Source organism: Petaurus breviceps, unplaced genomic scaffold (genome assembly GCF_028583685.1).
Source record: "Petaurus breviceps papuanus isolate PSGF00001 unplaced genomic scaffold, PetGlider_PUasm1.0 220, whole genome shotgun sequence".
Lineage (NCBI taxonomy): Eukaryota > Metazoa > Chordata > Mammalia > Diprotodontia > Petauridae > Petaurus > Petaurus breviceps.
The window spans coordinates 23,411,830-23,483,918 of NW_027185876.1; the positions used below are offsets into that span (position 1 = coordinate 23,411,830).

The window sequence follows — 72,089 nt, forward strand, 5'->3', positions numbered from 1 at the left end:
CTGGATTAAGTGCCTTACCCAAGGCATAAGCTAGTAAATGTCTGCGGTCAGATTTGAGCTCAGGAAAATGAGTCTTCCTAACTTCAGAGCCAGTACTCTGGCCACTGTACCACCTAGCTGCCCAAATAAGACATATCTATTAAATTAATTCACAGTAAATTAACAAATGATAACCCAAAATAATGCACTTAGACACTGTGGCACCTAGGTACTTTTCAACTCAAATGAGAATTTATTTAAGATATTTCCTAAACTTTAAAGTGCTAGTCAAATGTCATTTGTTGTGTGTTTGTTAATAATAATAATAATAATAGGTTAAAAGCAAACAAAATGAAAATACTTCCAAATGACCCATCCAACCATACTAATTACCAACTATTATACTTTGCTTTTGAGGATAATACTACTTCTGCTCAGAATATTTTTGAAACTTTACAAATTTGATATCTGCATCTTTTTTTATTTGAGAAGTTTTAAGAAAAATTAGCTTAAACTTACTCAAAGTTCCATTTAATTTAGTTAACTAAAAAAATTCAACAAAGCTAGTACAGAGTAAGAATCTGGCAGTCTGACTCATTTGCTATGAGAAAAAATTAATTCTTTTTATTTTTTTTTTTACTATTTACTTTTTTACCCTTAGGTTACTTTACTTTTTACTTTCTATCCTTTTTTCTTTTAAAAAAAATACTTTTTATTTACTTTTTACATGTTAGGTTACCTGTGAATCACAACTCAAATTTCTTTCCAAGAATAGTATTAGGCTTTTCAAATTCTAGGTACTTTTTCTATTAGTTATAAAAAATGACTTAGAGAAAAAACAGACTTCTTTCTACCTTCTAATTCCTCCTTGAAAACAGAAAAAGCAAATTCAATTGGTCAACGTGTATTGCAAAGTAGAATAAAGGGTGGTCATTTTTCTCTCTGAAATGTTACCTTGAATTGACCTTGCTATATCATTAATATAAGTGATATCAATCAGATAAAGCTCACCAGTATGCAGCCTGGGGTAGTATTGATTACCTGCTAATGATGTACAGGAAATACTTGAATAAGACTTGCAGATGTTTATAGGCACAAAGAATACTGACCAGGGTGCTGAAAGGTCACATAGATGAACATGTATATAACATGAAACGGTCATATCAGCATTCTGTGATGGGAAAGGCATTAGATCATGAGCCACAGGATGTGGGTTTGAATTCTAAGGAAGGGGGTTTGAAGAAATGATTTCTTAAGAACTTTCTTAATGATTTCTTACAGCTCAAAATCTATGGTGCTATGATATCAGTAGAAGTCAAACACAAGTATAATATTAAACTTTGCAGTTAGCTCATATCACTCAAGCATGTCCTCTTTAGCATCTAGTAGCTTAACTCCAAAAACCATCCATGAGTAGTATTTCATATCATGGAACAGATCAAAGCAGAACCCTTATGCATAACTTAATTTTGCAATTGGGGATTATCTTTGACTGGAAGCAAATGGTAATGTTGTTTAAGAACTGTAGTTTACTTTAAAAAAAATAAAGCATTTCCACCAAAGTACAGAATCAAATGGATATAAGTCATTGGCCTTAGCTGTGCAGGGAGTGGTAACAGAATTTGTAGATTTGTTATGCCACTCTAATTTCAATTTTAATGATTGGAGATTTCTGCCACCAGATCCTGTATAAATATTTGCACTAAACAAGATGAAAAGTACTAAGGCAAACATAAGCTAGAAAGAGAAGGTCTGGGTTAAATAAAATTTATTTTGTTAATCTCAAACAGTAGATTAATTACATAATTGAGTTATCTTTTAGGCATTTATGATGACAATTCTCAATGTGAAAGACCCAGGTGACAACTTGGAAGCAATGATATTTTACTACACGGATCCTTTTCAGGAGCCTAATTAGAGACTAGGCATAGTATTCTGCAGTGTTCTTGCTTACTTTTCAAATCACTAAACTCTTCCCAAAATATTCCTAAAAGTTATTCTTCTGAATAATTTTTCATCATTATCACATTTATCAGTCTAGCATAGGACAAAATTTCAAGCGATTCTCTCACCTCCTTTATACCACTCTATCCTTATTGCTTGTTTTCCAGATTTCTCCTTACTTTTTCCATCTATTGATATCCATAGCTATGATTGAATTACTTTCATTTTAGTCCATTTTCAAGCACCTTATTCTGTTTTCACCCATTTGCTTGAGGTAAGTTTCAAACATACCTCAGAGAAACTCAGATTTGGTAGGAATTTCATAGGTAACCAAGTTCAGTACTCTCTGTGTGACCTTAGGCAAGTCACTTCATGTTTGTTAATCATATATAAAATGAAAAGGTTTGAGTAGATGTTCTAAGGCTCCTTGCATTTCTAAATCCTATATGATGGGGCCTATCCTTGACAGGTGGCTATCTAGTCTTTTGCTTGAATAATTCCTATAATGTGGAATCTACTACCTTATAGGGAAGCCTGTTGAACTTTTGGTTTAGTTTTAATTAGTAGGACACTTTTTTTTCTTATGTTGAGCTGAAATCTACCTTTACAACTTCTGCCCATTGCTCCTATTTCTGTTTTCTAGGATAAAGCAATGCAAGTCTAATCCAATTTCCATATTCTATCCTTTCAAAAACAATTAGGTCCTCCCCCCCAAGTCTCTCAAGTATTTTGAGGGCAAGTCTCTAGGCTCTTTGTCTGGGTGAGAAAGGAAGAAAGCAAATTCCCGGGGCATCTTCAACAGGGAGGAGATGAAGGGAGCTGTTAAATAGATTCTTACCTAATACCCTGGGAGTCCTAAGGTTCAAATTCTCTGATTGACTAAGATAAATGACATTTATTCTAAAGCACTTCATGTACCCTATCTAATTTGGTTCTCAGAGGAAGCCTATGAGGGTAGGTGCTATTATCATCTTAATTTTACAAATGAGGAAAATGAGACACACCTACAAAGTACCTAAGTCAGGATTTAAACCCAGATCTTCCTGATTCTAAATACAGCACTCCGCCTACTATTATGGACTGTTTCAGTCTAAGTCTGGATTACAAAGTCAGGTACTTAGGTGAAGTATCGGCATCCCCATCTATTTTTGATCACTGATTAACCTTAGCAAAGGATAATGTAAATTCTAGAGATTTCTCTGGCATTCCATGGGACTCCCTCTCCTCTCCCATTCTCAAAGGGAATTAATGCTAGAATTGGGTTAGAAGTTCTGTAGACCAACCCTGACCAGAAGCTTAAATCCCCTCTTTTGACTTCCATTTGGATCCCTCTCTTACCATTATCCCACAATTTTGTCAGGTCTGTCCATTTACCAGGAGGCCCTTCTAAATGTAGCTAGTTTGTTATGTAGTATGATTGGACGCTGCAGGATTTTCTTCCCCTAGGAGTCCATATATAATATAACTGTTTCATTTTTTATTTAACCCTGGCCTTGTCTTAACTTGTCTGGGTGGACGTGGGCAAAGTGGAACAAAATGGTTACAGTAAAGGTTCCCCAGAGCCAAAACATAAGAGCTGATACTAACTTATTAGAATTCAGTAAGGAAAGGATTACTCCATTTGCTCTGAGGTGATGCTGACATATGAGAACACGAATCATTCAGAGGACCAAATCTTCCTACCTTTTACTCTCTTACTGTTAGATGAGGGTCTTACAGACATCCTGGGGGGTGTGGGTGGAGAGCACTGAAAATTACACAGATCTTGGTATTAAACTAAGAAGATTGTTAAGAGGTCAGGGATCTTCCCATAACTCTTCCTATAATACTAGGGTCACCTTCTACCCTAAAAGCTGGAACTGGGAAGAAGGGACAACAGAGTCTCAGGAACAATATTGCAGGAGTGATAGGAATGCCTAGTAATTGTAATAATGGCAATTAATAACTATCATTTATACAGTATTTTCAAGTTCTACAAAATGCTTTACCTACAATAGAGGAAGGGAAAGGAACAAACATTTATGTAGTACCTACTATATGCCAGGCCCTGTGCTAAGCACTTTAAAAATATCATCTCATTTGATCCTTAAAACAACCCTAGAAGGCCAGTGCTGTTATTATCCCCATTTTACAGTGGAGTAAATAAACATTTAGTGAAGTGCCTGCCTGAAATTATATAGTAGACACTATATAAATATTAGTTATTATCATTATTATTAAATTCTTATTAAATACATGAATTTATTCAATAAACATTTGATATACCCTCTGTGTGGGCAATGTATATTCTATTACAATTGTATCTTTGATTATCCCATGTATACTTTGGTTATGCACACTCTTACACAGCTAGGTAGAGCAATAGAGAGAACACTGGACTTCAAGTCAGGAAACCTGAGTTTAAATCTCACCTCAGGCACATACTAGCTCTATGACCAAATGGGAATGATATTATAGCACTGTAGCACCAATGCAATATTTACAGCACCCATGATCACAATAACGACTGTGACTATAAGTATCACATGACATTCGATTGCAAAATATACCAAACCCTCCAGATAGATGATAGAAGTGGAGCATTTATTTAGACACCAGAAAACTGAATCCCAAAACTAGTAAGTGATTCCATCATAATACCAAAGATATTCAGAAGACATAATAGCCCTAAGAGCCACAGCATCCTTCAGCCTTTCCATAAACCAATACAAGATCAATATCTACTCACAAGCCTATCTGATACCTTACCTGAGCATCCTCTCTCCCCCACCGTCTTGCTAGCTCTGACCAGCTTCCTGTGGGCTCTACTTCTCTTCAGCAAACTCCTCCCACCACAGGCTCCATGTGACTATATTTAGCCTATTAGGGGGGCAGTGTTTATCTTCAGGGCAGGGAAGCTTCCTGTAATGGTAATGCAACTTTGAATTTGAAGATCCCTTTGTGTTGGCAAAAGTAGCAGGTACTTAACACTTAGTAACTGATCAAGCATCTCATTGGGGGAACAGAAGGTATGAACTCCTGTCCCCTTGTTACTGATGTAAAAGGAAGGGGTTGGCTGAAGGAAGTGATGTAGGTAATACTGTGTATATAAGAAAAGCCTCAGAGAGGCACAAAATTTCCTTGAGACCAAGATCTGGTGGCAGAATAGCTACAGAAAAATGGAGAACTGAGTCCTGAGAATTTGTGATAGTGGTGGAGCTTCTTCTGAACAGGATCCCAGGAGCTCAGAGCTCAGAGCCCAGAGCCAGGAGCTCAGGAACCTGGAATCCAGAGCCAGGAGCCCAGGTGACTGAAGCATGACCGGGATGCTGAGACTTTGTTTGTTTGCGGCTTGGTTGAGCCTTGAATTCCCTGGAGCAGAAATGCTGAAGGATCTGACATGGACCAGACCCTGTGAACTTCAGTGTGGAACAGGACCTCCCCAGAGAGCTGGTCAAGGAACTGGGAGCTGTCTGCCATTGAATCCAGGTGACAGTCTGGTGAATCCAGGTAGATTTGGGGACTATGGAAAGGGATCCAGGGAATCTGAGGACAGGCCCCAAGTCAAGATGAAGAAAAGACCTCTCCTTAGGTACTGAGTAATTATGGAATTATAGTTTACTAGTGACCTAAGGGGTGGAGGATTTTGTGTATGATACTTAGTAAGACTTTACTGAATAAGTGACTGATTGTACTTTGAGTACTTTGACTATTGTTACCGATTAGTGACTGATTGAGTTAATCAAGACTTTGCCCCAAGAGTGGAAGACTTTGAGACTACTGATAAGTGACTGATTGAATTAACTTAAGAGTGACTATTTTGTGACTGATTGAATTAACTTAAGAGTGACTATTTTACTTTGAGACTATGTTGTGAATATTATATTGTGATTTTCTGTGATAAGTTGAAATATATTGAATGCTGTATTTTGAATGATGCTGTACCTTGATTTTCCATGGATGTTTTGCTTTTGTTATGAAATAAATAGAGTGATCACTGTACTGAGTAATCAGAACCTTAAAAAAAAGCTGTTCACAGCAGCAGTTCTTCTGGAAAGCGTCTGTGCATGGCATTACACTTCCTATACACACTGCTGCACCCTTCAGCAAATTCCCTCCATCACAAGCTCCATATGATTACATTCAGCCTATTAGGGGAGCAGAGTTTACTTTCAAAGCAGGGAAGGTCTTCAAATTCCCCCCTAGGCCTATTAAGGGGCAGGGAAGATCTTCAAATTCCCATCTATTTCCAAAGGGTTGTTGTAATGAAAAAGTGAGGTGTTTGTAAAGCTCTTTGCAAACCTTAAAGTGTTATATTATAATTGTATTATGTTATTATATGGAATATATTGCATATTATAAAATGAAATAATACTTATTTTAATATATTATATAGTATATAACCAACAATACTTATATATTAGAAATATTATATATAATAATTACTCATGTCCATATACAAGCGTACTGTCCATTCATAGTAATATAAAATACATATACATATGAATGTCCATATAAGACAGTTGGGCAACATGATCTGGAGAGTAGTGCTGTTAACAGTTACCTTGAAGGTGACTGGATATTTTTTCTTTTAACTAGAATGGTAGATTTTCCCTGTAGTCTTGATAGAAAAACAGGTGAAAATTAAAGATAGCATACCAACCTCACAATAATCGCCTGGGCCTTTTTTTTTCTCCTCTTGTCTTCACAGAGCTACCGGTGTTTCCCCGATAATAAGACCTATCCCAAAAATAAGCCCTCCCCTTACTGTGTAAGATTCCTCTAAAATAAGCCCTCCCCTGAAAATAAGCCCCATTGAGATTGCTACTGTAGTGAAGGTGATCCCCTGCGCTACACGCTACATTACGATACCCTCTGTATGCACCGTCCCCTCCCCCTGGGTGAAACGCACACCCTGCTCCAAGCTGCATCCAATCAGAGCTGCAGCAGTGAGCGCGTCATCCTGTTCTTCCCCAGTGATTTGCTTGCTGGCGCCATTGAGAGCAGTGCCGCGGAGGAGAGCTGAGGCAGGACAACATAAGCCCTCCCCTGAAAATAAGCCCCCGGATGTTTTTCTTTCCAAAAAAATTAATAAGACAGTGTCTTATTATCGGGGAAACACAGTATTGAAATGTGTGTGAAAACAAGGCAGTTGCTCATCTTGGCCATTCTAACAAGAAGCCAAGTGGGATTATTTCCTGGAGGGTTATGATATCATAGATTTAGAGCTGGAGTTAGAGGACATTTAGTCCAAACTCCTCATTCTACAGATAAGAAACTGAAGTCTAGAAAGTTGAACTGGAATTTGAACCCTGTTCTTTTGATTCTGTATCCAGAACTTTTATCTTCTGATACCAGGAGTATACTGGAGTTAGCTTGAATCAGCTTGGGAGAGCCAATTGTTAAATTTCTAGTGGGGACCTTTGCACATTGGAAAGAGACAAATGTTACAAACCAGGACTTGACATTATTTTTACAGATCATAAGAAATCGATGAAGAAAAAGTTAATTCAGATTAAACTTGTAGATGTGTCATGTAGTTTTTTTTTGAGAGATGGTTGTTAAACATTTACTAGCACAGCATTGGCTAATACCTTTTTGTTTTCATAATATATATTATATACAATCTCAAAGTCCACAATCACACCTATATCTAAGTAAAATTTAATTGCTAGTGTCACTAGAATTAAAAGAAGTATTCTTTTTAAAAAAATACATTTTTAGTTTTCAACATTCATTTCCCAAAGATTTTGAGTTACAGATTTTTTTCCCATCTCTCCCATACCCCCCACCCCAAGATGGCAAGAATACTGAATATCCCTACCCCGAATTTGCCCTCTCTTATATTCCCCCCAATGACCCCCTTACTTTCTTGTAGGGCAAGATGGATTTCTATACCCCATTGCCTGTATATAAAAGAAGTATTCTTTAAGAAGTTAAAAATTAAAATGAAAAAAGACTAAAATATTGAAATTCAATATTAGTTCACAAAGTACCTTTAAAATGAAAAAAAAAAGCACATTTTAGCTTAACAAAGTTATTTTAATAAAAGGAATATTATTGGATATTTCTAAATCAGTTACTTAGCTTAGCACTATTTTTTTGTGTATTATCATTTTATAATAGGAAAAGTTCTGGAGCTTAAGGTATGTTTCGTTCAAATGCTACTTCCAAGCTTCAGTGCTAATCCAGAGGAAATATTATCCTAATGGTCCCCAAGGCCCAATGTCTAGGTGTTGGATACATGATAAACTTACATGGAGCTTTCTTAGTGAGATATAGTCCTCCAGAGGATTGAAATTTTCAAGGTTTAGTACAGTGCAACTCTTTAAAATAAGATTTAAGCTTCTCTTGTCAGGTTTCTTTTAGAGCTTAAATTAAAAAAAATTGCTTCTTTGACTATACTTCTAATCCTCTGTCTCTACAGGAAAACTCCCTAGCTATCTGAGTCACTTCATGTCTTAATTCCCAGTCTGAAAGCATAGTTTTTGCATACCGATAGATTGTGTATATACATGCATATGTTTGTAGGAATGTGTATATATGTGTGTGTGTCTTACTGAAGAGTATAAAGGGAATTTATTCCTTTATGACACAAGCAATCTTTTCATTATTTAAAAAAAGTTCTTTTCTTGATTTCTCCTCAGTTATTGAAATGCCAATATATTATGACACTTTCCCTACTTCCTAGGCAGCTCTTTTACATACTTTATACAATATGGAATTAAGAAATCAATTAATTAGGAATGAGGAATTCTGGATCTATAAATTCATTCTCATCTTTAACATGGAGATAATAATAGCACCTACCTCTCAGGGTTGTTGAGTTTCAAGAAAAATAACGTATGTCATGTACTTTGAAAATCTTTTTTTTTTTTTTAAGCAATCGGGGTTAAGTAACTTGCTCAAGGTTACATGGCCAGTTATTTCTGGGTGTGGTGCTGAGTATCTGAGCCCGGATTTGATCCAGGTCATCCCGACACTGGAGCTGGTGCTCTTACTCGCTGAGCCACCTGGCCACCCCTAAGCAATTAGGGTTAAGTAACTTGCTCAAGGTTACACGGCCAGGTGTTTCTGGGTGGGTGCTAAGTGTCTGAGCCCAGGATTCGATCTCCAGGTCTTCTCAACACTGGAGCCGGTGCTCTTACTCGCTGTGCTACCTGGCCGCCCCATACTTTGAAAATCTCAAAGCAATATACAAATGTGAGTTATTCTAGTTATTTGTTCTCATCTTTTTTCTTGATTTTCAGATAGAAACGGTCCTGTGTCAGGTAACTATTCTTTTATTATTATTTCCTATTTAATATTCTTCAGAGTAGGTAGGTAGATAAAAATGAATGCTTTTTGCAATGGGATAAAATTATTAGGATGAAAGCTCTTTTATTATTATGGTTATTTTTGGAGTAGAAAACTCTCCATGTAAAAATTCCCTCTGCAGGGATGTAGGATGCATACTGACAACTGGACCTTTTGTCAAGAAGACTTGAGTTCGAATCGGGCCTCTGACACTAGTAGCTACGTGCCCCTGGGCAAGTCATCTGACCTATCTCTGCCTTAAATTCTTCATCATCATCATCATCATCATCATCATCATCGCACCTACCCTCAGGGTTGTTTTGAGGATAAAATCATGTTTGTAAAGTAATTTGCATCCTTAAAGCACATATAAATGATAGATATTATATATTATTTAATAGTATTGTCTGTGGCACTGAGGAATCAGGCACCCTTGTCCATAACCATGCAGCCAGCATATATCAGAGGTTGGACTTAGACCTTTTTAACTTCAAGGATGATCTTCAGTCTCCTGTGGCATACTGCCTCATTATTTAGTGATTAGATATTAGTGCATTATTCTAGAACAGACAGATTAACAGAAAATATAGGGTGGTCCTCTGCTGAGGATAAAGGACTTCCTGAAGGTTCCAGAAGGTCTAACAATGACCAGAATTCAATAATAAGATGTTTAGTCTCTCATTCTCCAAGTAGTGGACATTATTCTTCTAAATTCAGATTCTGAGTAGCATGATGATGTAGAAAGAACTGGTCTTTGGGGTCATGAAGGCTTGAGTTGAAATCATGCCTCTGATATATACTAACCTTGTGACCATGGGTATGGTCCATGTCTCAGTGTACTGAGGCAGTTCTCTAATTCTGTGAATTACAGAGGAGTTGGCAATCAGTATGAATCGATGGAGATTCCATACTAGATAGTCCCTACATCACTGAACTGAAACTCCTCCTCCTTTCCTTCTTCCTCCAACAATAATAACTACCTTCTCTTCTGCTGCACCATGATACAATTGATACCTATCAATGTCAACATGGATATCAAAAAGAGGGAGATTCAAGATGCTAATGATCTAATGAGTGATTCAGGAATTGTACCCTGGGCAAAATGACTTAAAAGCAAGGTCAGTGTTCTAGACTAGCCATGCAATTCTTGACAAGTCATTTCACTTTTCTGAGCTTTAGTTTCTTCATTTGCAAAATAGGGATAATCATACTTGCATGACATATTTTAGGGTATCTTGCATTTCTTCTGTGAAGAATGTATTTTGTAGATTTAATTCTTGGATAATTTGGTCTTTTCTAATTTGGAGGAAGATCACAAGGAGGATGAGTACAGTTATCACTATTCTGGACTCTATTCTGGCCAAAAAGGAGGAACTGGAGTAGAAATGATGAGAAATGGGAGAAAATGAGCACTCCATCTCAGAGTTTGTGATGAAGGACAGGAAGGCAAGGCTTAATTTGAAATGTAGTCTATATTTTGGGAGAAGAGATTTCAAAGAATTCAGCAACAGATAGGTAAAATACCATGACCATTATAATATTTCAATATTTCCAGAAGGAAATGGCAAACCACTCCAGTATCTTTGCCAAAAAAAACTCCAAATGGGGTCACAAAAAGTCAGATGTGATGGAAACAATTGAACAACAATACATAATTACATGCATATATATACATATATATATAAATGCATACATACGTATGTATGTATGCATACACATACATATGTCCGGTAAGAGTATAAATTCAAAAGCAAGACCATCCTATAAGATTAATTTTAGGAGATAGATTATGTGAAATTAAAACTTTTGCACAAATTAAATCAATGAAGCTGATATAAGTAGGGAAGCTGTTCATTAGAGAGGAAGGGAAACTTTGCATCATAATAAGGATCTAATATCTGATAAGTGATCAAAAGATATGAACAAATTATTTTCGATAGAATTGCAAACTGTTAACAACCATAAAAGATTTTTCCAAATCATTAATATGAAGAGAAATGAAAATCAAAATAACTCTGAGATTACCCAACATGTATAGAAAATTGATAAGGATGATAAAAGATGGGGGAAAATAACCATTTTGGAGAGGCTGTGCAAATACAGAAAACTAATATCCTATTTATATTTATAGAGCTGTAAATTGGTCTAACCACTCTGAAAAACAATTTGGAGTTATGCTAAAAGGTGATTTACATGGACACATCCTTTGACTTCACTACTAAGCATATAATTGAAGCAAATCAAAGATAAAAATAAAGGCTTTATAGATATCAAAATAAAATACTTCTTGTAACAAAGAACTTGAAACAAAGCTGGTGCCTATTGATTGGGGAAAGGCTAAGCAAATTGTGCTAAATACATATAATAAAAGATTGCTGTGTCCAAAAAATTATGAAGAATTCTGGGAAGTATGGAAAGACATAGGAGCCAATGAAAGGTGAAGTTAAAAAAAAGTACCAGGATGATTACATTATTGTAAATGGAAAAGTAATAAAATGAAACTGAATGCTATTTAATTTTAATGACCAAGGTTGGCTTGAGAAAATATACCTCCTTCCCTTCTTTGCACAGATGATGGACTAATGGATAGGGAATATTCTGTATATTGTGAGGTATGATTGATGTGTGGCTAGTTTTACTGAAATTTTCTTTCTCTCAAAAAACTTTGTTACAAATCTTGGCTTGCTGGGAAGGGTATGGGGAGGGATATATTTAGAAATGAAGGGAAAAATAGTAATGAGGAAAAACTCTGAAATTAAATAGAAGCTAAATCAATGATCCATGTGTTAGCTTACAGTTACTTGACACTTTACACATGGTATCTATTTGAGCCTTATATCCTCCCTGTGAATTATCTACTACAGAGATTATTATCCATATTATAGATTATGAACTGATTCTGAGAGTGATTTAAGTGACCTGTCCTTAGTCACTTAAGTAGTAAACTTCAGAGATGAGATTCAAACTCAGCTCTTCCTAATTCTCAGTCTCACATTCTATATCTGACACCATGCTGTCTGTCATTTAGATGGGGACACATATACAGGGGGATTCTGGTGAGTCTGTAGCTACTATGAATAGGGTAGCAATGTTGATTATCTGTCCAACCACGTGTCTTCCCCCATCCTAACATTTCTGACAAATACCAAAAAAGTAAATACTGGATTGTGATATAAAGTGTATGACAAAAAGGAGATTGCATAGTGTTCTGGAGAGAACATTGATTATGGATTCAGGAGGTCTGAGTTCAAGCTCTGACTTTCACTTACTGCCAGTCACTTAATTTCCATGAGCTTCAGTTTCATGGTCTCTAAAATGATTATAGTGGACTAGGAGCTTTTCAACCTCTAAATCATTGTGATCCAGGTAAGTAAAGATGCTTCTACCATATTGAACCCAGTACCCATAATTCTTTAGAGAAGGTAAGAAAATGTGACCTAATTTTACCTCCCTCTCTACCCTAGTAACCCACCTGCTTTTACTAACCCTCATCTATCATCATCTTTCAATGAGATGAAATGTAAACCAAACTAAGCTGACTGGATTATGGCTCATTTGCTTCCTGATATCAATTCCACTTTCTAGGAGAGCTTCTGCTTGAAGCCATATAAATAATATGTTCTGGTTGTTAGGTGAAGGTACATATCATAACATAGTAGAGGCAGAATCCTGATCTGGACCTGAATTTTTTTTTCAACTTTTTTCAATTAAAGTTCAACCTGGGGAGGTGGGGGAGGCTCCTCCCCAGGTTCTACAAAAACCAGATGTTGTAGGCAGGAACATTACTCTTATCTTATCAAAAATGCCACTGTATTTTCATCTCAGATGCTTTTAGAATTAAAATGCCTAATCCTATCCAAGCTAGCTATCTGAACTCTTTTAGGAAAGCAAGGAACCCAACATAAGCTGTGGTCCCTTTCCTTCTCTTTATCTGTTAAATTAAATGAATGAACAAGATAATTGGGAGTTAAATTATTTCTTCAGCTGTGAAAGGTCATTTGCCACAACCCCTTTCATGTTTAATGATCACTATTAAATGGAAACTGAGCTGCTGACTTACAATCTGATCAGACTGACTAGCCAAAAGAGAACTGTTCTCTATTTCAAGAAGCAATATACTGGCTGAACGGGGTCAGACTTTGAAAGTGTATACGTAAAGTAACGGATGTTCCTAATGTCCCAAGTTCACAAATGGTAATTGCCTCTGTTAACAGGCTTGCAGGCTATATATACTAAGGGAGTAACTAAATAAGAAGGCTGGTTTTTGGAAAAGTATACCATTCCTTGATCCTTTAAATCAGAAATCTAAATTGAGATCCTTCTCCTGACCTCAAAATGTTTATTCAGGAGATAAGATAAGGACACCAATAAGGATAAAAATAGATTATAATGGGGACCAAGGAAAGATTCAGACAAAGTACCCTCTGGAAATCTGAGGAAGGAAATGTCACTTTCACCTGGATAAAGAAGGGAAGACTTCAGAAAGGAGGTGGGGCTTGAAAGAAGAGACTTTCAATTGGGAAGAGATAGCTAGATTATTGTAAAAGGTAGCAAATAAAAATGATTGCAACAAGAACTCAACCCATTTTAAAAAGCACAGTCATTCTTTTTTATATTGGGTTTTTTTAATAGAAGGGATTTGAGATACATAGCAGTAGTATTAATATAAAGTGAATCCTGCTTCTCTGTTGATGTTTACTACAAAAGCAGAAAAACTTTCTTTGATGGTAAATTAGTTAAGTCTAAGTGAAAAGTAGAATGCTATATTTTAAAATGTTTTAAGGGCTTGAGAATGTGCCATATTTAGACAGAAGTTTGGAGTTTACTGTATGGCCTTCATTTTCCACAGCAACCTGAGCTTTTTGGCTAATGTAGCAACCACTAACTTCTCAATTTTGCTTTGGTTTTTCTCTTCTCTTCTAAGGAGATTCATTTTTGGCTTGGAAATGGCAGGACAAAAAAAAATTAGCTAGTAGGAAGATGATATCCAAGATAAGCAGTCAGATAGTCAAGTCAATAAGTATTTATTACACTCCTACTGTGTACCAGACCCTTTGCTATGTACTAGCAATCCAAAGGGTAAAAACAGTCCCCACTCTCAGGAACCCATAATGTAATGGCGTAACGGGGAGACAATATACAAGAAGCTATACACAAACAAGCTATGTAGAGGATAAAGTAGAAATAATCTCAGAAGATACCAACAGTAAAGAAGACTGAGAAAGGCTTTTAGCAGAAGGTGGCATTTTAGCTAAGATTTGAGAGGAGTCAGTTGGAAGAGACGAGGAGGGAAAAAATTCCAGGGAAGGAGACAGTCAGTGAGAATGCAGAGCTGGGAGAAGGAATATCTTGCTCAAGAAACAGCAAAGAAGACAGTGTCACCGGTTCATGATGACATATTATATCGGAGGATGGGAAGTAAGAGGTAGGAGGAAGGTAGGAGGGGGACAGGTTGTGAAAGCAGTCAATAAGCATTAAGTACCTACCAAGTGTCAGGCCCTGTGCTAATCACTAAGGCTATCTGCATACAAAATATACAAAAGACAGGCCCTGCTCTCAGGGAGCTCACAATCTGATGAGGGAGTCAACAAGCCAAGGAATATGTTTCTTTGCTGCTCTGCGAACAAGACACTCTATCTTCCAACTCTGAATTTTCACTGGCTGTCCCCATGCCTGAAATTTTCTTCCTCATTTTTGTATCCTGGCTTCTCTTGCTCCTTTCAAAAATGCTGTATATAGGATAAATAGTAGATAATTAACTGAGTGAAAGCACTAGGATTAAGAGAGGTTGGGAAAGGCTTCCTCCGTAGAAGAGGACTTGGAGGAAGCCAGGGAGGCCCCTAGGCAAAGATGAGGAGGGAGAAAATTCCAGATGTGAGGAACAGTCAGAGAAAATGACCAGAGATAATAGATGGAGTGTCTCATTCATGGAACAACAAAGAGGCCATTGTCACTAACTCAAAGAGTACATGGCAGGGAGTAAGGTGTAACTAGAAAAGGTAGGGACTTTAAAAGTGAAAGACAAGATTTTATATTTGATCCTGGAGGCAATAGGACTCTTCTAAAGTTTATTGAGTAGGGCAATTGACATGGTCAAATGTGCCCTTTAGGAAGATCATTATGTGAGATGACTTGCAGTAAAGTTTCTCCATTCTGAACATCCTATTAGATTCTTATTTCTTCTTTATACTTTGTAAACAAGTTCAATATCATTTCCTTATACATATGGGGTCATTGTGTATAAAGGAATGTTAGTGTGAGAGGTAGCAAAGGGTTAAGTTTCTACAGAACTGCAAGGATTGCTGAAACAAGACTACTGATAAAAAATACCAGGCAATAGCTTTGGGAAGAGTTGAGGCAGTAGCCTTGGGAAGAAGTTAGGTCCCCAGTTCCCAGAGAACTCAGCAGCAGGTAGATTTGACCAATTAGAAAGCAGACAGTGGCCTTGGGATACTCAGGCCCAGATAAGGAGACATCTTGGTTGGACTGGTGGGGGTTCAGTATTCTGGGGTTGTTACTGTGCTTGCTTAGTGAACCTCATGTATTATGTATGCTATCCAAAAAAACTAGAGCCTCGTTAGTAAAAAATTATGGTAATGGATTGAGATTGCTTTACGCCCATTAGTTAGCATGAGTAAGAAAATTGTGAACTTGCCTTTGTGAATAGTAAGGTGGGACAGGGGTTGGAGGTGGGGTTAGGATTAGGATAATAGAAGCCTTCCAGGTTCTGCAATTTGCACTCCTCTTAGGTGCTTTGGGAGAAATCACAATAAAGACTCCTCTGCAAGAAGGTTAACTGGAGAGCTATTCCAATAGTCTATTGACTTACAGATTAGACTAATTGGTTTATTTCTTTCTTCTTTGCTTCCTTCCTTCCTCTTTTCTTTCTTCCTCTTTCTGTTTCTCTCTGTCTCTGTGTGTGTCTCTCTCTTTCTCTCCTCTCCTTCTACAGGGTATTAACAATTATACTTCCCAGCAGCCCTCTAAGCAATAAAAGCCATCTTTGCCAATAAGGCAAGTCATCTATGCCAATAATGCCATCTTTAACTACATTGAGAGGGATAGTAACCAGATATCCAGATCTAGGGAGGCCCCAGGAAGAACATAGAGTCCTAACTGCCTCCCAAGGCAGCCCATTCCATTTTTGGGTAGCTCTAATTGTTAGGAAGTGTTTCCTTTCCTCAGTGCCTAAATTAACCTCTGCATTTTTGGGGCATTATTCTTAATTCTGCCTTTTGAAACCATTCAGAACAAATGTTTATTTATCCTTCCACAGGAGATACCTTTGAATACTTGAAAACAGCAATCATTCATGTTTTTCTCCTCCCACCAAACATTCTCTTCTCTAATTTCTAATCTAAATAAGAGGTCCTTGAGCCAATGCCCACAGGGCCTCGATATGATTGCCTTGGCACCCACCATCTAGAAGTGGGAAATGTTCATTTTCAGTGGTATCACATAGTGATCGTAACAATTATAGTCCTGTGTTTGAACTCATTCAGTGTGTTCTTTTGAGGAGCACAAATACAAATGAAACGTAAGGGTCATTTTAAAATCAGTGGAAAAAATACAAGGGTCATTAGTTCACGGTTATTTTTGTGACTAGAACCAAAAACATACTTCATCTTTGCCCAGGCTTGACAAAAAAATGAAACAGAAATGTATTTTCTTCCAGAAAAAGAAGCAAAAGATTAAATTTTATCTAGAGGTAGAAAATGATTTGTTAAAAAAAAAACTAGGCCCATTGCTTGGCCTAGGTCAATGGAGAATTTGCCAAGATCACAGTCTTTTGTTGATGGAGATAACTTGCCAAAATGGAGATAACTTGCCAAATGCAAGGAACAAGACAATTTTCTCAATATTTAAAGACAAAACAGTCAGAATTAGGAAATAAACCAATCAATCCTTTTTTTTTTTTAAAGCAAAAATACCTTGAATTTAAGTTGAAATAGTTATTTTTTAAAGTGAAAATAAATGGAAAAAATCACTTGTAAAGGTCATAGGATTTTCAAATTGTGGTTAGCAAGTCAATTTCCATTTAACAAGCTTTTATTAGGGTCCTATACTCTGTGAAAGGTACTGTCCTGGATGCTCAGAAATCCAACAGTGACTAAAATACTAAAAAATGATGACTATGGCTATTTAGTCAGGGTTTTCATATGTTCACTGTTAGTTTAAGCCTACATTCTAAATTTCTTTTGATTTCACATTAGGAAAACTATATTTAAAACCACCACTGATATACACTAGCTGTGTGATCATAAGCAAGCCAATTGCTCACCATCTATATCTTGCATGTAGAGTTATTTGCATGTTGTATCTCCCATTGGGATGTGAGGCAGAAAACATGTTTTTGCCTTTCTTTGTATTTCTAGCACTCAGCACAATGACTGTTACATCTTAAATGCTAAATAAATGCTTATTGACCAACAACCTCTCAAGCCTCAGTTTTCTGATTTTTGAAATGGGGATAATGACATCTATAATATATATGTCAGAATTATCATGAAGCTCAACTGTGGTAGTATTAAAATGCTATTCAGATGTCAGTTCTTATCTATCATGTCACCAAGAATAATAGTTTATGTTTTGCTAAAATCTAGCAAAAAAAAGATGTGAGTTTAATTCCTGCCTCTGACACATATTGGCTGTGTCTCTGGGCAAGCTATGTAATCTCTCATTTACCCAGGCCCTTTTATAACACTATATATTTGCTGCTCATTTGCACTGTGGGAGAGGCCTTCCACACTGATGAAAGTAAAGGTCTGCTCCTGTTCTCTGCCTCCTCAATCCTTTTCCCCCAATTATATTTCATACATAGAATACATCCATCCATCCATAGAAGTGATATGTCTAAAATCTGAAGATTTCATCAGATTTAATAAGTCTCTGAGGAGATAATAACAATAGTAACAGTTACTGTAATCCAAGCTCTAAGGCTTGTTAGTATGAGATTCTTTCCTCATTGATGGAGATCAAGGCCCTGTGCTTACATCCAGGCCAAAGTTGGTGAGAACCTGAGAAAGAGAGATATGGGATCTTTGGTCTCTTTGGATACGTCTGACTTCCAGCTTCAGAGAAAAGATAGACAATGCCAACTCCACTTTAAGTTGCTGGAGGGAGGAAAAGACTCTAGGAAGAAGCTGACATGAGATGAGCTGATAGTCTGTATCAGACTGTGTGGAATTTCCTTTCTGGGTGAGATTTGAGATCTTCTCTCTTGGTTGAGCTCAGTTATCTCACTCCTAGTTGGAGCATTTCTTCAATCTGTGTTGTTTGGCATGTAGCCTCATATGTATACTTTCTTTGATTTCTGCTTTTCTCTCCACTTGGATACATGGATTTTTTTTTTTGCTATTTGCTATGTGTATTCTTTGTAGAACTGGTATTTAGTGGGAAGGGAGTCAAGCCTTTTACACAGAGTTTGAGATCCTCTTTTCCCCATTAAGGAATAGTGATTAGGAGGGCAGCTAGGTGGTATAGTAGATAGAACACCAACCTTGGAGTCAAGAGGACCTGAGTTCAAATCTGGCTTATTTGCTTACTAGTTGTGTTACTCTGGGAAAGTCACTTAACTCCAATTGCCTCCCAAAAAATAAAAGAAAGAAAATAGAAATCGTGGTTAGGAGTTTAGCTTGAACTTAAAATTGTATCGCCTAGACCAGAGGTGTCATACCCTGGAAGCCCACATTGGTCCATTACACTGCTGAGAGCAGTTCAAAACAGATTAAAATGTAATTGGGAAATAGTTAACAAAATAAATAAAAATATAATAAAACACATAAAAACATTTCATCTTAAACTAAGTCATTATGCAGCCCTCAGGGAATCCTTATGTATGCATTAGTGGTCCACATTTCTGTTTGAGTTTGATACCACTAGCCTAGACTAATAATATTTAACAGAGAGAAAGATATAATCCTATCCCATTACCACTCTCTCTGAGGAGAGCAGAACAGCTGGCCTCTGGCTCCAACTTTTAGCTTCTCCTCTTTGCAAGAGTTAAAGTCTCCTTTGGAGAATAATGGAGGAAGGAGATGGTAGAGATGTGTCTATTCCCGTTTCCCTGATAGCCAGGCATTATTTTTTCAAGCATCTTTATAAAACTATAAGTTCTAGACAAGCTGCTGCTGATCTGAATTGCTTGCAAGACCTTCCTCACTGATGAAACCATAGTTCTGGTCTTTTTGTCTTCCTCCTTGACTCTTCCCCCCTGGGATGACTGGAGATCAATCTTACTTTGTAGAAGGAGAGTGGACCAGGTGCCTGATGGAAGGCCCTTTCATCAATGGGATTCAGGGTTCTAGGACGTATAGGACAAATCATGGAAAAAGTTTGCAAAACTTTTTTTTTCTTTTTAATATAAATCAATCAACAAACATTTACTTTGTGCCAGGCACATATCCTTGGCTTTTTGATATGGAAATGAAACAAGTCCAAGATTAGGATCAGATTAAAGCAAATCCTCAGGGTGTTGGGAATGGGAGTGTGTGTGTGTGTGTGTGTGTGTGTGTGTGTGTGTGTGTGTGTGATCAGATAAAGCAACATCTCAGTCTGTGTTTTCATCTTTGTTCAGCACTTGCTGGACTGGAAGGGGTGACACCCAAGAGACTGGGAAAAATGCCAAAAGTCTGACCTCTCCGTGCCTCCCTTCCCTCACCCATACCCCCCCCTTCCCTGACATCTCCACCCACCCCATGACACTCAGCAGTGATATAGAATGACAGGGGACTGGGAGATGATTTAAAATGACAGCCCCAAGCTCCTGCAGAAGGCAATCACTGCCTCTGCAACTGCTCAGGCAGAAGTCTTCCTTTCCATGTAGAAAGAATCACTGTCCCTCTTCCCCTCATCATGGCCTATCTAGGAGCCCATTTTGCCTTTAGATCCCGCTGGCAAAAGACAGATGATGAGCTGTGTCGGCATAGCATGTCCTTCATCCTTCACAGGGCGATCCGCAATGACTTCTTTCAGAGTTATCTCTATCTCCTGGAAAAGCTTTCTCTGAGTGAGTACATGAGACCTACAGGACCAGAGCAGGGAGATGCCTGGGGTGGCTGTTTTGGGCATGTGTGTATGGGGAGAGGCAGGAAAGTAACGTTTTACATTTTCTTTTTCTGCTACAAACCACCCAGAGGGCAACTTTGAGCAGCCACATGCCTGAGGATTCCTTTTATGGGAGAGGAGAGAGCAAAGATTCTCACGGGAATTGTACCTTAAACAGTGAGTTAGAACTGCAAGTTTCTAGACTGAGATTCATTGTAGTCAAGGCATTTTTTCTTCCCATCTGAGATGTAGAATTAGAAGCACTTCCTCTGCCTGAAGGAGATTCCCTATGGTACAATGGAAAGTGTACTCAATGGTGCTAAAGTCATAGGTTTGCTGTTCAGTCATTTCAGGTATTTCTGGCTCTCCATTACCCCATTTGGAGTTTTCTTGGTAAAGATACTAGAGTGCTTTGCCATTTCCTTCTCCAGCTCATTTTACTGATGACCTCAGTTCAAATTCTATCACTGAGGCTTACTAAATGTGGGATCTTAAGCAAGTCCCTTAACTTCCTTAGGCCCCAGTTTCCTTATCTGAAAAAGGAAGGGGTTGGAAGGGGTGCCCTCTAAAGTAGTTCATAGCTCTATATCTGTGATCCTATGGGTATGATTACTATTTTGCAAATACTTAGGGCTCTCAAAGTCATTAAGTTTGAACTGCAGCTTTTTAAGGATCTAGGAGGGGTGTAGACTCACTAAACAATGATAGGAAAATGGTGCACTAGTTTGTCTTCAGCTTGGGTCTCTGATAAATCCCTTATGCTAGGCTTAATTTGGTTTTGAAATATGCACAATGTGACATACTCTTCAAATTCTTGAACTTTAAAATATTCTTCTTTGACCTTTATGAGCCACAATAGTAAGCAGAGAAAATGAAAAAGGCAACTTTTTTTTTTGCTTTTTGGAAGGCAATTGGGGTTAAGTGACTTGCCCCAGGTCACACGGCTAGTTTTTGTGTTGTGTCTGAGGTCGAATTTGAACTCAGGTCTTCCTGACTCCAGGGCCAGTGCTCTATTCACTGCACCACCTAACTGCCCCAAAAGGCAACTTTTAATTCTTTTTTATTTGGCTGGGGTCAGAGGGAATAGAAAGGGGAGTTGTTATGAGAAACTGGGATAATTGTCCTCTAGTTTTCTCCAATTTTCAAAGAATTGAATAATAAAATAATATAATAAAAAATATAATAATAAATACACTATAATAATAAAATAGTAATAAAAGGTTTATCAGACCTGTCTACTCTTATTTCTATTGCACTGGTTACTTCAGAGCATCATTTATAGCCAATCTATAGCAAATAAAGTCATGACTAAGGAATAAGGTAGTTTTATATAGTTGGAGTTTTTTCAGGAACAGTAAGGGAGTCATTCATGCATGGTCCCCAGACAATTTTTCTGAGGTTGCCTGAAAGCCCGTTTAGATCTTAGGTGAAGTAGGGCAGTTTTTAGAGCCTGGAAATAGTCAACAAATTTAGTTCAATTCAACCCACATTTAAGGGCCTACTATATACCAAGCATCATTCTTTGTGATGAAACTATAAAGACAAAATAGTCCCTGCCCTTGAGAACCTTGTAGTTTGCAGGAGAATACAACAGATACACAGATAAATAAGCACAAAGTATATACAAAAGAATACAAAGTATTTTCTTTTTATTTTCAAATGCTTTATTAACTTCTGACTTACATCATTCATTTCTGCCAGATTTTGAGTTACAAATTTTCTCCCCGTTTTTCCCCTACCCACCGCCCCAAAATAGCAGGCCCACAGGATTCCCCTCCTCCAATCTGCTGTCTCCCATATCTTCTCTCATACCCCCTTAGACTTTTCCAGTAGGGCATGGTGGATCTCTATGCCCCAGTGCCTGTATAACTTATTTCTCAATTACATGTAAAATAGTATTAATAATAGTATATATATATATTAAACATTTGATTTTAAAACTTTGAATTCCAGATTCATTCCCTTCCTCCCTTGTCACCCACCCTTAAGGGGAAGATAAGCAGTTCAGTAAAGGTTGTACATGTGTAGCTGATGCAAAACATTACCATAGTAGATATATTGTAAAAGACTGACTATATTCCTTCCCTCCCATCCCACCCCCACTTGTTCTATTCTCTACTTTGATCCCATCCCTTTTCAAAAGTGGGTGCTTCCAACTTCCCTCCCCCCCAACCTGCCCTCCCCTCCATCATCCCCCATCTCATCCCCTTCCCCCCTACTCTCTTGTAGGGTGAGATGCCCTATTTAGTATGTATGTCATTCCCTCTCTGAGCCAAATTCGAGGAGAATAAGGTTGACCCATTCCCTTTTGCCTTCCTATTCTTCCCCTCCATTGTAACCATTTTCCCTTGCCTCTTCTATATGAGATAATTTACCCCATTCTGTCTCTCCCCATCTCCTTTCATTATATTCCTCTCTCACCTCTTAATTTCACCTTTTAAGTATCATCCCTTCCTGTTAAATTGGTCCTGTTCCCTCTATCTATGTATACCTGTAAACATATATACACACATTCCCATATGTATTCATATGCTCATATACCCTCTGATATAAATGAGATAAACTATGTAAAATGCTTTGCAAATCTTAAAGCACTTTATCATTGTTATCTAGCAGATTGAAATCCTTGATACTACTCAACAGGCAAAAATGTTTTATATACCTCTTGGCACTGAAAAATCTCTCAAAGTTGATCCTGGCCTATTTCAATTGTGACTGGCTTTGGTTAATTTAGCTAAGAATATGCCACAAGTGAATAATATTTATTTTGACCATTAGAAATCACAGAAGCTACAATTTACCCCAATTATAGTAATCAGCCACATTCAGGCACCTCTCAGACTCTCCCAATAATGGTTTTCAAGATCCCCTACTTTCTAGGGAATTTTTTCTGTCTTATCTCTTCAATTTGTTTTGGGTAGTACTGAACTGTAAAATTTATATTAGTACTCAGTATTCCCTCATTCTTTTGATATTGTTTCTTTGCTTGTTGTAGACAGATGAACTTAACTCTCTGAAGACCTCAAAAAATCCTTAGATTACTTCTAGGCTTAACTTAGGTGACTCTTTTTTGGAGAAACCTTTCTTCCTCATTTTATTATTGACGAAATGGTTTCTAGCTTCTTTTGAGGTCCAATCTAGGTGCTGAAAGCTTTCCTCATCTCCCTAGTTTTCATCTTAAATGATCTTGTGTTTACTTGTTAATATAACCATTATCCAGTCCCCCCAACCCTCCAATAAAGTATAAACTCCTTGAAGTCAGGGACTGTATTTCTTCTTTTCTTTGTACTCCCAGAGGACAGTGTAGACACACTGGAAGGAACAGAATTTAAGAATGCCTTGAGGAGTACCTCGAAGCTGTGTCGTGTCACTTGATGCAGCACATCTTTTAAAACTACCGGGCAAGGAAAAAAGAGATAGAATGAAACACTCAGAGTAAAATATCAATAAATGTTTTCACATCAATTGATGTGCCTTGTCCTTCTAGTATTAATAAATGCTTTCTAGATGAAATTGAACTGAAGAACTTGTTAAGGTCTGTTTAAATGAGTCTTTACCTTTTTGAGGGAAGTATCCTGCTCAGTTCTTTTTACTCTCCTCTAGTAATCTCATTCACTCCCATGTCTTTAATTACCACTATAATGATGTTGATAACTAGCATTTAGATAATTCTTTAAGATTTTCAAAGCACTTTATAAATATCTCTTATCTTCACACCAACTTTAGGAGGAAGGTATTATTATTATCCTGATTTCACTAATGAGGAAATTGAGGCAAAGGTTAAATAACTTTCCTAGGGTCACACAGTTACTAAGTGTCTGAGGCTGGGCTTGAATCTTCCTGACTCTAAGCCCAGAGTTTTATTCACTGAGCCGCTTAGTTGCCTCGACTAACACCCAGAACCAATTCTACAATGTTAACCTCTCATGTCCAGACCTGAATCTCCAACTGATTTATAGGATAGCTTTTCTTGGAAGACCTACCAGTCCCTCAAACTTAAAATATCCTAGACTGAGCTATTACTTTTCCTTCCAAAGCAAATCAATGCTACAGGGAAAGCAATGACTTTCCTGTAATAATTAGAAAGTTAAGGAGATAGGAAGGAACTGAGTAGTTAGATAGCAAGGGTGTTGAGCACCGCCGGTTAAGTGAAAAAGTCCCCTTCAGTCCAATACCTTGATCTCTGGAGGACTTGTTCAAGTCTTTAGCAGGAAAAAGTCTGAGTGTTTTGACTCCTGGCCAAAACGATGAAAGTCTAGGAGGTGCAGACAAGTTCTAGAAGTACCTAAATCCCAAAATAGGTTGGGCTGTTAGAAAGTTGTGTTATACTCAAGCCTGGGGGAAATCAACATTTAGCCCAGGTAGTAACTGTGAACATTTGAAGGTACTTAGTTGTTCCTCAGCATTTGTATTTCTTTAAAGATGACTCTATTTTCATATCATTAAAATATATCATGTTAATATTAGTTAATATTTATGCTTGGTTGCTTTAATAAAGGAGTGTTTTCAACTATACTGTGATGCCTGTAACCAAAAATTCCTATTTCCAAATTACCCAGAAAATAACCCTAGTTCTCTGTGTTGCTTTGGCTTGGGATACCAAGGGGATTGAGACCTATGACTATGGCTTCCGTTAAGACTAATTTTGGGCTTAAAAGCAGCTCGCATTCGTTACCACGTAGAGGCACACCATGACTTACCCAAGGAGATATATACAGAGTACCCATGTGAAATCTAGGGGGTCCATCTTGATTACATGTATTCAGAGATTTTATGACCAGCAGTTGGTGATATCAAGCCTTTATTGGGAGCAATTCCTCTTTATAAAAGTAAGTCCTATATGAGAGCCTATAGAGAGAGATCTTGATATTGAGGATTATTATGGAAGGAGAGTGGGCTGTCTGTCTCTTTGTAGAGAAAGAGGTAGGGAGGAAATCAATCTTCACACTTAAAACATTTTATAGTGATGTTCTGTAATGAAGTATTTTGCTGAAATGATTTCCCTGGGCTGCAGAGATTAATGATTGAATAAGCACCTGTTCAATTAAAATTCCCCATTTGTATTATGAGAAGTGCTGCTCACCACTGTTAAGCTCTAAAAATATGAGAGCAATGACTAGTAGCTATTTTCCCAAATGGAACTGAAGCCAATATATGCTGTGCTATCTTTTTTTTTTTTGCTTTTTTTGGGGGGGGGTTGTGCTATCTTTTTTGATCAGAAGGTAGTGGGGGGGAATCCATTCAAAATACAGATTTTGTGCTGGAATGTTCAGAAAGGAAGGTGCTTTTTGGAGGTAACAAATACATTCATTTACTCATTTATTCCAGTTCTAATGCCATATATAATACCATTAATCCATAGATTTCTTGAAATAAAGAGACTCTTCGTTGTCTTTTGGGAGAATCAAATATAGGCCTAGAAATCAATGTCCAATTAAAAATAATAGCTAACACATATAGCATTTTAAGTTTTAAATTGCTCTTTCAAAACTCTTTTAACAACTCTATACTTTTTTCTGGGATGATCTCATCAGCTCCCATAGGGTCAATTTTCATCTCTCTCTCCTCTCCAATTCATACTCCAAACAACAGCCAAACTGATTTTCCAAAATCTAAATTCTGACTATATTTCTGCCTTACTCAAAAATATTCAGTCTCCCGATTGGCCCTAGAATAAAATATAAAATCCTCTGCCTGGCATTCAATCCTGACTAAACCTCAATCCTGGATTTCTCCCATCATTTGCTTTCTTTGCTCTCTTCAGGTACTGTTGGAAAGAGTTATAGAAAAGTCATGATGCCCTGCTAATTAGGTCCACTACAAATTTAGGTTCCTTGATTTGAACAGAGCAATCACAGGAACAACTCAACCATTCTATTTGTCTCTAATGGATTCACTTATCTACTCTCCAACTGCAGCTATTCCAGACTTCCTTGTCTTTCCCCCAGGCTGCCATTGCAACCCCTCCCCTAAAGCCAATTGCTTTTTGGACAATTCAGACTTTATGTCCTATAGACATCTCAAATTCAACATGTCCAAAATAAACCAAACAAACCAAAACCAAATAAACAACAAAAAATAAACCAAAATAAAATTATCTTTTCCCTTCTTCCAAACTTGGCATTCTGAGTCAGAACTCCCAGGTATAAATTATCTTTCTCACTTGAAATTGCTCTGTATGATTTCATGCCTACTTCTTACTTATTTATCTGCATACATGTTTTGTCTTTTTATTCCTATAAGGAATATTATATTATGTATATATTATATCTCATTATATTCTTATGACACCTTGAAAGTAAGGACTATTTTATTTTGTCTTTGACTCTCCAGTGCCCTTTGCACATAGTGGGCATTTTATAAATATTTAATTATTTGAATTAGGTGACACAAACATAATTATTCCCATTTTATAAATGAGGAAGCTTAGAGTCAGAGAGGTTATGGTCATACAGCAAATAAGTGTCAGAGCTAGGGTTAAAACTCCAGTTTCTTGATTCTAAATTCTGTACTTTTTTTTTTTTAACTATGCCATGCTTCTCTTTCCAAAACTACCAAGGACTATCTTTAAAGAGAGTCCACTGGGTCTATTTCCACTGGTTGCTAAATTTGCCACACAGAACTTCAAGGACTTCTAAAATGACATCATTATATATCCCAGAAGGCAAAGCTGTTTCCCTTTTCCAGGTAAAGGAGAAGTCCTATGAGTTGTTCCCAATGTGGGCCACATTTAAAGCCATGAGGAGGGGAGAGGCTGGAGGCTGCTGTGACAGCTCATATATCTTATTTAGTTAAATGCTTCTGTCAACTAGGTGAAAAGAAGTAGTTGAACTAACAAACCAGAAAAGGCCCCCTCCTGAGCCAGGCTCCCACAGAGCTGTGCATTCCTCTTGTGGTGCAAATGTTGCCAGCACCATGGGAAGATGGGAATGTCCCTATTCATGCATTAATGTTTTAATAAGTTCTACCAAACAGTTGACTTAAACAGGTGATGATGACCATGGCTAGTTTTACTGCTTTCATTGGATCAAGGAGGGCCTTGGCTTGTTTTCCTGCAATCATGGAATAATGTTCACAATTGGGCAATCACAGCTAACATTTACGTAGCTCTTTCCCATTACACAGAGCTTTATAGATATAATCTTATTTTATCCTCACGACAATCCTGCTAAGTAGTCATTGCAAGTTTTGTTATCACCACTTTATAGATAAAGAAATAGAGGGCATAAGGGGTTAAACTATTGCCCAGCATCGGACAGCTGGGGAGAAGTGGAGTCATGCTTCAAACAGGGTCTCCTCTTTCTTGGGATCCAAGTCTAGTGTGCTTCCTTCTTCTAATTCAAGTTATATTTATGCCTTCCATCCTTCCTACCACAGTCAATTCCCAATGACTCCTTCCCCTTCCCCCATTGAAACTTCCCTTGAAATAAAGAAAACAACAGTCTAACAAAACTGATCAACAAAATGGTCACACATGGGGCATGGATTATTAGGATATTCAGATACTAAGCTGTATCATCTACCTTAGACGAGGTAATGATGAAGCTCCTGAAATAATTTATATGTTTGGATATACCAGAGTAATGCTACCCACTTTCTTGCCAATACCCATAACTTCCCCAGAGAACTCCAGATTCACTATGCCATTACCCAGATATGAGTAGCTCTTTTCATTCAGTCCACAGAAGCCTAGTGCCCACATAGTCTGTGGAAGTATAAGATGCAAATGTCTGATGTAAAATATCACAAATTGGGGTGGCTAGATGGCACAGTGAATAGAGCACCGGCCCTGGAGTCAGGAGGACCTGAGTTCAAATCCGGCATCAAACACTTAACACAAATAACTAGCTGTGTGACCTTGGGCAAGTCACAACCCCAATTACCCTACCTTCCCCCCTCCAAAAAAGCAAAAACATATCACAAATTAAAATACAGTTGTCTAATACAGCATGACATTCTACATCTTCAGTCCTCTTACTGATGATGTACTAAGAGCCCAAATAGAAAAGACATAGGGAAGGTTGATGGGTCAGAGATTAAGTTATTTAGAATTTTGGGTATATCTCATCCCTAAATCTGTCTCCAGATTGGAGTAAGGTTACTGTTTTACTAATTTTTTAGAATACATATCTGCTCACATCAGAGGTTGCCAATTGTAAACCTAAAAACTTCATAAGTGCTTTGACAGGGTAAAAGGAAGGTGGGGCTTGGAGTGAGTTGGATGAAAAGGAGGACTCATCTGAAAGGTCCATGAGTCAGTTTGATCTAATGAATAGAACTTCATTCTAGGTGTTGTCAGGAGGCCTGGCCTGAATTACCACTCCCTGCTATATAAAGTGTAAGTGGCTGTTTTTGGCCTCACACCCCAATTCACAGGGATGTGGGAAGGATTAGTGAGATCAGATCCCCACTGAGCTTGGAGCTGTTTGGGGGAAAGGAGCCATGTACAGTAAATAATATTATTATTCAGATAACTTACAAAGGATCTCTCCAGGGTTTGCATTTCTGCCATGACTAGTTTCTGAGATCTCAGCTTTATTTGATTAGATCTCAGGAATCTGTCACTGGCAGTACTCTATAGTAAAGGTCAAACCAATATTGAACTTCAAGGGGGAGGTAGTGTGTGTTTATTGTAGAAAGAACATTGGATGGGATTAAGGAGACCACAAATCTAGTTCTAACTCAGTCACCAACTAACTATGTGACCTTAGACAAATCATTTCCCCTCTCTGGGCCTCTGTCAGGAAATAAAGACCCAAAGATTTGATAAAAATTTCTTGTAATATGAAGGCAGTATGGTGTAGTGGTTGGAGAGCTGGCTTTGGAATTCAGAAGAATTTGGTTCAGGTCCCCCAAACTGGCTGTGTACCAATGGGAAAGTCACTTCTCAGTTGCCTTAGGCTACAAATTGGAAAGCACCTGCCATTTTGTGTTGGTTGAAGAAGTTTCCTTTCTGGGGAGGTGGTACCCAAAGTAGGGGCATGGAGGGTGATGGTATGGGCTTAACTCCAAGAAGACTGTAGCATGAACACAAAAGGCATGTGACCAATCAATAAAAGGATGGGGAAATGGGTTCCTAGCAACTTTGGGACCCTCTTCAATAATGTAGTCCTTTCTTCCAGTAAGATCTATGTGTCTTCTTGAAGTATCATTTTTGGCTATGACAATCATTAAGATGAAAGTTCAATACTCCCCTACTCTACCACTTTCGATTGGGGTGATTATAATCTAATACTACTTAGATGACACAGGCAAAATTCTTTTCCTTCCTCTTCTCTCAGCATACCCCAACTGCCAAAAAGATTGTTTTTTTCATGGCTATCACAGGTGCCTCCAGCTTCTCCTAATCTTCCCCTTGCCACCCCCTTACATTTCCCAATCTTTGGTGGGAAGGAGTAAGTAGCATAGAACATGTAGGTGTGGGAGAGATACAATCTGCATTGCAGATCTCATTATATCACCTTTTCCTCTCCAATATACTGCTCTCGGGAGGACATCTATTTTCTTCAAGGGTACCACCACCCTTCCAGTATCCCACATTATCAGCCTCTTTTTTTGATCCTTAACTCCTCACCCAAATCAAATTGCTCTCTCTAAAACTACTAAAGATTTATTTGTCAAATCCTATGGCCTTTTCTTTATCCTCATCATTCTTGACCTCTAGCATCTGAAATTGCCGATCATCTTTTCTTGATAGATACTTTGGCCATTCTGAATTGGTAAAAACAATGAAAGGATGTCATGTAAAAATTTGTTAGTCTACACACTTTAAAAACTTGGGAACTGTTTTCTAGCCTATTTTAAAAATCTTAATATAGAGTTTCAGTGGTTTTTAAACTGTTTTTTTTTTTTTAAGCAGAAGCTATAATGGCACTTTGTGATTATTTGCAAGAACAACTGATTGGAATCATTCAAGGGAACTTGGGTATTTGTTAGTCCAATTTCTATTTAAAATCTCTGCATGATTAGTGGGTAAGATTGAAAAATGAGCAGCATGATTCAATGATGCTCTTCTTTCATATGGACATAGATGTCTGAAAATTATTTTCAGACAACTGTTATGCCCAAGTATAAAAAGAAAGTTAATTTAGGTGACTAAATGGATAATATTCTAGACATTGAGTCATGAAGACCTGAGTCCAAATCCTGCCTCAGACACTTACTAGCTGTGTGATCCTGAGCAAGTCACTTGCCTTTGGTAGTCCTCATTTTCCTTGTGTGTAAAATGGGGAAAAGAAAGCACCCACAACCCAGGGTTGTTGTGAAAATAGAATGGGAAGATCTTTGCAAAGACCTTTGGAAACTTTAAAGTGCTATATAAATGTTACCTGTTATTGTTATTTCATTAATGCCAACTATTGAAATCGATCTTATCAAGATTTTCCAAAATAATGTAGGATACACATAGCAATGCTCTTACTAAATTAGCATTAACAATGATATTTAAGTGAAGGCAAAAATGAAATTTGTATTATTAATAAATAAAATATTATTTAAGTATTTCATATTTATAGCATTCATTTTCAATTATTTAGATGTACTTTTATAATATCATTACCTATTAGCCCACAATAGGCTAATATTATGTATATTGCCTATAATTTTATACTATTATTAGGGAGTATTAATACCTAATGATAGTATGGTTACCTGTTGCTTAACCTTACCTACTATTACTCTTTATAATGATTAATACATGTACATGGATATATCTTAAAAATACAAGTAAACATATGGGGATGTATACTCAATTTTTTTTACTGATCAAAAAAGTTTGTAGGCCACTTTTTTACTGATGAAATCAGAGGTCTGAATAAAGAAAAGAAAAAGAAAAAAAGGCATTCTGTTTCATGATCTTCAAGGTCTCCTCCAGTTCTAAGGTCCTATTCTCTAACCCAGAGCCATTTAGTTGGTCAATAAGAATGAAGCCACCCAAATCTAGAATAAATAGTATGATAATGGGTAACCACTTACTATTCTCAAATCACTGATGTTGTTGACCAGAATATTGCTCATAGTTGTAGGAAATCTAAGCCAAAGGTTAATATGAAGAAAAGTCAACCAATGTCACTGTTGTCTTATTGAAATGGAAGAAAAGTGAGCATGGAAAATCAGATTTGAGACAAGGGATCCAATATCTGGCCTTGGGGAGAACTTAAGCTAAAGTCTCAAACCCTGTTAGGCAGGAGAGCCCATGTGAAAAGACCTCTATAAGGTTCAGGAAGAACTGCTGTTTCTACATTGCCATTTGTCCTATTAAAGGCATTTTTGATATTTCTGCTTGTTTGTTTTTACATAGAGTTTTATTTTCTCAGATAAACATATGTGAATTAGAAATATGCCCTATTTACTTTAACTCATTATTTACACTTAAGGGAAGCCTAGTTGTTAGGGCCATGAAACATTAGGCTTAAATTAAGCACTCTCATTTATCAAGCAGATTCCCAAAGGAAAATAAGAAGTCTCTGTAGTGGTAACCCAAGTCTATAAAGTATTGTCCAATGTCATAAATAAACTGCCTTATAGGTTAAGTTAACTTTTTATATCTCTAGCACTGAGAACAATGCCTAGCACACAGGAGATGCTTAATAAATCCTTTTTCATTGTATTCAAATAACTTGCCTTAGTTTCCAAATTTGACCATGAGCTTTCTAAAGGCAGGGACTATTTTTAGTCTCCTAAAAGTCCCCAAAGTGTTTTATACCTACAAGGTACTCAACAAATCTCTATTAATTGGTTGATTAAGATAAAAATTGTACAGGATGTATAGTATACAAGGTCAGCATGGTGTATCAGAGCGTAGATTTTGAGTCAGAAGATCTGGGTTTGATCTTAAGCTTTGTCACTTATGACTTCTCCAACTTTAGACCGTATCCCTTCTCTAAGTTTTTCTCATATAGAAAATGAGAGGGTTGACCTATATAATATCTATATCCTCTTCTATCTCTAAATTCTATGAGTTTATGATTTGCTATCCCTTGGGCTTTATAGACTTTCCAAATATAAACAATAATGCTGTATATTCCAAGTAAGTGTTCTGATTTCTAGATTTCTTTGACTTGGAAAGAGTGTTATTGTGAAAAAAAATGATGCTGAGCCTATGTAAATAGTTGGTTTGATGTACTGGGCTGGTCCTCCACCCCTCTGTATTTAAATTGCCAAAATTATATTGAGTCTTTGTCCTCATCAGCCAAATAAAGCAATCTATTTAGAAGCCATCTTTATCTTTTTTGCTTTAAGAATACAATAAAAACATAGTAGGAAATTGCAGCAGTTCCAGTTTCAGTCTCTAAAAATGAAATTAAAATGACCCCCCAAAGGTAAGAGGTTAAAAATACACACTTCCATTGTGATTGCAGAGTTGGTGCAGTACCTGTTTCCTTTTCCTTCCTCTCTGGGATATTCTGTCAGTCCTTTGTCATAGTTATTCCATAGGCACATCCTGGGGCTTCTTAGGGAATTAAAGGACTAGGGATGCCAACAGAGAGCTGACTCAAGATTTGGCCCACATCGTATGATCATTTGTGATGTTCCATTTGCAGTGAAACTCTATGCTTTAACAAGCCAAGTCATCAACGGTGAGATGCAGTTCTATGCCAGAGCAAAGCTTTTCTACAGTGAAGTTCCAGCGACAGAAGAGGGGATGATGGGAGATTACATTGAACTGTCTAACACAGATATCCAGGCCTCCCGGGAATTTCTTCGAAAGTTTGTCGGGGTGAGTTATCCCAGTGAAGCTTTGGTGAGGAGGAAAAGTGTGCAGAAGCCCTAGCTGGGATTCTGTTTTCAATCTTAGTGTGTGAGATAAGGGAAGCTCATGGGATTCATCAACTGGACTGCCGTGGGCTGAACTGTTTTGAGGATGGATTTCTCTATCCTCCATTGGATCACCAATGAGGTTGGGCTTCACTGAACCACTGGTTGATGCACTGAGGTATTTGGTATTCATAACATTGACTAATTCCATGTGCTTCATAAAGAGGTAGGTAGGTGGTACAATGGATAGAATGCTTGGCCTGGAATCAGGGAAACCTGAGTTCAAATCCAGCCTCAGATACTTACTAGCTGTATGACCTTGGGCAAGTCACTTGCCTCAGTTTCCTCACCTGTAAAATGGAGATAATAATAACAACATCTAGCTTCCAGGGTTAATGTAAGGGTCAGATGAGATAATAATTGTAAAGCAATTAGGATAATACCTGGCTATCTAAATATTAGTTGTTATTGTTTTTGTTATTTTCTTCCAGCAATGGTATTGATAACATGAGCTGATGCCACAAGGCAGGGGTGGGGAACCTGGGGCCTCCAGGCCACATATGGCCCTCTTGGGTGTGATCCTTTGATTGAATCCAAACTTCACAGAACAAATACCCTTAACAAAAGTTGTGTAAAACTTGAACTCAGTCAAAAGGCTGAACCCAAGGACCTAGAAGGCCACATGTGGCCTGGAGGCCTCAGGTTCCCCACTTCTGCCAAAAGGGGACATCAAATATTCAAAGATATATTTTCTTCTGAACCCCACAAATAGGCAACTGGCATCTTAATGAATGAAGATTTATGTAATTGCAAATCATCGATGTGATTAGATATTTTCTAATTCTTGTCGCCTAAAACTATGTATATATGTTGTTGTTGCATTAATAGAAAAAGTAAATAATTGACATGGTGGTTTTTTTACAAATCCCCTACAAGCATGTTAGTGCTTCAGTGATCTATGATTTTACTAGAATGAGCACTTTATCCTCTGGTACAGTTTTCAAGCCTTTATAACTAAGTAGATGAGAATTTGCATAGCTAAAAAAGTCATCATCCTAGCTCTAATATTGGGGTAAGTTTCTTTGTACTTAGCACTGCTGGTCCATAGATAAGAAAAATACCGTCTACCAATAGGCGTGGACATAAACAAATTACTCCCTTAAAAATAAAAAGGCCAGTAAAAGTATGAGTAAAATAAATATCTGATTAGGAGTGAATGAACAGATTCTACCCTTGAAATTTACTAGCTTTTGCAAATTACTTAGCCACTCTGAGCCTTAGTTCCTTTAACCATAAAATAAGTGATTTTGCCTAAATAGCCTTTGAGGTCCCTTTGGATATAAATCTATGATCCTAACTCCTTCATTAACACTGATATCACAAGAAAGACTAATCTAAAACAACTGATTAATAAACATTTATTAAAGTATCTGCCACATACCAGACAATATGCTAGGTGCTGAAGTTACAAAGAGAAAAGTAAAACAGTATTTGTCCTGAAGGAGCTTATTCCATGAACAGACAACATGTACATAATTGATATATACAGAGTAGATTCAAAATCATTTTTTTGTGGGGGGGGTACGGAGGGAATGTATTATTAGTCAGTAGGAATCAAGCAAGGCATCAAGTGTTCTTCATATTACAGTAGGCTTTTATTCTTTGCACTTGTAGGCGCAACCACACTGGCATACCCAGGATAGCTGCTAGTACAGATTCTTAGATCTGGTTTACTAGGAAAGATAGCTGTTTAAAAGGTCAACAATCTTTTAAAATCACATTCACTAGTTCAGGGGGAAAATAAGCACCCTGAACTTCAGAGAAAATACAAACAGAAAATACAGAGAAAACGAGAAGAGAAATAAAGATCAACAGACAGGGCTTCTGACCGAGAAATTAGCACAGATCAACAGACAAATCCAACTGCCTGACCAATGCAATAGATACATAGTTAGCAGAGAGAGAAACACCAACATCTGTGTTTTTCAGAGCTAGGCAGCTCCTTAATTGCTACCTAGAGTCTCATCTGGTCAAATCACAAGAACATTCTTCCAATGAGTAAGCCCCAAAGCAAAATCTTAACCTCAGAGTATATATACCCTTTTTAGAGCCAAAGGGAATCACAACCCTCATAACTGAGTGCCTAATTAGAAATTAACAAAAGGTATGAAAGCCTTCTTACAAGCAAGCCTCCCCTAAGCAAACTTCCCTTAATGGGCTCCACATGAGACCTATTAATGGGTGGGGAAGATCTTATATCCTATTAACATTACAGCACTTAATTCTACAGATAATTTGGACTATCCTAATCTTTGTAATAAACCTTTTCATGAGAACATTTTATAGTGTGTGCACAGGAAATTTACAGCTCATTAATGATAATACTCCAAAAGTTCATTTGTCAATTGATTGTCAGGTACTTGTAATGACTTTTGTCATAGAAATAGTTATAGTCTTTTGGGGTTAGTTTAAGAACCTATGAACTTATTTGATCTAGAATGTAGTTGAAGTGTAGCTAGTTGAAGCCCCCAAGCCCTAAGCCCCTCTGAATCTTGAATTCCTTTCCCTCTCCCCTAAGTACATCTAAACCCTGAGACCAGTGGTAGGGTACATGGAAGATGGTAGCTGGAGAATAGCATCTCCATTCAGTCAACTCCCCAGTCAGCTGCAGAAGCAAGGGGTATGGTGATAGCTATTATTTGCAGTTATGTTTGTCAGGGGTAGGGTCAGTTGTTTGTGAATCAAATATTCTTAATTTTATCAATTTTTTTTGTGAAATAGTAAAAATCCATGCCCTCCTTTTAGTTGAGTATGAACCACATTTCTCTTCCAACTTCTCCCAGTCAAGGTTAGGGTGTTCAATAGTCAATTAGCATTTATAGGTCCCAGGCCAAGCCCTACTTGGTCATTATTTTGGCCCTGTTGGCTCAGAATGAATGTAAATAGCAATTGTTTCTGTTTTGGCCAGAAACCCTGATGGTCTTTCCTTCCCAGATTGATTTTTTTTAATTTAAATTTTTATTTTTTTTATTATTTTTTAAACTAGGTTAAGAGGCCATTCTCTGCCTCATTTCTTAATTTCTTCTAAACCTTAATCACTGAATGGGCATTGCCTCAGTCAAATAGCCACTTGTCAAATATCTTAGCTTTAAAAGGCCAATGTTCCCTACTGCATCCTGTGCCATCTCCAGCTGTCCTGATCTATATCTGGCCACTGGTCCCAGATGGCTCTGGAGGAGAAAGAGAGGCCTGTGATTTTGCATAGCCCTCTCTCACTTAAATCCAATTCACTCGCATGTCATGGCATCACCTCCCTGATGTCATGGCTCTCTTTGAAAACAAAAGACAAAAACAATAATATGTATTAAATGACTACTATGTACCAGGCACTGTGTCACTGTGATAAGGATACAAAAAAAAGGCAAAAGACAGTTCCTATTCTCAAGCATCTTGCTGTCTAATGGGGAAGCAACATGCAAACAATTATATAAAAATAAGATATACAGGGTATCTATATATCTGAATATCTGTATATCTGAATATCTGTGTATCTGAAACTGAGGTTTAAGTTATTAAAACTTAATGCTTTTACAGCCTTAATAGCTTAAAATTTCACTAAGATTTTTGGGATACCACATTAGAGATAATCCCCAGAGAGAAGGCAGTAGCATCAGGATTTGCCTTGCACAACAAGGGAGGTAGAAAATAGTTACCCTGTGCTTCGAGCATATTTGGAGAACTGTGTTGTGTTCTGAGTCACATTTTAGTAAGGATATTGACACTCTGGAGAAACAAACATGCATGGTGGAAGGCCTGAAGAAAATGTGAAGTAAGGAAGTAGAGAGATCCCAAAATGTAAGAGCTGCCTCCAGAAGTAGTAGGTTTAGGTAAAGACTGGGAGTTGTAGAAAGGATTCCTGAATATGTCTCTCTAAGGTCCCTCCTAACTCTGAGATTCTGGCCCTATAACACTTTATGAATTTAGTCACTCATCTTGGCATTCTATCCCTTTGAAGAGGATGACAGTCTGACCACCAGGATCCATGCGTGAGTCCCATTAACTTTTCTCCTTCCCCTTCTCCTCACTTTGTAGGGGCTCAAGGTCATATAATGATTGGTAGCTTCTAGTTTCCTTGGTATAAGAAATCTTTCTCCCTTTCCCCTGATGCAGAAGGAAGAAAGATTTGGAATAGAAAAAATTAGACAAGGAACGGGAATTTCCATGAGGAAATAGAATATAAAGATTTTTGTATTTGTATTGTAACAGAAATTGATAGACCATGTGCCAATGTCAAAAGAATACTTCAAATTCCACCTGACACTTGGATCTTGGACAAGTCCCTTAACATACCCGAGTCTCAGTTTCCTCATGTACAGAGAGAGACAGACTTGATGGCATCCGAGGTCCCCTCTAGCTCAACATCTATGACCTTTGTATTTGGTGAATGACTTGGGACTTATAAAGGCTCTCTTTTTGAGCTATCAATGCTCATTTGTAGTGTCCTATAATTGGATACAAACAGCATATTTTTAGAGTTAATATTACTACTATTACACCAGGGTGACCTTAATGATCTGCTAAATTAGTAGCCAGGGCAAGATCCAAGAAGTGAGGGAATACTTGTCTCTGACAAGATTTATTTTTGTGTCAGCTGGGAAAAGGCAGACCGTTTGAATACTTTTATTGCTTTCACTTCAGCAGCAGTTACAAGGGGGCAAGAGAGAGTGTTTACATTTCATGCAAATATATTTATTGAGCAGATAAATAAACAAGACTAGGAGGCTAATAGCCCTGTTGATATCTTGCCATTCTTCCAACTTCTTGAAATAGTGAATTTGCTCTTTCTTAAAAACAGCTAGTATTTCATAGTTTGTGTTTCCCAGAAAGATGATTTTTGGTCTAAGCTTCAGGTTGTCCTTCCTTTAATCTACTTTTCTAAAATTAAATTTTACTGCCCTCTATTTTTAAGCATTTATTTTTTCTCCCTTTCTATCCAATGCATTCCCTACAATTCACATCCTGGAAAAAAGGAAAAAACAAACTTTTGTAAGAAATAGGTATAGAAAAACAAAACAAATTCCCATATTGAGCATAACCCAGAGGTATTACTCTTCTGCAATTTTGAGTCTTAGAGAGTTGCCTTGGGTACTTAGAGGCAAAGTGACTTGCTCAGGGTCACACATTCAGCATTCATCATAGGCAGGACTTGAACTCAAGTTTTCCTGAATCCAAGGCTGACCCTTGATGGAGGGGAGAGGGAGACAACATCCTAGGGCAGCACCTTTCAAAGTATGGTCTGAGTACTCCTGAGGATCAACAGGACTGACCTTTCTCAGGAGTCTGCAAGGTCAAAACTATTTTCAGAATAATACTAATATTGTATTTGCCTATTAAAATGTTTTCCCCTCTTCCAGCTAGATATTAGTATGAGATCAGATTTTCTCCATATACTTTAACCACAACAACATATCTCAAAAGATCGAATACAGAAGCAGATAAGAGAATCTAGTTATCTTCTATTAAGCCAGACATTAAAAAGATTTCCAAAATTTTTTTTTGCAAAAAAACCCCAATTTCAACCTTCTCACTAAATTTTTTTGGGGAAATATACCTTTATTGAAATACATTATGTTAATATGTATGTTAACATGTAATATATTATATATGTTAACATATTTCTGAATCAATTAATATATATTTTAAATTTTTATTAGTTTTAATTTCTAATATAATAAATACCGACAGACATACACATATAAACAAAAACTTTTCAGGGTCCTCAATAATTTTTAAGATTATAAAGGTTTCTGAGAACAAAAAGTTTGAGAAATAGTACCCTAGGAGATTGTATTATAATATCCTTTCTAGAATGACAGTAGATAACTAACCTCTGTCCAGTTAAACATAAGTATATATGTGTGTGTATATATACACACAGGTAATATGTATGTATCCTCATTCATGTTAATTTTATAAAATTATTTAAATGGAGAGAAATCAATACATTAACATATTTATGCCTTTTACATTCCCCACAGACTAGGCACAACCGAATAAACCCTTGTCTAGGCTGTTCCACTTCATGGTTTTTGTGAAACAATTTCATCTGCATGTCAAACATGGCTGGGACAGAGCTCTGTTAGAAGCATTCTTTGAAATTTGAGAGTGGATATATGTGTAGTCATGATGAAGTAGTATAGTCAGAGAGAGTGCTTATGCTGTCTGTGCGTAGCACTGTGACTTCCTCCATGAATTCAGTTTTCCCATCTCTTTCTCAGGAAACTTTGAATAAGAGATAGAATTAAGGGAAGAAACTCTTTAACTCCTAATAGAAGGGAAAGAGCTGTGGAAATGACGAAGGTGCAATGGAGCAAAGAGATGTTTCATACAAGAGACTAGAAAAGTGGATTTGAGTAGTTCTTTTTACATATATACATTCATTATATACACACATATCTCATTAATTCAAGCCAATTAGTAAAACATCTTAATCACATATTTTGTTTTAATAAATTTAACTTTTTTATTTATTTACCATTTATATACCCCAGTTTCCTAATCTATAAATTGGAAAGACTGGTTCAATCTCCTAATATTACATCCAACACATTCATGCGCTGTCTTAAAGTTACAGTCTCTAGGACAGAAGGGTCAATGGTACCATTGTCCATTGCCTTGACCAGATCACATCTGTAGTGGTCCCTTCTGGGCACCATATCTTAGCAATATTATTGATAAAATAATGCCCAGAGGAAGCCAACCAGAATGGTGAAGGGTTTTAACATCATAACATGTGGGGATCAGTTGAAGAGACAAGGAATCTTTTGTTTAAGGGGGAGAGAGTTGACAGTGGAGGTAGGGGTTCAATAAACTAGGCTTGACTTAAGGGATACTGACTCAAGACCTCCCCGAGCTCCTGCCACATATACCTGAAAGTGCCTGACAATACTAGGTGACAGGATATCCTCTTCTTAAAACCACAAACTGATTTTCACATAAGGTTTCTCATATAAGCTTTTTCATGGTTTCATTTCTGTTATCTTTAATTCAACTTAATTCTCCAGTTTATAATCTGTACCAATTTTTTTTCTTTTCCACCTAATCTCCCAATTAAAATCTTCATTTCTTGTTCCAAATAATGGAAAAAATAATGAAGAAAGAACAGGCCATGGCTACACCACTTCTCCACTGCTTGGGGTCCTACACCAGCCCCAAACTTTTACACCTCATTGGACCTCAGTGCTACTTGAGGCTTCTGGACCTTGGGCTTGGCACCTAGTTTCCAGCCCTTTGTGGCAATGACTTGCATGCCAGACTCCCAGCTTGTGTGCCTACTTTTCTAAAGGAACTCTAAAATAGTCTTGGATTTTTGCATTTAAGTAAAGCATTGCAGAGCCCTCTCTTACCACAAAGAGATGTTATTATAGCCAAGGACTTCAGCTGGAGCCAGAAGCAGGAAGTAGAGAGACACTCCATAGGCAAATACCCAGTGGTGCTATGCCTGGCAGCATCTGGGAAAGACTATATACCCATCAGAGAGGTAGCCAGAGGAGCCAGGTTTGGCAAAGACCACATCTTCATTAGAGTAGCAGCATTCAGCCAGTCTATGTCCTGTGGAAGCGATGTGTCCAGCAAAGCTCCAATAGAGCTGTGTCTGGGAGAGGCTTCATGTTAAGCAGGGATTAGGCCAGGAGGAAGTTGTACTATGGTATCACCAAAAGATCTAAAAGGGGCTGCATTTTTCAAAGCTTGAGTTTGTCCCTCCATATACTCTGACAACACACGAACCATATTTGTGTCGCTATTCTTCCCACTGATGGTGTGTGGGGGATAAGTTTAATTCCTATTATTTTATTATGCCTTTATATTAAATTCTTTTGTTTTGAACTAATTGTGTTCTCTGCCTTACTACTTAAAATCATTGTGGAAGTGTGTGAACTATAGTTTTAATGCATGTAGACACATAGAGGACCTTTGACACAAGGCATCAGGTTCCAGGGGAGCCCAGTAGGTTGAAGGGTCCTTTTATGTGCTACACTGGTAGTCCTTACTTGAAAGGGCAGCACCCAGTCTCTCCTACAATTGAGAAAAAGGCCCTTTGTGTGGAAGGGATAGCTGGCTTTTCTGCTATTTCCCATGTCTCTTCATTCACATATCTTTTTCCCCTGGCCTGAATGTGCAGAAATTGTGAGTGGGTTTTCTGCTCAAGTTTCTGATTGGCAGCTCCAAGTATCTAGTTACCTTAATTTCAAGCACAAAGTTCACACAGAGGCCATCCCAACTTTGGCAAAATAATTTGGTGCAGCTGAAATTTTTAAAATAAAAAAAAATGTCTTTTTTCTTTTTCTTTTTCAATATGAAACAGTTTGCTTTGGCTAATTATGCCCCCCCCCCCCGCAGGTGATGGAATGTACAGACTTGCTTTTTGCCCAGTTTTGGGGTGGTGGATAAGTCATCAAATTTTTTAAAAATATAAAATAAAATCTTGGTATTATAAGAGTCTTGAAAAGTGACTAATTTTTTTTCCCAACTGAACACAATGTTTCTGATCTCCCCAGTTGTGAGTGTTCTCTCCACCCCGAAATGCCTCCTATGTATCTAGTTATCTACATGTTGTCCCACATGTTAGAACGGGAGCTCTGTGAGGTCAGGAACTGTCTTTTATCTTTCTGTGTATCCCAGGAGCTTAACATAGCGCCTGGTATATAGGACCTTCTTAATAAATGCTTGTTGACAGACTAACTTTGTATTTACTGTTATATGCAAACATGTTCCTCCAAGAGAATGAACCTTTTTACAATGCTTTGCGTGTATGTGTGTGTGCGTGTGTGTGTGTGTGTGTGTGTGTGTGTGTGTGTAGGTGCAGTAAGCATTTAATAAAATGCCTGTTGAATTAAACTGAATCAGAATAATATTAGGTCTAGTCTTCTGAGGTGAAAGATTGAGGCTGAAGATTGGTACATTACCATTCCATCCATATAGAACCACAGTCCATGTAAGGAATGATTCAGGACTCCCAAAACAGATTTCAGAAAATATTCCATTTTTAAGGCAATGTCAATCTACTGCTTGACCTTCTTATTACAGTCAAAATATAAAGCCTATCAATTTGCTTCTAGACAGGTAGGTCCCATACTGTTGTAACTTATTTTTTTTTTGCTTTCTTTTTTGGGGGGGAGAGGAGGTCACTCCTTGTGACCCCATTTGGAGTTTTCTTCTCAAAGGTTTGCCATTTCTTCTCCAGCCCATTTTACAGATAAAGAAACTGAGGCAAACAGTGTCACACAGCTAGTAAGTGTCTGATGCCAGATTTGAACTCAGAAAGATGTCTTCCTGACTCTGTGCACTCTGTGCACTATGGCGCCCTCTAGCTTCCCAGCCAATCTTTCTACTCTTCCCTAATAGATTTCCCTATCCCACTCACCACAGCAGCTGGCCCAACCTTCTCTCCTCATCGCTCATAGTTCTCCTCCCAAACCTACCTCCGTAGCCAAAGATTGTGCCTCATACTCTGCTGAGAAAATCAAAGTTATTTTCTGTGAATTCCTTCTCCCCTCCTTTTCTTGCAACCACTTGGCACCATCTCACATGTTTTATTTCGGTCTCTGATGAAGAGATCGTCTTTGTTCTGATCAGGCCAAAACCTCTGCATGCAACCATCCTTGATCCATGCTCTCTGGATTCCCCTACCCCAGACGATTAACCCCATAACCCTCCCCCCCCCAACACACACATATTTTCAGCCTTTCTCTATATTCTGATTCCTTTTCTAATGCCTACAAATATGCTGGTTTCCACCAAATTAAAAATCATTTACTATTACCTATCATCTTCTAACTTTCCTCCCTTTCTCAGTCAAACTCCTGGAAACAAGCTATCCACATTAATTGACTCTTATTTTCTCAATTCTCTCTCCACCCCAATCCATCCTGCAAGGTTGTGTTTATCCCTCCACTAGGCATGCTGATGCTGGTGGATCAATTAAGCTCAGGAGTTCTGAACTGCTGAGGGTTAAGGTCAGTTGAATGTCCACACTAAATCCAGTACCAATATGTTGAGCCCCCAGGAATAGGCTTGACCAGGCTGCCTAAAGCATTGGCCCAGGTCAGAAAGGGAACAGGTCAAAGTCTTCTTGCTGAGCCATTGAGATCAGGCTCACAAGTGGCTGTTGTACTTCCAGTCTGGGTGATATGGGGAGACTCAGCTAAAAAAAATGTCTGTAAAAGAAGAATAGGTTGGATTGGATGATGTCTTAGTTGTTTGCCAACTCATAAAGACTACACTTTTAGGTAACTGGAAAACAGCTAGAAAGTTTAAAACACTGCTTCAGACACAGTTCAAATTGACTTTTACCTATTCTTTTTGTTGTCTACAGGGTCCTGGGAAAGCAGGTACTAACTGTGCCTTGGACTGTGGTTCTGGGATAGGAAGGGTCAGCAAACATGTCTTGCTGCCAGTTTTCAACAGTGTGGAACTGGTGGATATGATGGAAGCCTTCTTGGCTGAAGCCCAGAATTACCTGCAAGCCAAGGGTGACAAAGTAGAAACATATTACTGCTACAGCCTTCAGGAATTCACACCTGCGTTCAGAAAATACGATGTCATTTGGATTCAGTGGGTTTCTGGTTAGTCTTGTGTTGCCCTGCTCTTTCCATTTGCCTTGTTCTAGCTAGAAGGGAAGCAGGAAGCCCAGATTCAAAACAGAAATTGCAAGAAGCATCATACCAATAGAGGCTGTCCATCCCCCGAACACGCAGCTTATAGAAGATTTGAATGAGGCTTGGGATTTTACTCTCAAAGAGATAATGAAAAATGATGATGATGAAGAAAGCAACAATAAACATTAAAATGTTTTTGTCAAGAATTTAGAGGTGTCATAATTTCATGTGCAATATCTGCATGTTAAGTGATTTTTATAATTTTTACCAGTCACATTTTAGCGTACTTTTTCCCATTTCTTAGTGAATGAGCTTCAATGGATATGATTTAAATTCTGGAGTGAGATATATTCAATATGCATTAGGGGTGGCAGGAGAATAGAGCAGGGGTAACCAGAATTAATGTCTTGGTAACTTATGGGATATGTTTTCATGAGGGATTGTGGAATGGATCCCTTTTTTTTCACTGTCCTCCTTAAAAACATGAGAAAATCCTGTAAGATGGATTTTTACACACACACACACACGCCTACACACGTGCTTTTAGATTGAATAAAATTCGATAGATGATCCACAATTCATTTGTCTGACACAACTTTCCTGATCACTTTGAATCCTCACTCCATTTAATCCTGACAAAATCCCCATGAGGATCTTAGGGTAGACCCATCCTGATCCTCCAGAGCTTAATGATTGATCTAAGAGTAGCAGAACTGGAACCAGAACTCAGAATGATACTCTTTAGCAACCCATTGGCCCACTGTTACAACCCTATCCTCCTGTCCACAGGGAACCTGACTGATAAAGACCTCCTTGAGTTTCTTTCCCGCTGCTGTGAAGGCCTGAGAGAGAATGGCATCATCATCTTAAAGGACAACGTGGCCCGCCAGGGTTGCATCTTTGACTCTTCTGACAGCAGCGTCATCAGGGACATGGACATCCTCCGGAGCCTCATTCACAAGAGTGGGCTGATGGTTCTGCGGGAAGAGAAGCAAGAGGGTTTCCCAGAGCAGTGTGTTCCAGTGTGGATGTTTGCTCTGCGGAGAAGGGTAATTCATAGGATCATAGATTGAAAGTTGAAAAGGACCTAAGAGTTCCTCTGGTCCAACCACCCTTCCCCCCCCTGCCCCTCATGTTGCATTGGAAAAAACCAAGGTCCAGAGAAACTAAGTGACTTGCTCAAAGTCATAAAGGTAGCAAATAGCAGAATGGAAATTCAAATTTGAGTCCCATGATTTCAAGTTCAGTGTTCATCCCTCTGCACCACACTGCCTACCTAATCAGCAAAGTAAAAGACTGCTGGTGTATATAGTATTTGGGAGTGGAGGTAAAAAAAGTGAGTTCTTCAAAGTCTTTCTTAGAATTCAGTTCACCTCAGCATACTACTTTTCACTTTCTATACATTTTTCTGTGTTTTTTTTTTCCCCCTTTGGGTCTGTGTCTTCTTTCACAATATGACTAATATGGTAATATGTTTTCATAAGTGAACATGTATAACCTATATCAAATTGCTCACTCTCTCAGGAAAGGGGGAGGTAAGGGAGGGAGAGAGAAAATTTGGAACTCAAAAATTTAAAAAAATGAATATTAAAAATTGTCTTTACATGTAACTGGGGAAAAATAAAATGTTATTTTAGAAAAAGTATTCAATTCAACTTAATAGATACTAATTAAACATCTATTGTATATGCAAGGTACTAGATGAGAAGAATAGTTATACTTGGGCTCTTCTCTCAAGCAACTTCCAATCTAATGAGATTTTATTTTGAATTCTAATGAGGCATAGGGAGAAAGAGACTAATATTTGCATGAATGATGGTTGATGATGTATGTCCACATGACTTATTATTTCCTTCTCTTCTACCTGGGATTATGACTTCAGAATCTTAGAGTTGGAATGGACCTCAGAGGCCAAACCACATCTAAACAAGAATCCTTTTTATCTCATCCTTAGTAAGTGTATCTTTGCTCAGAAACCTTTAGGGAGGCAGAGTCAGCTGCCTCTCAAGAAAGCCCATTCCACATTTTAAAAATCATTAAGTAAATGTTCATGCTGCCCATTCTGCTTTTGGGTAGATTGAATTTTTAATAAATTCTTTTCCTAAATGGAGCTTAATATGCCTCTCTGAACACTTTTGTTCCTAGTTCTGTCTTTTCCAACCAAGTGACTAAGTCAGATCCCTCTTCATAAAACACTCATTTTGACACTTTTAGTCAACTGACTTGTACTTCATTAGTCTTTTATTCTCCAAGCTAAAGATCTCCACTTCAGTCAAGTGATTCTTATGTGTCATAATGGCAAGGTCCTTTACTATGGCTTTGGTTGCTCTTCCCTGAATGCTCTGTAGTTTGACAATGCTCTTTCTAAAAAAGAGTACCCAGGACAAAAGCTAGATGTGGTCTGATTTGGAGATCTGCTATGGAACAATCATTTCTCTAGTCTTAGACACTATGTCTCTCTTAATGTAACCTAAGGATGCATTAGCCATTATTTTTTGACTGTTATAGCATACTGTTGATTCTTCTCAAGCTTGCAGTCAATTAAAAGAACTGTTTTTTTTTTTCAGATGAATTACTACAGAGCCATAGCTTAACCATAGTTGGCCGCATCTCCCTCATCTCTTTATTTTGTTCACAAGCATAGCATGAGAAACATTGTAAAATGCCTTGCTAAATCTAAATAAACCATATGCAGTAGCAAATAAGACACTAGACTTTGAGTGGTAGAAGACTTGAATTCAAATTCTACCTCTGATTCTACTTGAATTCAAATTCTACTTTCTACTGATGGAACACTGGGCAAGTTCTTTTATCTCTCTCAGACTTATTTTCTCATCTGTAAAATTGGTAGAATTATAGCACCCATCTCACAGGGTGAAATGGGATAACATGTAAACACTTGGCAAATCTTAAAGTACCATATAAATTATTATTATTGTTATTATTATTTTATATCTATGGAATTCCCTTTATCTATTTGTCTAGTAACCCTGTCAAAACAGAAAATGAGGTAAGCCTGGCATGACCTGTTCATGATGTGTCATGCTGGCTCTTTGTGATCACTACTTTCTTTTCTATACGTAAACCCATCATCCCTTTAATAATGCATTTATGGATGGACTTTGATTCCTGAAAAAAAAAATCAAGAAAGTTCTTTAGGCCTGTGACCTCTCTCCCATTTTCCAACATCTTTCCAAGATTGCCAATAGTAGCTCAACAAATACATCTGTGGTTACTTCACTCCCAAGGGATGTAGTTTATCCAATCCTAGTGATTTGAAATCTTCAAGAGCAGCTAAGTGCTCTTTTATTATCTCCCTGGTTATTTTTGGCTTCAATTCCCTCATTAGCCATTATTATTATTATTTTGGTTTCATCCTTTCCAGTCTAAAAATCATTCTCTTTTGGCAGAAAAAAAATCAAAACAAACCCCTGAATTTTAGCAAAACAAGAGCAGAGAAGCTCTCTGTTCTCTGTTACCTATTATTATCACCTCATCCATTCTGAGTAGTGGCCCTCTTTGATCCTCCTGTTTCCTTTAATACAGTGTTAAAAAACCCACACAAAACCTTTTAGTTGTTCTTGGCATTCATAGCTAGCCTCAGCTCATTTGGAGCTTTACTTAGCCTTCTTGACTCTGCTCTTATAGAACTATGCCTTCACTTTTGTTATTCGTTCAGCAAATATTTTTAATACCATTTTTGTACAAAGTGCATGTGCCCATACACTTAGGGAACTACAATGATAAATAAAACAATGGAATTGTCTTAAAGGAGCTTACACTCTGAGATAGTGGGGGTGTGAAAGATCAGTTGTCTTCCAATAGTTCTTTTGTTCAATTGTTTCAGTCATGTCGATCCTTTGTGACTCCATTCTGGGGTTTTCTTGGCAGAGATTCTGGAGTGGTTTCTCAACTTCCTTCTTCAGCTCATTTTACAGATTAAGAAATTGAGACAAATAGAGTTAAGTGATCTGCCCAGGATCACACAGCTATAAGTGTCTGAGGCTTGATTTGAACTCAGGAAGATGAGTCTTCCTGATTCTGGACCCAGCTCTTTACCCACTGACCCACCAGTAGTCCTTAGAAAGCTGCTATCCATTATTTACCAAATATTTGTGGAGTATCTTTTGTGTACAAGATCAAGTGCTAAGTGCTTCACCATATTAACAGATAAACAAACAAACAAAAAAGAGAGAATAGCATTGGGCTTTTAAGGTAACTTCTAAAAGACCCTTTTCCTTGAAGCCATGTTTCACAGATGTGATCTAGGATAGGTTGACAGGTATCCTAAATCCCAATTCAGCTATATTAGGTTTGCTTCTTTGCTTTTTGATGTTTGGGATTGGGCATGCAGAGACTATTTCTTTGCATAGAAAATAGTGGCTCCTTGATTATGGGAGGACTTGTTAAGATCATATTATAAAATAATTTTAATTATTTTTCTGTCTTTTGTCCTTCACTTGGAAGAAAAGTTATATGATCTGGTTTTCCATTTGGGGTCAGTTTCACTTCCCTGCAGTATAATAAGACTATAACCTGACCATAACAAACCATGATAGGAATCCTCTGGCGTGAGTGCATTTCAGTTATGGGGACATATCTCCTTTTAAGAACAAGTTGTTGATTGTTCAGGCTTTTGGATAATGAGCCTTGAATGGATAAATGAAAGTTGTAGATAAACCCTAATTTTATTCAATCATTGGTTTTCCCCTCTTACAATAATTATTAGTGTTATAGAATGATACATTTAGGGGACAAAGAGATGAGAGATCATCCAACCCTCATTTCACACAGGTGGAAAGTAAAGCCAAGAGAAAGGAAATGACTTGCAGATCATACAGATAAAAAGTAGTAGAACTGATGTTCACTTGGACTGATTTCTGTCTCTGAAGTTAACAGGCAGTATAATAAGCAAAGGGGATTGAAGAAGTAGAAAAAAAAAGATTGATTATGTGCAAACTTGCAAATTGAATCATTTGGATTCAATTTTGTGTTTTGGTTTAATGTAAAAGATAATTTTGATTAAACTATTAAAATTGAACAGTTTTGAATGTGATATGTATATCATTTTTTGTATGAATGCGATGTTTAAATAAAACTACTTGTGTTTTTAATGCTCTCATTTCTCGATGGCTGATATTCATGAGTTTATGTGCATGTATCAGGGACTGTGATCTTTCAAAGCGGGGCCAGCCGATTCACTGGTTTCTAAGCATCATATTTTAGAGAAAACACTTTGAAAAGGTAAGAGAATGTATAGAGGAAGTCCTTCAGAATAATGAAGGGCCTCAAGCATATTAAGCTCAGTTATGTGAATTAGGGATGTTTTGACTGGAGAAGGGAAGACTAGAGGGTTAGAGGTGAGGCCAATGAAGTCTATCTTTAAAGCACTTAAAAGACGTTTGGGTGGAAGAAGATAAAGCTTGTTCTGTTTGAACTGAGAAGGCAGACCTAACAGCAAGGGGTAGAAATTACAAAAAAGCAAATTTAGGTTTAATATAAGGAAAAACTAGCTAACAATGAGAGCTGTGCCAAATTGGAATGGGTTATCTCAGGAACTAGTGGACTTCCCTCCGAATGGGAGTATTTAAAGAATCACTAGATGGACAATGGTGGTGTTTTGGCACAGAATTTTTTCTGAGATGATTAGATTAGCTGGCTGTTGAAGTTCCTTCCAACTCTGAACTTCTGTGACTCATGCACAAAGGTGAGTATATATGTACATATGCGTGTGTCTGCATGCATGTTTGTGTGAAACCTTTTTCATAATGGAAGCTGTTCCTTATAAAAAAGAATTTTTGAAAAAAATCAACAAAACTGACCAACATACATAAAAAATCTGAAAACATATGCAGTGTAATACCTTTGTGGACCTCCCACCTCTGCAAAAGGGTTGGGGGATGGCCCTTCTTATACATCTTCTTTGGAATCAGCCTTGTTTGTAATTCTGCAACATTCATTTTCCATTATATTGTAGTCATGATACATGATAGATAGATTAGATAGATAGAATTTTTCTGACCCTTTTTACTTTGTATCAGTTCATTTAAGTGTTTCAATGCTTCTCTATTCATCATAGTTGTCATTTCATAGAACAGAGTAATACTGTATCACATTTCTGTTCTAAAATTTGTTTAGACATTTTGCAGATGATTGATACAGCTGATTTTATCTTTTTTTTACAATACATGTATATTTATTTATAAATTACATGTTTTAGCTACTAATCCAATATGTTGACATAAAATGTACACAGAATAGAAATGGAATAGAGATAAGTAAATGATATTTTAAATATTTTTGTTTGATTTCTTTTTTAATAGTAACAGCAATATTGTTTTTTAATAGTATATATATATATATATATATTTTAAACATTTGATTTTAAAACTTTGAATTCCAGATTCATTCCCTTCCTCCCTTGTCACCCACCCTTACTGGAAAGATAAACAATTCAGTATAGGTTGTACATGTGTAGCTAATGCAAAATATTACCATAGTAGATATATTGTAAAAGACTAACTATATTTTCCTCCCTCCTATCCCATCTCCCACTTGTTCTATTCTCTACTTTGATCCCATTCCTTTTCAGAAGTGTGTGCTTCCAACTTCCCTCCCCCCCAGCCTGCCCTCCCTTCCATCATCCCCCCTCTCATCCCCTTCCCCCCTACTCTCCTGTAGGGTGAGATACCCTATTTAGTGTGTATGTCATTCCCTCCCTGAGCCAAATTCAATGAGAATAAGGTTGACCAATTCCTTTTTGCCTTCCTATTCTTCCCCTCTGTTGTAACCATTTTCCCTTGCCTCTTCTATATGAGATAGTTTACCCCATTCTGTCTCTCCCCATCTCCTCTCATTATAATCTTTTCTCACCTCTTAATTTCACCTTTTAAGTATCATCCCTTCCTATTAAATTGGTCCTGTGCCCTCTATGTATACCTGTAAACATATATGCACACATTCACAAATGTATTCATATACCAATATACCCTCCGATATAGACATATATATATACATATATATTTTTATTTCCTTCAACTATTTTCATACTCAGAAAAGTTTCATCAGTTACAATTATTGTTTTTCCATGTAGAAATGTTAATAGTTCAACTTTGATAAGTTCCTTATGATTTCGTTTCCCTGTTTACCTTCTCATGTTTCCCTTGCTTCTTGTATCTGAATGTCATATTTTCTATTCAACTCTGTTTTTTTCATCAAGAATATTGAAAGTCCTCTATTCCACTGAATGACCATATTTTCCCCTGAAACATAATACTCAGTTTTGCTGGGTAGGTGATTCTTGGTTTTAATTCCAGCTCCTTTGCCCTCCGGAATATCATATTCCAAGCCCTTTGATCCCTCAGTGTAGAAGCTGCCAGATCCTGGATTATCCTGATTGTGTTTCCACAATATTAAAATTGTTTATTCCTGGCTGCTTGTAATATTCTCTCCTTGATCTGGGAATTCCGGAACCTGGCTATAATATTCCCAGGAGTTTTCTTTTTGGGATCTTTTTCAGGAGGTGATCGGCGAATTCTTTCAACTTCTATCTTGCCCTCTGGTTCTAAAACATCAGGGCAGTTTTCCTTGAGAATCTTTTGGAGGATGATTTCTAGGTTATTTCTTTGATCATGACTTTCAGGTAGTCCAATAATTTTTAAGTTATCTCTCCTGGATCTATTTTCCAGGTCAGTGGTTTTTCCAACAAGATATTTCACATTGCCTTCTATTCTTTCATTTGTTTGGATTTGTTTAACAGCATCTTACTTTCTCATCAAGTCATTAGCTTCCATTTGCTCCAATCTAATTCTGAAGCAATGATTCTCTTCAGTGAGCTTTTGAGATTCTTTTTCCATCTGGCAAATTTGGCTTTTTAAGGCATTCTTCTCCTCATTGCCTTTTTGAGCCTCTTTTGCCATTTGTGTTAGTCTATTTTTGAAGGTGTTATTTTCCTCAGGATGTTGACTCTCATTTCATAATTTTCTTGCATCATTTTCATTTCTCTTTCCAATTTTTCCTCCACTTCTCTTAACTAATTCTTAAGGTCCTCTATGGCCTGTAACCAGCTTGTATTTATCTTGGAAGCTTTTGGTGCAGGAGTTCTGACTTCACTGTCTTCCTCCCATTCCATGCTTTGATCTTTTTTGTCCCCCAAATAGTAGTCTAATGTTGGATTCTATTGTTTGCTTTGTTTCCTTTGCCTGGTCATGTCACCACTCAGTCACTTAACCCCTGGACTTTTTACCACAGTAGGACTCTGCCACCAGACAGGGGAGCTTCATTCCAAACGCTGGGGTTTTCTCAGCTGCCAGAGGTATTGGTGGCTTCTCTGAAGCCTTCTCTGAAGTTGGGTGCCTTCTCTGAAGCCTCCACACATTCTGGCAAGCTGGTCACATACCCCAGGACCTCCACCCTAAACCACAATCCAGATCCAAGCAGGTTAAAGCAAGAGTGATTACCCCTAAGACTGGTCGCTTGGTTCTCCTACACTCTGCAGACCAGGAGCTGAAGCTACCATGTGGTGGCAACTGCACTGCTGCTCCTCAGTGGCTTCTCATCATGGGGGAAGAAGCTGACGCACTCCCAACTGCTGCATCCCAAAGTCCACACTGCACTGACCTCCATCTTTGTACTTAGAATCTTTTTGTTGATAATTCTGGACCACCATAACTGCTGGTGATCTGGAGTCCCTCCAGTAGGTGGTCGGTCAGGCCCGCCCTGGGGCTAAAACCTCAGGCTTGTGCAGGGCTGGGGTTGGCTCCCAGAATGCTGTGCTGGCTGCTTGCTGCTGGCATGCCAGGCTGTCCTCAGTGGGAGGTTAGCTTCTTTGCATCATTTTGTGGGTTCTGTAGCTCCAAAGTTTGTTCAGAGTCCCCTTTTACATGAATTGGAGGTGGTGGGAGCTGGAGCTGCACAGAGGTCCTGTTTCTACTTCACCATCTTGACGGATCTCCTTATCTTTTAATCCTCAGCAAATACATGTTGGTGAATTAGAAGAAACTTGTCATTTGGTCAATCCTGTGACTTCTATTCCAGTCTCCTGGAACCCCAAACTTTCACTCAATCAATATTAAGTGTCTACTGTGTTCCAGGCATAGTTTGAAGCCCTGGGGATACAAAAAGAGGCAAAAGACAATCCTGCCCTCAAGGAGCTTACAATCTAATGAGGGAGACAACATGCAAATAAATATACACAGAAGAGTTGTATATAGAATACATAGGAAATAGTTAGCAGAGGGAAGGGATGAGAATTAAGAGGGGTTGGGGAAGGCTTCTTGTAGGAGGTGGGATTTCATTTGAGACTTAAGGGAAGCCAGGCAGCAAAGGGATACTACAATATCTCTGGATCCTTATCATTTTTGACAGTTTAGTATTTCTAAACAATCTTCCAAGTAAAGGCTGGTTAGTGAAGCAGAAGGTACTGGTATTGTGGAAAAAAACAGATAAGAGTAAGAAGACCTGGAGTCAAATACCAACTTTGTTACTTGTTCCCTTTGGAATCCTGAGTAAATCACTTAAGCACTCTGATCCTTAGTTTCCTCACTTATAAAATGAACAGGTTGGGTTGGATGATATCTTGAAGTTGCTACAAAAAAGACTATGGAAAAATGCATGTGTATATTAGTGCTGGAAGTGAGGAGCAATTATAAGTTACAGAAGAACTGTTGGTATGTATCAGCAAAAGGGGGTGGGTTCTCCATACTGGGAGTGGTGGCAAGATCATATATGTATATATATATATATATGTATGCATATGTATAATGGCTATTATATGTGAGGTTTACATGAGATATGTGTGATATAAATATGGACATAGAGTTAAACCTAAAGCAAAATCTTAAATGATTGCCATGAAGAAAGCACTTTATAAGCCATAAAGTGCTATTGTAATGTGGGCCATTATTAGTAGAAGGTTGGACACTATCCCCATCTCCTTGTCTTGGTAGGCCTGTTATATGGCCATAGAAACAGTGTCTAAATAAAAAAAAGACCCTGATTTTCTTTTTTTGAGGGGAGGGGTTTGAGGGAAGGATTTAAGGTGGAAAAGACAGTTGACATTTTGAGTAGGGATTCCCTCTTTCTTCTTTCTAATATAGTTTACTGACCACATGACTGTACTTAGGGCAAATGCTTCATTTTTATGTCTTAAAAGTCTTTTCTTTCTTCAAGGTCTAGCTCATGTGTTACCTCCTTCATGAGGCTTATGCTAATAACCACTGGCACCCATAGAACTAATATACACATACACACTCATTGGAAAAGTATTAACAATTCTTTAAACTAATTTAATCTTTCTGAACACTCCATACTTGTTTTTTAGGAATTTTTAGAAAAGTTCTCAGGCAAGTAACTTAATTTTCCTGGTTCTTAGTTCCTTCTTCTGAAAAATGAAGGAGGTTAGGTTAAATCCACTCCACAGTTCCTTCTGGTTATGATATTCTATGATCTATGAACCAAATCTTAGGGGTGTCAATGTCTGAGAGGTGAAACCAGCAAACTATTTTCAGAGATGCTATAGATATGTAGCATATAGGACAAACCCAGATTATTTTTGTTCGTACACACACATATATGTATATGTGCATATATACACATATACAATACATATATGAGTAAAGATAGGACATATGCAGTCAATTCTTCATTTAGAATTCCTCATCATTTTATAGGTGAGGAAACTGAGGCCAAGAAGAGTTAAGGGATTTGTCCAAATACTTAAAAAAATTCAAAAGAAACAGAACATGAGATGTTCTGCTATGCATTACAGGGACATTTTAGCCACATCTTTTGTTTTCTTTTCTCTTTATTTCCTGCAACTGGTCTTCTCTGAGTGATGTCAAGGAGGGGGCCTGTATCTGATACATCCAGCTGTCTGTCATGAATAATTAGAACCAGTTGTGTTATTGCTTTTCTTGATTCTGGTTTATTCAGTGATGCTTTGGTGTCCATGCCAAAAAAACTACCTTCCACAATCACTAGTGGCCAGTACTTATCAAAGGTCATCTTAACCTAATTAGGCAAATATGTAAAAAATAAATGTAAAGCAATCCTAGGTTATTAGTTATGTGTTGGGTGGGAAGTAGAGTTGAGGGAAGCATTAAACATTAGCTAGGGTGTAGGAATGAGTAAACAATTTTTAGAAATACTATGGTTATAGAGGACATAGAACAAACTTAGATCAGTTTTCTCCTTTTCCAAGAAATCTCTTAACTTCATCCCACCCTTATCACTTCTTCACTTTGCATTTTGCTAACACCTGATATAGGGTTTGCAATATGTTTTTATATATTTGCTTTTGTTCTCTATGGATTTCATATACAGTTTATATATTGCCTCTCTGAGGGAAGTTGTCTTTTTTTTTTTTTTGGTCTTCATTGTCCAGGGCACCTAGCAGAGTGAAATGGTTTTATGAATGGATATTCCTAGAAGCCCAAGTTAGAAGGGGACTTCAGAATCATGACACATTCTTATCAGTGCCATTTAGGGAAAATGAACCTTTCACATGGGAAAACCCAACCACAAACATTTTTTTTTATTCAACAGGATAGGGAAAATTATACTGGGGGTGATGTGACCAATATGGCTTTTATTTTCTTGTCTTATATAAGAAAGCAGGACATATGCAGTAGTTTCTTCATTTTTTCATTCCTTAGCCATCTTTCCATTTAAGAATATCTCTAGGGGTGGCTAGGTGGCGCAGTGAATAGAACACCTGCCCTGGAGTGAGGAGGACCTGACTTCAAATTCAGCCTCAGACACTTGACACAATTACTAGGCATGTGACTTTGGGCAAGTCACTTAACCCCAATGGCCCACCAAAAAGCAAAAAAAAAGTATCTCTGAACTATGGCAGAGCCATCTGACCACTAGGTGAGAGGAGATCATACCAAGCATACTGAGGGTTGTTGTCACATAAGATTATAGGCTCAGTCAAAGTACCATCCTTGCCCCTGGACCAGATAGAAGGCACCTTGTAGCTGGATTTGCCTTTCCCCCACTATTTTTCTGACACTATGGACAATTTTGATTTCAAACATATATCAGTTGACCACAAAATAAATTTGCACCTAAAACTAAACTATTTCTTTTCATTTTGATACCATAAAATTGTCTGACTCCCATCCGTTGGACTATTAAACATGAATTTTTCTAGTACAGAAACTTCTCTGAAGGAGGGATACCTCTGAATTTTTGTGATGAAATAGGGGCAGGCATACATTCCCCAGAAAAAGAGGCAAAGGGCAGGTTCCTAAAAGCAGAATTCTAGAAGGCTCCTACATTTTAAAATTGTTCATTGGGCCTCTTGGGGGCCAAACTGGAAGCTACCACCTTTCTTAGCTTCTACATCCAAGAGCGCAGGGCCTGGAGTAAAACTCATCTTTCTGAGTTCAAATCCAGCCTTAGACTCTTAGTAGCTGTGTGACCCTAGGCAAGTCATTTAACCCTGCTTGCCTCTTCCTCATCTATAAAATGAGTTGAAGTAGGAAATAACAAACCACTCCAGTATCTTTGCCAAGAAAACCCTAAATGGGGGTCACAAAGAGTGAGACACAACTGAAAGATGACTGAACAACAACTGTGTAGACTGAACAACAACTGTGCAAAGGAAGTTGACTGGAATCGTGAGGAGACTAGAGCTGATCAAGTCAGCTGCCCCAAAGAGGGTTCCATACAGCATTGTTCTCCATTTCCATTGTAACTTTAAAGGGAAACTTTTACAATGTCCGGAGCCCTAGGTGTCTTGAAGATGAAGGAGGAGGATGTCCTCAAATTTCTTGCTTCAGGAACCCATTTGGGTGGCACCAATTTGGACTTCCAGATGGAACAGTATATCTACAAAAGAAAGAGTGATGGCATCTACATCGTTAATTTGAAGAGAACTTGGGAAAAACTCCTGCGGCAGCTCATGCCATTGTTGCCATTGAAAACCTAGCTGATGTTAATGTCATCTCATACAGGAACACTGGCCAGTGAGCTGTTCTGAAATTTGCTGCTGCCACTGGTGCCATACCTATTGCTGGACGTTTCATACTGGGCACCTTCACTAACCAGATTCAGTCAGCTTTCAGGGAGCCTTGCCTCTTGTTGATCACTGATACTTGGGCAGGTCACCAGCATCTGACTGAAGCATCATATGTTAACCTCCCAACCATTGCACTGTGCAACACAGACTCCCCATTTTGCTATGTGGACATTGCCATTCCATGTAACAACAAGGGAGCTCACCCTGTGGGTCTGATGTGGTGGATGCTGGCCTGTGAAGTCCTGCGTATGTGTGGTACCATCTCCCGGGAACACCCATGGGAGGTTCTGCCTGATCTGTATTTCTACAGGGATCCAGAGGAGATTGAAAAGGAAGAGCAGGCCACAGCTGCGAAGGCAGTGACAAAGGTGGACTTTCAGGGTAAATGGACTGCACCCACCCCAGAATTCACTGCTACTCAACCAGAGGTGGCTGATTGGTCCGAGGGAGTACAGGTGCCATCTGTGCCCATTCAACAGTTCCCCACCAAGGATTGAAGTGCTCAGCCAGCTACTGAGGACTGGTCTGTGGCTCCTACTGCTCAGGGCACTGAGTGGGTAGGAATTACCACAGAGTGGTCTTAAAACCAAGATGCTCTAATAGTGTTGGAAAAATGCTGATGGAAAATAAACATTGATTTCTTAAAAAAAAAAAAGTTGCCAAGAAGCAGATGTAGGCTTGACATAAGGCTATTCCAAAATGGAGGCACCTCCCAATGAAAGTCTTTAGTCAGAATCTGATTTGTTGCTGTGGGTTCATCCATTCTCTCCTGGACAACAGGGATGTGGTGAAGTAGAATTCTTTTTCAGACATGGGTCAGTCTGGATGATCTCTAAGGTTCCATCTCTAAAGTTCTATAATCCTGTGATTTATTCTGGAAGCTAACTTGGGATTTGGATGCCTGGGGAAAATGCAGAATATCCTTTATCAAAAACAAGAGAAGCTGAGCTACCTTTACTTTACTAAGGGAATTCAATGGAATATATACCTATAGACATATAAAAGACAATATTTAAAAGGAAGTTGAACAGCTGAGGGGTGGGAAGGGAGGATGTTGAAAGTATCTGGCTTGGGAGCATGGTAGAGGAAGTATAGAGTATGACCTGGAGAGGAATGACAACGATGATTATTGTTATATAACAACATGTAATTATTAATAATAAAAATTACATTTTTATTGCATCTTAAGGTTCACAAAGCTCTTTCCTTACAACGTTGTAAGGCAAGTAGTGACAATGTTATTATCCTTCTTTCACAGATGGAGAAAATGGGGCTCAGACTGATCAATCAGCAAGTATTTATTAAGTACCTACCCTATGTTCCATGTTCTGTGCTAGGCTCTGGGAATGCCAACACAAAGAATAAAACAATCTCATCTTTCAAGAAGCTTATATTCTAATATAACTTGTCCATGTTCATACAGTTACTACATACTTCGTGCAGTCTGGGCTGGATTTCCAACATAGGCCTCCTGATTTTAGCATCATTTCCAATATAGTCCATAGCCTCTCTAGCAGCAGACCCTTGAGATGACACTTAGCAAAGGGTTTCTTCAGAGAGACATCAAGCCCCTGGATCTAAGACTTTCACCAGAGCAAGAGGACTGCCCCTTTCCCTGGCTAGACATTACTGTGGGCAGAATGTCTGCGTAAAGGCAATTTGGCTGGTTTTAAGAAGATGGAACAAACAAAAAAAGTGTGGAAGTCTCTCATTCTCACTCCCACTAGGAATATTTGGTAAGGAGGAGAGAGAAAAAGGAATGTGGCAGCCAGGCCCTCAGCGTCCACCAGATGTTTTCTGACAATGCACATTGTTAAAGTTGAAATGTAAATTGTGAGAGTTGGGTCCATCAAACAATGAAATAACTGATGGCATTTCAAGCCCTAATTTATTATAGTCTGATGGTGTGTTGCTTTGGATTCATCCATTCTTTCCTGGAATGCAGAGTTCACCCCTGAAATAATTACACAGGTCTTTTGGCCTCTTTCCAGGCTCAGAATGTGTGTGGAGAGGCATTTTTCTTTAGCCCCCTCCCTCCTCCTCATCCCTTCAGTATTTCCTCTAAGGTTTCATGCCCTTACATTCACATGGAATAAGAATATGCTTAGACCTATCTCAGGGAATTTGGGTGGAGGTGATCTCTAAGGAAACCAAGTATCATTAGAGGAACATGAAAAGATTAAAAATATGCTATATAATCAATTAGATAATTCTTTTTACAGACAAATTCCCTTGTGATTTTTGCTTTGTTGATACAAAAATAAGGAGACATGAGCAGTTAACATCCCACCCTCTACCACCATCCCCTCCTCCTATCCCCTTTAGTTTGTTCCTAAGTATTCCTGGGGAAGTTTGCCGCCCTTTCTTATTCCTCCTCCATCCCTAGTTTAAGTTCAATACAATATTGAATTTAGTCAACTTCTAGATCATAGAGGATGAAGAAAGCCCCATAAATCAATCATAGAACCCAAGGGAACTTCCATATCCGACCTTACCCCTAAGTCTTTTAGAAACTATGACTCGGGATTGATCCTGTCTCTGAGGGAAAAGGGTTCTCAGTATATGAACAAAGAGAAACTCTATCTTCCCATGACAGACCATCAAAGGATAGATTCAGATTTGGAGAGAGTCCTGACAAGTATAATTATAAGCACCATGGTACAGTAATCCTGTGAGCTTGTAGCAGCAAGCACCCCAAGCGTCCTCAGGGTTTGCCTCCACCACAGGTTCTTGGATCTGCTTTGTTAAAGGAAAGCAACTCAAAATGGGTTAACAAGCTTACTTTAATCAGTCAGACATATATCGTTTACCTTGTTCAGGGGAAAAAGGTCAGCACCCCAAACTTCAGAATATACAGGCAGAATTATCAAGACAGAAGCAGATCAAGTAGACAGCTTTCCAAACTGTCCAGCCATTACATCCATACCCAATCAACATCTGTGTTTCCACATCTGGGTTTTTCAAAGCCGGGGGACTCTCAACAACGGCTTCCCAGAATTCAGATCAAATCACAGAACACTTCTCAAAGTGAGTCCCAAAACAAAGCTACACATCAGGGCTTATATAGCCTTCTCCTGGCTCAGAGAATGTAACAATCTTATTGACTCACTGGCCAATCAAGAAGTATCTACTGAAAAACAAGCCTCCCTCCCCAGGCTTCAGGTGCACTTTAGCCTAGGGGCAGGGAAGATCTTCCAAATTTGCATTCCCATTACAGAGCTACTCCTGATTATCCACAGAGAAAGGTATAATTGGGAATTCTTTCACTGGGGGCAAAAACAGTTGGGGAGAGGAATGCAAAGAAGGGGGCATGGTGGTTGTAGTGCCAAAGAAAGTCCAACTGGATGTATGACTATGAGAGAAACCTGTCCTCCAGAGAGTCTGACCCTTATTTTGGGGGGGAGGGGAAGATGGTAGGGGTATGGTAAAAGGCAGGCAGGCTCTGGATGAGAGGTGTCATGGCAAAGATTACCTGGCAGTGGTGGCATGGAGGATATTAGAGAATTGCAAGAGTCACTGTTCATATAGAGGTGGTGATCACTTAGGGAGGAAGGAAGCTTCCTGCTTGTATGTCTTTTGGCAGACTCATATAATTCATATAACTCATGTATATAATGAAATTGCTTCTATCTATCTATCTATCTATCTATCTATCTATCTATCTATCTATCTATCTATCTATCTATCTATCTATCTATAGATCTATCTGTAGCTAGATATAGATATAGCTATTGTTGTAGTCCTATAGCTCTACCCATAGGACGATTTCTTTAAATAAAATCTCAGGTCCAAAAATATAAAATGGAAGGGAGGAATATGGGGAGTGATGGCTCCTATCTAGATAATTTCCTCCCATTTTTCTTCTTATTAGGTGAATTCTGAAACTCTTCCATTAAGGAACTCATATAACCAAGACTATAACCATACCTACTATATCAACCATGAAATGTAAGGGAACTTCGCCCTTATCAACCTTGCCCCCAAGATTTTAGGGGTACTTTAGGGGCACTGCCATTTTTAAGGATACCCTGGTTCCAACTGGGAATTCTTCCTTTCTAATTAATTCATTTTTCAACTTCCTATGGCTATTTCAGGAGCACCATTAATAGGGATTCTCATTTGAGACACCAGCAACCTGCTTCCGAGATAGGAGACCTGGCATCTCTCCTATGGCCATATCCATTTTCATTGCTCTGGGAATGTGTCAAACTCCTGTTACACACAGATTTGGAGTTAGAAGGGACCACATAATTCAAACACTCTTACTTTACAGTTCAGGAGAATGAAACCTAGAGGGATTGATTGGTTCATTCAAGGTCACACAGGTTGAATGTGGCTAAATGAGGATTCTAACCCAGGTTGTCTCTTTCTAGAGACCACTCTCTGTTCCCTATATCATATTGCCTCTTTTCTCTATATCCGAGGAGATCATTGCTATACATGCCCTGAATATGGATGAAAAGACCAAGCTATAAGTTTTGGAATTTCTTCTAGAATCTAGTATAAATGGGACAGCTGTTTGATGGTGAAGGTCACTATAGCAGCTGTCCTGGAACATGCACATCATGCTGGGTCTGAGAGAGGTGAAAAGCCAGTGACAAGGAGTCTGGGTGAGACACCCATTCAGTTCGAGGCAGCAGTTTGTCAGCTAAGCTTCTTTGGCCAGGCTTTCTCCACCTTACCAATGGACTGGGGAGGAGGGAGTGGTTTCTATTACAGCAGTTGCTAATCTGAGAGAGACCCAGACAGAGATTGATGAGAAACCTTAGCCCTCTAGTGCATGAGGGCAGAGTCTTATGCCAAAAGGCCTGACTCCAGCAGAAATCTTCTGGGAAGCCAAAATTGTCTGCAATAGGATATGAGGCCCCTGCCCCTGGAAAGATAAAATGGAAGCCAGTGTGGATACTCACAACTACTTCTCTGTTCAGGGGTTCAGTCTGTTTTCCAAGATCCTCTCAAGCCACCGCCTTGTCCTTGGGCGGGCGTAGGAGGTGGGGTGAGATGTGCCTTGTAACTGGCCACTTCTAATTTTTGAACTTTGTGGGGCTGCTGAATGAGATAGTTTTGTTAAGCCATGGCCATTGGTAGGATTCACACGATGGAACGAAGTTAAGAAGCTAGGGGGAGATTTTTATTTGGAGGAGGTGCTCTTTTCATCCTAATTTCCCATTCTGCGATACCATATACTACTTGTGCTAATGTATGAACTACATCCATCTCAGTTTACTGGGCTTCCCCACCTTTGTTCATTTAAACCAACTCAACAAGCATTTATTAAGTACTTACTATATGCAAGGCTCTGGGTCAGGTATTAGGGTCAGAAAGACCAAAAAAATATATTTCTTGTTCTCATGGAGATTATAGGGCAGGGGAAAGAGGGCAGGGAGGAGCAAAATATAATATGTACACAGGTAAGTTTGATAGAGATGAATTGGCCTATGGGGATACTCTCTGCCTGGTTGTAGTCCAAACTATAAAAGCCCATTGCAGGCCATGTTTTATGTCATGAAAAAACCAGAACACAACAAACTAGTAATTGACTGGATAGCTGGAGGAACTAATAACTAGGCAGATATAAGAAACAACAGTAATTTTACAAAGTTTATCATAGGTCATTGCTTGCCCAGTATTTATGGAGGACTTCTCTTCATGTTAATAAAGACCTTTCTTAACCCAATAACAATAGAGAGAAGAGAAAGGCAAAGAAAATCAAGACTGTTCACAGAGAGAAGGCTCTATTTCTACAGTGCTTCTAGAACATAAATTGGGGATGTCCCCAAAGGGATAGGGAACCTGAGGCCAACTGGAAGAGATACATCTTCCCACTTTGCTCTGGCTTCCCCTAGTGACCAGATTTAAATATCCTCCCTTCTAGGAGCCATAAAAGAATACTGTACAATGAAGGAGGCCACCTTCTTTGTATACTTACTCAGTCTGGAGTCAGTAACCCAAGTCATCACTTCTTCTGGCTCTGTGGATAGTTAGAATTTTTTTTTTTGTATTATCACATGGTACAAGCTCCCATGCATGGCCAGAAACTGAATCCCCCCAAGTTTCTGCATTGTCCCTTGGAGTGTATATGGGCAAGAAATATATGCACATGGTTCAAACACTTCTCTCTTCTGCCCTGTCACCCCCGATCCAATCACATAACTTGAGCAAATAAAAATAAACACAAAGAAAATTCATATGAGGGGAAAAGGAAGTAGCACTTTAGCTGAGTCTTGGTGGGAGCTAGGGATTCCAAAGAGCAGAAGTGAGAAGAGAGAGTGTATTAGGCATGGGGAATAGACATCCAGTGCAAAAGAAAAGACATGTGAGATAGAATGCCATAGGATGCAAACCAGCTTAATTGGAACATAGAGTGAGAAAGGAGGAGTAATATATAATCATCCTGGACACTCACAGTGTGGATCCAAGTTGGATCCACACTTTAAATGGCCAAACAGGGGAGTTAGTATATTAACCCAGGGTTAGTAGGTAGCCACTGAGTTTTCTTGAGCAGCTAGGAAAAGAATATAATGAAAGTTCAGGTCTTCAGCAGACCTGATGTGTGTGTGTGACAGATTAGACAAGGTTGGGGCTGAAGGCAAGAAGATCCCAATTAGCTAGTTCAAGTACGCAAGTATTTATTAAGTACCAGGAGGAAGCAGTGCTGGAATAGAGAATAAAAAGAACAAAAAGACCAAAATCCCAGCCCTAAAGGAGCATATGTTCCCACGGGGGAGACAATATGTAAACAACTAGGCATGTATAAGATATAAACAGAGAAACTACAAGGCATTTTGAGAAGGAAGGCATTAGCAGATGGAAATTCTGGGAAAGGCCTCTTGGAGTGGGTGAATTTGTGCTCTTTTTTTAAGAAAAAATTTTTATTTTTTTCCAATTAGATGTAAAGATAGTTTTCTCAACATTCATTTTTATAAGATTGTGAGTTTCAAAATTTTTTCCTTTTCCCCTCTCCCCAAGATGGCAAGCAATCTGATATAGGTTATCCATGAGGAATCATGTTAAACATATTTCCACATTAGTCATGTTGTGAAAGAAGAAACAGAACAAAGAGGAAAAACCACAAATTAAAAAAAAACCCAACAAAAAAAGTGAAAAATAGTATGCTTCAGTTTGTTCTCAGACTTGATAGTTCTTTCTCTGGATGTGGATAGCATTTTCCATCATGAGACTTTTTGGAGTTGTCTTGGATTATATTGTACTGATGAGAAGAGCTAAGTCTATCATAGTTGACTGTCTGTGCTAAGTCTTAAAGAAAATCGGAAAAAGTGAAAGGTGGAGGTGAGGGATTGGGACATGCCAGGAGTCAGGGAACAGTTAGTGCAAAAATATAAAAATGAGAGATGGAAGGTTGAGTTTGAGGACTACAAATTAGGAGGCTAGTGTAATAATTCAGGTGAGAGGTGATGGGGACTGGAAATGTTAGTGTTAATCAAACAGATCTGGATTGGATATGTATCCAACCTCATAATTCCCTAACAAATAATGGGACCATCAGAGCAAATTAATTATCATCAGATGATAATGAGGTGGTAGGGAGGTGTTCCAGACACAAGCAGAGGACCATTGTCTGGGTTGGGCACTAGTACCTACACAGACTATGTCTACAGCATAGGCACTCAGACTAGGATGGTATCTTGGGGTGATTTATCCCCTTTCAATGTTTCATTTGAAAATAGGAGGAAACCCTCCCAATTCAGTGGAGTGGGAGAAGCGCTGGGGGAGGGATGATTGCTGAAAGTGAGGAGAAGCCAAGAGCTTTAAAAGAAGGTTGGAGAGAAATCCATTTTCCCACCTCCTCCCCTAGCAACAAACCTTTAGGGAAATAGGATCCTCTGTGTATTTTAGGTCTAACTCTGAATAAATTTATTGATGTGACAAGACTCCTGAACCAGAGCCAACAGGACAAGTGTGGAGGCCGAGAAAGAATGGAAAGTGTGGAAGAGACTACAGCTTGGCAGAGGGCAGCCGCAGCACCTGGGGCCTAGTTTCAAGTCTACCCCCACCCCTTTTGGGTCAGGTTCAGCCAGCAAAGGCCTTTTTGTTCCCTCTCAATTGACTAAGTAATCGACTGTGGTGAAGACTTGGCCCCCTAAGTTATTTACCATCTCTGTGCGTCACTTTCTACATTAACTAAACAGAAATAACCCTAACTCCCCCATCTTGTACTTCCCTGCTTTCCTCCCCCAGCATTTCAATAGTGAGACGATGATGGCAGTTAGTGGGGGAAAATGCTCTTGGGAACAAAGGTACTCACTATAAATACAAATTATAGCCAGGAACACATTTTATATCAAGTCCTTGTATTTTTTGTTCTACTTATCAAGCTTCCAAATGGATCCTTTTCTTCTCAGAGCATGAAAATTCAATGCATTTTCCTATATTTATACAGACACTCCCTGCATGCTCCCCCCTGGCCCTCCACATTGCTTTTTTTTTTTAATAATGCCATGAGGGGCTGACATAATAATGATACATCTGGTGACCCATTTAAAATGGGCCACATTTAAAGCTACATTGTATTAAAGGGGACTGTTTTAAATGGACCACCCTGTACGTTGCATTAGATTGTGCCTTCCTGCCAATGAACTCAGAAGGATTTTATGAATAAAAGATGATGTTAGGGAAAAGGCCCCTTTTCTTAAAAAAAAAAGAAAGAAAAGGAAAAAGGGGGAAAAAATCACACAGCAAACTCTAATGTAAGAATTTTAAGCATCCAAAAATGGCAAGGTGATTCCAGCGCAGGAAGATGGCCTTTACTGAGTGTGGGGTTACCCAGCCTCCCTCTACCTGTTGTGATTTGGAGACCTTGCGAGGTATAGCTTTAGGACTGAGTGAGAATTGTTGGGCCTGGATCCCTGAGGGAGAATCCTTCCAGGCCAGAGCCTGGGAGCTTCCTTTGGTTCATGAAAGAGGCTCTGAAGAGTCCATGAAAGGACCTCCAGTTCAAATGAGAACACATGACTTGCTAGTTTATAGTAGTTACTGCATTGCTACTACGTAGATGCATCCTGACAGGGGACAGAATGAATAAACAAGCGGAGTTTAAACTCCAAAGGAACTTCAGTGAGAAGAAATAAAGACCTTACTCCAGACCTTCAACCACATCTGAAGCCCACTCTCGTTCCAGATCCTTTTAGATGTCCAGGGTTGTTCTGATTGCTTTCTGTGGGAAAATAAGTTTCCTTTTGTGAACAAGCTCTAGGGTTTCTTGGTGACTAGTGGGGCTGGTGCCTGTCAGGATGGTGGGAATCTGGGTAGTTCTGGCCCAAGCACAGGCCCCAGAAGGATTAGGCATCTTATTTCACAACATCCTTGGTCTGGTTTCTCTAGACAAAGAAAACTCAATGGTTGGGATAAACTTCCCAGTCTTTCCTCTGAATTTAAGCTCCTCAACTTTGTCCTGAAATGACCTAGAGAGATTGTAATGGGTTAGAACACCAAAACCACTTTTTCTTCCTTTTAGAAATGCTATAAGGAGGAATGTCCTGGAGCTATACCTAAGTAGCTTGTGTTAGCCAATAGTTTAAAATTTCACTATGGGCATGAACACCTCAGAAATCAGCAAATTATGGATCAAGGCTTGATTTATTGTTTTGTTGATTGTCTAAGACTTAATAATAATATGAATAATGCAGATTAAGTTTAAAAGTGTATTGGATGTGCATACTTATTGCCTTTCTTCCAGAGAACTTGCTTGTTCACTATCATGTTTATAAACATAATAGTTTACATGGTTTCCTGTTAAGACTGTGAAATACTTGAGAGCAAGGATCTATTTTTGGTCGTTGTATCCCCATAGTTTAACATTCATTCATTCAATAAACATTTATTAAGTGGCTTATAAATGCTTATATTTTTTTACTTGGCTTGCTGTTGTACTGTGCACTTGGTTTTTAATTATAAACTCATTTGATCCATCTCTGGTATGATCCTCTTGTTTTGCTAGTATAAGAGACTGGAGACCTCAGGCCTTATGAACTTGTGTAGGATGCTAGGTTAAAATGGAATTCCCATGTGGACTTTGGAAGACACAAAGCTAATTTTTTCCAGTCTGCATACGATGTGAAAAAGAAAGAGCCTTTCAATTGGCTGCTGAGTCAGAACCAAGGATGCTTATAAAAGGCACTAATTTGATGACTTGGATGCTCTTTCTGGTCTGGCTGCACTTCAGGGATGAGGCAAGGACAGCTGCAAGTCTCCTGGTGGGGAGAGACAGAGTCAGAGCCAATGATCTACTCTCTCCACCAGTAATCAACATGAAGCCAAGAGCATTTTCTTTGATGTTGCTTCTGTGTTTATTGTGTCTGTTCTTTACTGACTTAGGTAAAGGAGTCTTGGTGGAAGGATGGAAGGAAACAAGCATTTTAAGCACTCTCTATTTGCCAGATACTGTGCTAAAAGTTAGAGAAAGAGTTTCAAGCAGAAAAGAAGACAGTCCTTACCATCAAGGTGCTTACATTCTAATTCTAACAGGGGAAGGCTGTACACAAAAGGGAGCAGAAAAGAGATGGGTGGAGAAAAGGGGCATGATTTTAAAGTCTAGAGGAAATCAGGAACAGAGCCCAGGAGGAATTCATCAATGCGAGAAAGGGAGCGGGTCTTAACAGAAGGATGATCAATGGTGAGTAGGCAACCCTGAGAAACAGAACAGGATAGGCTAGGATGCTGTGAACTTCAAAAGCTTCCTCTTGTGCATTTTCCAGGTAAACAGCCTGGAAAAGAATATCTGTGCGTTTTCCAAAGTCCAGACTCTCTACAAATATAAGATATAGAGAAGGCATTAGCCTACATAGGGGGAAGGGAGGTAACAAGTCTTTATTAATCATTTACTATGTACCAGGCACTGTGCTAAGTGCTTTACAAATGTTATCTCATTTAATCCTCAGAACAGCTCTGGGAGGTGAGTGCTATTCTTATTCCCATTTTTCAGTTATAGAAACCGGGGCAGATAGATGTTAAGTGATTTGCTTAAGTGTCACATAGCTAACAAATGTCTGTGATTAGCTTGGAACTCAGGCTTTCCTGACTTTAGGTTCAGCACTCCATTCTCTGTTCCCACTGGCTGCCATTGATAGAGGAATTTTTCTCATTTAGGAGTGACCTCTATACCAATGAAATCAAGGTTCTAGTTCAGGGGTGGGGAACGTGCAGCCTCAAGGTCACATTTAGCCCTCTAGGTCCTTAAGTACAATCCTAGCTTCCACATGTGGCCTCAAGGTTGCAGGCTTCCCCTGGTCTAGTGCCTATCCCTAGTCACTTGATAGAAATGGGGGATGAAAGAGAATGAGGACACCTAAATGATTACAAGTCCTTGGTCAGCTTCCAGTAGAGTAAGCAGAAGCTGGTTCCTGCTGATTTCACTATTAAGAATTCCTTCTGGGGCGGCCAGGTAGCACAATGTCTGGCCCCAGTGTCTGGATGACCTGGGGATCACATCTGGGCTCAGACACTTAGCACCACACTCAGAAATAACTGGCCATGTAACCTTGAGCAAATTACTTAACCCCGATTGCTTTATATATATAAAAAAAGAATTCCTTCTCAAGTGCCAATAACTTACAGAAGGAATATGAATACAATATAAGCTCTTTGAGGTCAGGAACTTTTTCATTCCTGTGTTTGTGTACCCAATACCTGGTACAGTGACTGATATATAGAAGGTACTTAATTAATGCTTATTTGAAAGTAGATGTTTATCCATAGAACTTATAGGCAGCAGTGTGGGATGAGAGAGGAAGGATAGGGAGAGGGGATCTTCCCCATCATAACTTTCCTTTTTTTTTTTTTTTTTTTGTTAAAGAGTACTGAGATCAAGATATGAGGCAAACAGCCCTGGACAGAGAGCCAGGAGATCTGGATTCTCATTCTGGCTCTTCTACTCCCTAGCTCTTTGACCCTTGGACAAATCACTTAAACTTCAGGACAGTATTTAGTTTCCATATCTCAGCAAGATCCCCTCCAAGAGGCCTTTTAAGTGCTAATAATTGATGATCTATAATGCTACTGTTTGATAGTTTAATGTGCAGCTAGAAATTCTTGAGTAAAGCTTGGGAAACTTTATAATGGAGACTTTCTTTTTTTCCTGAAAGAGAGGAGGAGTTGCCATAAGAAAGCCATGTTAGTCTTCAATTTTACTTTTTCCATTTAGGATTTCTGTTGATAAGATCCAAGCTATGAGAAACTCTACTGCATGGCTCATGAAGGCTCAGGACATCTACTACTGTGTCAGGCATACAGTGAGTGATCACTCACTGTTTAATAAAGAAAAATAATCAATTCTCATACATCCATTTACTCCAATAAACATTTATTTTTTCCCCTCTTTTTTTCTCCAAAATGTTTGACATCTTCTTTTTATATCATTCACATTTTCCAACATATTTCTTCCTTCCTTCCTCTCCCAGAGTGCCATCCCAAATGAGTAAGAAAGGATTTTTTTAAAAAGGAAAAAGTATCTCAGCAAAACTTACCAATATATCAATTACATCTGGCATTATAAGTAGTGTTCTACACCTTCCTCTACACAGAAAGAAGGTATGTTCTCAAATCTTTCCTTTGTGGACAACCTTGGTCATAATGATTTAACAGCATTCATGTTCAATTATTTTGTTCTTACAGTTCTTTTTATTTGTATTGTTTTAGTTATCGTATATATTGTTTTCCTTATACTTCATCTTGAATTAGTTAATAAATTCTCTCCAAGTTTCTCTGCCGTTTTATATTCATGGTTTTTTTTTTACTGTGTAGCAATATTCTGTCCCATTCTTGTACCATAGCATTTTTTAGCCATAGCCCAATGGATGAACGTCTATTTTCCAATAAGCATTTATTAATCACCTTCTATATGCCAGTTGCTGTGCAAGGTGCTTGGGATACAAAGACAAAATTGAAACAGCTCCTGCCCTCAAATAACTTCTATGTTCTGCTTACTATCCTTCCCTAAACCATTGGTATTTCAGAAGGAATCCTTAATAGTGAATCAAGGTTCACGTACAGTCCTCTGATAACCAACTAGCATATGGAGAACATTTGATGGAGTGAAATAAACATTCTTCAGAGAACATCTCAGGTTCTTAAGCATTCAGAAAGAATAGCAGTGAAGAATGCTTTCAAAATTAGTAGAAATTAGGAAAATTTCCAGTGGTTTATTCTTCAGCTTTTGTTATGGAGAGCTTTGTGATGTCGTACCCATAGGGCTTAGACCTTTGACAAACCCCTTCCATAATGAGTTAAGATGCATTCCTCTACACTGCAAACTGAAGATAATGGAGCTCCTTGCCCTTTAATCCATGACCACTGTGGATCGAGTTACCTCTTCGAAAGAGCTCTTTTCTGGCTAACTAAATGAATTGAAATTGATGGTCTTAATTGTTTTCTAAATTGCAATTTTTCTCCAACAGCTGTTTTTTATCAGTGTCGAGTCCAATGGGCTCTGTCAGTCACACAGGGGGATGAAGTCATGTGGTAATAAAAGAGTAGGAGTAGGGGGAGGAAGGGAAATGCCATACAGTATATTGTCTAATTGAAAAATGTGCCACGTGAATGTTGTACTTGAAATATCTCCTTCCCTGGGGGCTACTCACAACAAACAATGCACACATCTTCTGCACTGGAAAGATTAGAGCATTCCCCCTTACTCCATTAGAAATGGACCCTTGCAATAGTTTCCTTCCTTTGCATTTTGTGCATGAACTCACTTAAATGGAATAATGATGAAAGATAATAGTCTTCCTGAGTAAAATCTTGAGCACTGAGAGTAATGGCACTGGATTCATGAAGAGGAAGGTGGTGATAGGGATAAAGAGTTATAGCACTCCAGAGATATATATAGAGAGGAGATGCCTGAGAGCTGGGAGATGCATCCTGTAACATCAACAGAAAAATAGGTGGTAGTGCTAATATAGTCCTAAAAGGAAGCTTGATGAGCATATGGTAGGAAGAAGAATAAAGTAGAGCCTTAAAGAGAGGGAATTTGGAAAAAGTACAAGTTTGGTGGGGGGAGAGAAAGAGGAGAGAGGGAGAGAGAGAGAGAGAGAGAGAGAGAGAGAGAGAGAGAGAGAGAGAGAGAGAGAGATTGCTGAATGAAGATAGAGACCCAACAGGACCCAACTGAGAACTGAAGATGTATAGAGCCAGTTTTTAGAAATAGATTTAAGTAAAAAAAAATCTCGTTTGCCCAAGGCAAAGTATCTGAGAAATCTATTTCATGGAAATATAGAATCAACTCTGGAAACAGAGAAATTTTATGGAAAAAAGGTACTCTCAGATATCATTTTGCATATTGGTATCACATTTAAACTGAAATGGGGGTTATCAAATTGTAAGGATCACTGTGGGCTGTAGATTGACTTAGAAAACTACTCATTAACAGGATCTAGGTTTTATTGTATTTTTATTTATTTTGTTAAATATGTCCCAATTATACTTTAATCCTGTTTGAGTACACTCAAGAGAGCTATGGGCTATATGCAGCTGGTGGGCTATGCCACATGTTTAATACCCCTGATCTAGTCCAGTCAATCTTTAGAGTCCAGACTGAATAAAGTATGTCCAATTACTAAAACTCTCCAGTGGTATAGTGGCTAAAACACTAGCTTGATGTCATGAAGGTTTGGGTTTGAATCCTACCTTAAGTGAACTTGGTCAAGTCATTAACTTCTCTGGGTCTCAGTTTCCTCATTTGTAAATGAGAGATTTGGATTTGATAGCCTCTAAGGTCCCTATCAACTCAGATCTATGATTCTATGAATTGATTATTTAATTTTCCTGAGTATCTATGAAAATAGAGAGGCTCTCCTTTTGTGCTATAGTTTAAGCACACAATCGTTTATTTTTTTCATGTTCAGTTTGTTTTTATTTATAAAATAAAATATTATTATTCCAACTGAGAATATAATATATAACTTTTAAAATCTAAAAATAACTTATTGATGCCCTCTGCTTTTACATTACAGTTATTTCTGAGAACATCTTCCTCTTCTAAATTTAGCCTTAGTTTGTAAAAAAGAAAAACAAACAAAAGCATCCCAAACAGTGGCTGCATCTGCAAATGTATACTACATTCTGCCCTAGTAGTTCTCCACCTCAACAGTAAGGAAAAAGGTATTTTTCATTATTTAAATGATAACTTTTAAATGGAGAAATATTTTAGTTACAGTTTCCTAGAAAAAAAAATCAAACCATCATTAAAAAAAATACATAAGGAAGAGATCAGGCACCATTTAAAAAAATCCTTTGAGTATTTAAGATTGTTGGGTTAAATCATTAAGGAAAATATTCACATAAGCTGCTGGTAACCCCAAAGAGAGGGTCACAGGAGTCTTCGAGAGGCCACTGAGTAGCAAGCCCTAGAAGTCCAAGTGCTCTTTGCCTCTGGCCATCACGCCACATCCCAG

General features: G+C 38.3%; 1 protein-coding gene and 1 pseudogene across 1 annotated transcript; both read left to right on the forward strand.

Annotated features, from left to right (window-relative positions):
• Nucleotides 1-19,915: 19,915 nt before the first annotated feature.
• Nucleotides 19,916-48,781, forward strand: NTMT2 (N-terminal Xaa-Pro-Lys N-methyltransferase 2). The gene is made up of 4 exons (XM_069094757.1): nucleotides 19,916-20,206; nucleotides 32,787-32,962; nucleotides 43,376-43,625; nucleotides 44,448-48,781. Exons 1-4 carry the CDS (start codon nucleotides 20,053-20,055, stop codon nucleotides 44,729-44,731), a joined length of 864 nt encoding a protein of 287 aa, XP_068950858.1. The 5' UTR covers nucleotides 19,916-20,052; the 3' UTR covers nucleotides 44,732-48,781.
• A 7,598-nt stretch (nucleotides 48,782-56,379) lies between these two features.
• On the forward strand, nucleotides 56,380-57,266 carry LOC138166135 (small ribosomal subunit protein uS2-like; annotated as a pseudogene).
• The last annotated feature ends 14,823 nt before the right edge of the window (nucleotides 57,267-72,089 follow it).

What these genes read in the sequence shown, in the direction of transcription:
- NTMT2 (XM_069094757.1), top strand. Translation starts at nt 20,053, where the DNA reads ATGGCCTATCTAGGAGCCCATTTTGCCTTTAGATCCCGCTGGCAAAAG. An exon ending in CCTGGAAAAGCTTTCTCTGA is followed by an intron (nt 20,207 to 32,786) that starts GTGAGTACATGA and finishes TTCCATTTGCAG; the next exon opens with TGAAACTCTATGCTTTAACA. An exon ending in TTGGATTCAGTGGGTTTCTG is followed by an intron (nt 43,626 to 44,447) that starts GTTAGTCTTGTG and finishes TCCTGTCCACAG; the next exon opens with GGAACCTGACTGATAAAGAC.